This window comes from Cupressus sempervirens, chromosome 4, assembly GCF_028749045.1.
Source record: "Cupressus sempervirens isolate cs-2001-9-10 chromosome 4, ASM2874904v1, whole genome shotgun sequence".
Classification (NCBI taxonomy): Eukaryota; Viridiplantae; Streptophyta; class Pinopsida; order Cupressales; family Cupressaceae; genus Cupressus; species Cupressus sempervirens.
In genome coordinates, this window is record NC_143121.1 from 339,508,830 (window position 1) to 339,580,918 (window position 72,089).

The window sequence follows — 72,089 nt, forward strand, 5'->3', positions numbered from 1 at the left end:
AGATATTAGAATTCATGTTTAATTAACTTTGAGAGAGAGAGAGAAGGTACACAAGGGTAAGTTGAGGGAGGGGATGGAATGCGAGAGAGGGTAATCAGGGGGCATATCGTGTGTGTGTGTGTGTGTGTGTGTGAGAGAGAGAGAGAGAGAGAGAGAGAGAGAGAGAGAGAGAGAGAGAGAGAGAGAGAGAGATCCTAATGAGTTTTTAATAGAAAGACAACTTAGGGCTAGGGGTAGAGAGAGGGGTAATGGAAAGTGGAGGGAGGGAGAGATTGAAAAAGAGACAGGGGAATGGATATAGAGGGATAAAAGAGAGGGAGAGACATTAAGGACTATATATATATATATATATATATATATATATATATATATATATGTATATATGTACATATATATATATATATATATATATATATATATATATATATATATGTACATATATACATATATATATATATATATATGTACATATATACATATATATATATATATATATATATGTACATACATATATGTACATATATATATATATATATGTACATATATATATGTACATACATATATATATATATATATGTACATATATATATGTACATATATGTACATATATATATGTACATATATACATATATATATGTATATATATATATATATGTACATACATATATATATATATATGTACATACATATATATATATGTACATATATATATATATATATGTATGTACATATATATATATATATATATGTATATATGTACATATATATATATATATATATATGTATGTATGTACATATATATATATATACATATGTATATGTACATATATATATGTATATGTACATATATATATATATATACATATATATATATATATGTACATACATACATATATATATACATATGTATATATATATATATACATATGTATATATATATATATATACATATGTATATATATATACATATGTGTATATATATATATGTACATATACATATATATATGTACATATACATATATATATGTACATATATATATATATATATATATATATATATATATATATATATATATATATATATATATATATATATATATATATGACCATAATTCTAACCATAACCTAAGTCTTAAGTCTAAGTCTAACCCTACCCATAATGTCATTTTTAAAGTCTAATTGTAAAATCTATCTTAACATTAACCATACACATGTATACCTTAATACGAAACTAAATAAACTATAATCTAAATAGTAACCATAATCCTAACACCCAATCATAATTATAATCCTAACCTTAATTCATTCATTTATTACTATTTACTTTTGAAAATAATTAAAATAATAATGAGAATAACTACATATGTTCCCTATCAAAATGTTTAAAATAAAAATATTTTTGAACTATTCTTAAACTTGGATCTCAAATGATTGAGTTATTATAACATTGTGATACATGTTCTCAAATAGACTTTAATATAACTTATATAGATATGTTGGTTGTAATTTAAGAGTTGAATTTTTAATCATCTAAAAAGAAAATGTTCATTTGTTTACTGTATTTATTTTTTAAATTTGTTTTTATTAAAATTAGAGATTTAGTAAATATATAAAAAATGAAAAATAAGATTTGAAAAAAGAGTATAATTAGTAAGTATTTTTTTATATATTTAAATTTTGTTTTATGCTATGGAGAGTTCTACTAAAGTTTTGGTGATAAATTCTATTATTTTTTAGAAATAAATATGTATGTAATGTTTTGTTAAAATTTTGTATAATAGAAGAAAAATAAGCATATTAAGTATAATTTAATTTATATAGAAATTTTATTTATACTAAATTTTAACTTATGAAAAGCAACATTTCTTATCTCCTCAATTAATTCATTTCGATTGGTCACTTTAGGAACTAACTAAAAAAATAATGAGAATAAATATAAAAGTTCCTCTATCAAAATATTTTTTTATATTTTTCAATTATCCTAAAATAATCTCCATGAAAATGATTTATGTGTTAGCAATGTTTATTTGTCTCTTTAATTTCTATGGTAAAAGTTAAATTGAGAAAAAAAATGTAAAATACTTACAATAAATGTCAATCCTAATTCTGAAACTACAAATTTTTGAAGGAAACAATTTATTTTTTACAAAGAAAAGCTAAATAAAATCCACAAAACTAGGAGGAAAAAAGAAATTAGAAACAAAATTAGAAATATAGTGTATAGTGCGACATTTAAAAAGTGGAAAACAAAATACTAAGTTCTATTATGAGCAAACATAATAGAAAAATATAAAAAATGGAGAAAGGTTGACAATTTTTCGGCAAAAATTTACAAAAACTAGGAGCAAAGCTCCCACACATAAGCCTATTGCTTAAAAATATTTATTTCATTTGTTAATAAATTTATTTATTATGCTGATAGGCTTATATGTGGTGACTTTTCTCCTCGGTTTTTATTTTTTCACCAGAAATTTGTGAGCCCTTCTCCCATTTTTATTTTTAAATTTTGGAAACTATTTAAGTGAATTTTTCTTTTCTTTCATTATAGAGACATATTATTTCATCAATTATGGAAACTATTCTAGTTTATAATTTTGACTACTATCTTTTTTATTTAACTCTTTATCTTATATTTTTTTTTGCTTTAATTATAAAAACCAATTATTTGGTTAAAAATATCTTATTTAAGATTTCTTTTTAATGATTTTACAAATAGAGTTAAACTTATATTTTTGCTTTGATTATAGAAAACAATTAATTGGTTAATGATTTTTCAACTTCAAAAGATATTATAAGATTTTTTCATATATAATCAAGCTTTAATTCATGATAGATTGGACATAAGCAATAATATTCTCTAATTTAATAATTTTTAAAATTTTCAATGTATTTTGTAATATATATTTTGTTTTTAATAAATTGAAAATTTCAATGTATTTTGTAATATATATTTTGTTTTTAATAAATTTAAATCATTATCAAATACATCATTATTTTAGTTGCATTTTTCTTTTTCGAGATACAAACATTTTTTTCAAATGTATTTTTCTTTTCAAGCATAAAAAAATAGAAGAAATAATGAATTTATTTTTCCTACAATCAAAATACATTTCCTACGATAACTTTTCTAGATTGAAGAATAGTTATGAATATAAAATTAAACAATTAAAACATTTTTTTCCTAATATACTTAAGCTTTATTTTTAATGATAGTTGAATTGAGTAATTAAATTCTCATTGATTAGTTTTAAAAAAAAAAAACATAATAACATTAATTAAAATAATACACATATGTACAATAATTAATTTTTAAAACATAACACATTTGCTTTCTACTAAAAAAATAACTTCATCACAAAACTAAATATGATAAAAAATAGAATGTATAATCATTATTAAAATTTACCTATTTATGATCTAGTACTATTAAAATAATATTTTATTATTAAGATTATAATATTTTAATTGTAATTTTATTAAAATAATATCATTAATTCAATTCCAAAACTCTCCTTAAACTAAGGCAAGTACTCCCACTACGTGGCACTTGCTAGCTCATGTCATAGGAGGTAAACTTACACAATCATTCACTTCAATAAATAACAATTAAAAACATTTGATTAGTCAATAAAATTTAACATTTTTTTGAAGTTTTTAATTCTTACAAAGTTTAAAATTTAGAAATGTATTTATTAAAATGAGAAATGACTTTTAAAAAACAAATCTTATTGGTTGAACCAAAAGAGAAAAATATATTTTTCAATCTAAAATTAAAAATAATTCAAAAGTAGAAAGTAACTAAAATTTGTTAGTTACTTTTTTCGTTGTTGGTCTTTTTGCTTATATTTTTATAGAATATTATTTTAGCATGCATAACTTCTTTCTCTATGAGAGGCTATGTCTATGGAGATTTTTTATTTTGGGACTTCTGTTTTCATTACATGCTTTTATGAATTAGAATTTAACTTTTAGAGATTTTTTATTTAGAGATTGTTATTGAAGAGGGATTTTGTTTTGGAAAACAACTCTTGAAGAGAATAATTTCAAGATAGGATTTTATTTATACAATTTTTTAAATTTGAGAGATCCCTCTTCAATGGAGTAATGGAGGGGTCTTATGAATTAGTGTTTTATTTTAAAAGATTTTGAATTTTGAATTTTAAATTTTGAAAGTCTTATTTTTGAAGATGCTTTAATTACATATATTTATGAATTAGAGTTTCATTTTCAAAGACTTTGGATTTGGAGACTATTTTTGAAGAGAGTTATTATGGTGCCTTTTGACTCAATGTTTTGATATTATAGATTTTCAATTTGGGGACACAAATAGATCATATGCTTATTCACTGAAAACTTAGTATAGGATTATACAAGTTAGACTTTTTTTTTACATGTTTTAGATTTGAAGATTGTATTTAAAGATTTTAGTATGGTGCCTTATATGATTTAAACTTTCCTTTTTAATAGATTCTAAGTGACTGCGAGGCCAGAAGGTCCAATGGATTTGGCTTTGTGGCTTCTAGCGACAAGAAGATAATGATGAATATCAATTAATATTGCAATGGAGGAGGCTACATGTTCACAACTACGGTGATCATGGTTGTCATAGATTTGAGTGTGGATGTGGTATTATATAACTGTAATTTGGAGTTCAGAACATTTGTTTGCATTTTAGTTCTTCATGGATATAATTCTTCAAATGAAACTAGACACTGTTGTGATTTAATGTTGCATATTGTATTCATTATTTTGTATGTTTTTCTATAAAAAATTTATTTGTCATTTAGTGCATTCTTTCTAATTTCTACATTTAAAAATATTGTTTACTTATTTATAATTGATTTTATATTGAGTAAAAAATCTTATTAATACAATGACATGATAATGTCTTAAAATCAAAGAATGAAATAGATTTTGAATCTTGTTCAATACAATAATGCCACCACTTTACCAATAAACTAAGTGATAAATTTTTTCATATTGTAAATAATTTCAAGTTACTATAATAAAATTAATTTTAAATTACAAGAATGATTTATATACATTTCTTCAACTATTTATCATGGTTACAAAATATTATTCATATAATTTTTCATAGTAAAAAAAAAATTAAATATATAATATTGTATTTATCTAAGTTCATTTGTGAAGTTATAACATTAATGTAATATTTTATTATTACTTTTAAAATCTTATTGTCAAAATGTAAATGTTGGGATTTAATTTTGTGTTCTTAAAGTCTACAAGAAATGACTATTTTTACATAAACTCCTAAACCTAGAGTTTGAAATGTTGAAGATGTTAATAAATTAAATATTCATGACATCAAATTCTTTGATTATGTTCCATAATGTATTTCTATATAATTAGGATTATTTAAATTATCTTTTGCACTACTCAAAATAAATTGTATCAATAATATTGGTATTTCTTTTTGAAATAAGTCTATATTGAAGGCATAACTAAGTTAAATATTGAAAGTATCAAATTCTTTGATTAAATTTCATACTTCGTTTCTATATTACTATTATGAACCTAACATGCATATTGATTTTTTTATTAATGATGAATCTTGAGTTGAGCAATGTAATAGTTTTGACTTCATTCCTAATTGCAAAATTTTATTCATGTTTAGGGCTTCATATTTAGCTATGTTGTTTATGAAGACAAACTAAAGTTCAAATCTAGCAATAAAAAAATTCCTCTTGAATTTGCTATTTCATTCTTATATATAATTCATGTTTGGATGTAGATCTCTAAAACTTAAGAATCAAAATTTATTCACTTATTATTTCCTACAGAAATTTGTTGTCTTATGTTATAAAACTCAAACAACAAGATTAGTTCATATTATAAATCTATTGACCGATAACAAATAACATATGTTCTTCTTTAAGTTTCTTGTTGATGATTGGGCCCAGGTTCTTTTGGTAGGGAAGGGAAAGGAAAAAATTGAGAAATAAGTCTATAGTTTTAAAGGATCATTGGATCCTAGTTATTTTATGTTATTATGTTGTTACTTGGTTTGCTGGTATCTAGTTGTTACTTAGACTTTAGTTGGCCTGACTATGCCAACAGTTTTTTTGTGAACTTTAGTAGTATAGTTAACTCTATGGACTTCTACTATAGTTTATTTGTTTTTGTTCATAGTAGTATGTTGGTTAGAAGTTTGGGTAGAAATATTGTGGTTAAATTACTTCTTAGTTTGCTTTCGTTTTTGTAATGTTCTCTGTTGGTTCCTGCTGGTGATGTGCTGGTTACTAGCATTTTGATTGTAAGGGTCGACCCCCTTGTTTTTGGTCACTTTTAATTTCAAAAACATATGTTCTTCTTAGATTTATCATGCTTTCAATATTTTCGTCTCCAATATTCATCATAAGAGTTGCATTTCTTATTGCTTGTACACAAATCAACTTAAAATAACATGCATCTACGTTTAAACACAAAATTGTAAGCTAGGAACATTTCGAATAAATTTTTGGTTTCTATTTTATTTTTTAGTTTGATGGATTTGTTAAAAATAGTAAAGTTTATATCCTTATTGTAATGATGTGAATGGTGGTCAATAAATCAAGATGCACATTATAGCAAATGAAATATTTTTTACATATTTTCTGCTATGAAATTTCTACAATTTTACATTTTATTTATTGAGTATGTTCCAATTTTTTAGATTGAAATAGACAACTTCAACCATATTTCTTACTACTCATATCCTTTAACAACTTCTATTTTTTCTTTAGTTCTAGTAGGGTCACTTGAATTGGTCAACCTAACGAAATATTAAGTGATAAGTGATAAGTGCTATCAAATGTCGGTAAACAATATTAGAAAATTCTTTTTCTTTTTCTTTCTATTTATAAAATTCATAACTCCTATCTTGTTAAAGGTACAAAAATGCAGCTGCTAGTATATATTTTTATTATTAGATGATATTTTTATATTATCATATGTTCAAATACTCGTATATTTTTATCAAAATTTAAATTTATTAAATTTACAGATGAATTATTTAATTACAATTTATAGTAAAAACTATATGATAAATCTGAATAATATATTCATCGATTATTAGACCCCGACAACTACTTCTCCCTCGCCCCTGCTAAGATTTATTTTACGGCATCTCATTCTTCGTGCAAACAGACGTTAATATTTTCTTGAACCAGCATACCTATGGTTCAAACAACCTGAAATGATAGGAAATCTCCAAGAATCCTGGCTCACTGATGACCATATTCTCTTTGTCTGCTCTTTATGCTCTCTGCATAAAATCGTCTACACTTGACTTTTGTGGCCTGAAAGCTTCTCGTGCAGTTACCTGGCAGTCTAGGGCATTGTTTACAAGGCATTTTTGTCATAAAGACGCCAGATTGGTTTCAGAAATATGCCATAACATAAGAGAGGGCAAATGGCAATGCTTGATACAGAACACAGAGAAACTATCCACATTGTCCCCTTCGAAAATCGCCCAAGTTCTCCTGAGAACACAATCAGAACCAGCAACAGCGCTCCACTTCTTCAATTATTTAGAACATCAAGGTGTCAGACACACTATGCAGACCTGGTGCACAATGGTTCATATCTTGAGCTGGGCCAGAATGTTCTCTGATTCGATGGCTTTACTGAAGCATTATCCATTAACTGGACCCGAGACCTGCACTCAGATATTTGACGGACTCTTAGAAGCAGCCTCAAGTGGGTGCATTTGGGATCCCACGGTGTTTGACATGCTGATCAAGGCCTATGCTCAGACAGGAAGATACGAGGATGCTGTACAGGTATTCAGGCTCATGGAAGAAGCTTTATTGGTGCCCCATATCAGCGCCTGCAATTGTCTTCTCAATGCACTTTTGAAGTCCAAAAGAATCAATCTGTTCTGGGATATCTATGCCGAAATGTGTAAGAGGCAAATTCCTCCGAATGCTTTTACGTTCAATATTATGATTCATGCTCTCTGCAGAGATGGTAAACTGAAAAGAGCATATGAGTTCATGACCCTAATGGAAGAATCGGGCTTTGAGGCTGATATTGTAACATATAATACTCTCGTGAATGGGTATTGTAAAACGGGGAAGTTGGAGGAAGCTTTTATGCTCTATAGGCTCATGTATAGAAAGGGTATTTCGCCCAATGTGGTTTCCTATACTGCTCTGATTTTTGGACTATGCAAGGCTGGGAAAGTGAAAGAAGCACACCAGATGTTTCATAGGATGACTCACCGAGGCCTGGAACCGGATGAGGTCACGTTCAATTCTCTGATTTCTGGGTACTGCAAACAGGTAATGCTTGAAGTTTTAAAGCTACAGCATATCAGATTGTTTCCATGCAATTACATCTCAACCTCTTAAAAATAGATAGGTACACCAGGTATGTTGGATATATCAGCTTGTCCATAAAATTACATATCGACCTCTAAATAATAGATAAGTACACCAGGTATATTGGACATTATTTCTTTCCTGTATTTTGTCTAAAACTAGCCCGGATCATATAAGCTTCCTTGTTGACAATGTTTTAGCATCCACTTCATCTATTTATGTCAGACGCAAACAAAGCATGTGGATGCAAAAACTAGACTGGAGCCTATAGGTAACTTTCATGTGTCATACTCAAACAAAGCATGCGAATGCAAAATCATTGAGTGGCACCTATAACTTGTAAGTAACTTGGTCCCTGCCCAGCTTTGTGGTATTCAAACAAACACCTGGCTGGAAAATACTGAGAATGGCACTTACAGCTAAATTACAGACCTAGGTTTATATGGGTCTGAAAGAGTTATCTGCATGGTTATGAGGAGATCCATTTCCCCCCTAAAAGACACATCTCGGAGACGGAGATGCATGTCAGATACTTTTCGTGTCTCCGGAGACCTCAAAAAAGGTTGGAGACTTCATGATGAAGTCTCCCAGTGTCCTAATCCAAAAAGTGAAGTCTCCGAAAAGAATCCTGATAAAAAAGAAATGTAAAATATGATATTAAATTATTTATGTATTTTAGCTCTCATTTTAATGTTTTTAATGCAAAAATTAACACCAATGACAATTTAAATGATTTTTTGGAGAGCATGATAGCTAAAGACCTTGAGATGGATGATCACAACCTTGTGGAGTAGATGATAGTACCATCAACATACTAGTACTAAATAGATTTTGGTTTTTGTTTACTATGGTAAGGTTGCTCATTTTTGTTTGCATATCAGCAATTTAGCATTAAACTATACTTTTTTGAATTTTAAATTTGAATATGTAATGATAATCTCAACGTTTATCAATCTGATATGATGATGATCATATGCAATATTTGGAAAACAAGTATGACCATGAGGTACAGTAATGTGATTATGTGAGTTTTGAAATATGATTCTATTTTAACGTGACATTACTATTATTATTTACTTTCTTTTTTTAGTTTTACAATATTAGTATTTAGTATTAGATTCTTTAAGCTATTAAAAAAAAATTGCCGTCTCCAAGTACCCCTGTCTCCTATTTTTGAAAAATTGGCATACCGGTACCAGTACCAGTACCGGAGACCTCCAAGTCTCCCCGTCTCCCGGTGACCTTGGTTATCTGTAAGCAAACAATAAAATGAATTTTTTGTCTTTGTCTTTATGTTTTGCTATTTTCTTGGTACAAGCAGGTTTAAGCTTAATACTAATATGTTCTTTTTTCCCTTACATCAACAGGGCTGTACAAGGGAGGTAAGGTATCTGTTTTATCAAATGCTCGGCAGAGGTTTGATGCCTGATTGCATTACCTGCAATGTCTTGATTGATGTTTATTGCAAGACAGGAAAAATTAAGGCGGCCTTGAAATTACGTAGTGAGTTGCAGAGTAGAGGCATTCTGAGCAGGGTTAAAAGTTATAAAGTCCTCCTTGAGGCCCTTTGTAGTCATGATAGATTTGATGTAGCTCATGAGCTCTTGAGGAAGAAAGTAGGGGAAGGGCTGGATTTTGGTAGAGAGATTTATATTGTGCTGGTTGATGGACATTGTAAGCAAGGTAATATAGATAAAGCTCTCCAATTGAAAGATGAAATGAGAGGGAAAGACCTTGGACCTGATTTAGCTGTTTACAAGACACTTATTGATGCACTTTGCAAGACCGAGAAGATTGTTGAAGCAGATGAACTTGTACAGGAGATGATCGTGTGCGGTCTTGCCCTAGACAGTTATATTTGGAAAGGTTTATTTGATGGATTCTATAAGAAAGGAAATTTAGGAAAAGCAGAACAAGTTTTGGACAGAATGGTAGAAGCGGGTTCCATTCCCGACCATGCTATTTATAATTCGCTAATTGATGAACACTGCCAGCAAGGTAATTGGCGAGGGGCATACAAGTTGCAGGATAAAATGTTAAAGATTGGTATAATTCCAACTGTTCTTACCCACAAGGCCCTGATTTGAGATTTGTCAAGCAATGTGATTATGACTTCAAAATTTAAAGAGCTCAAACAAAGAAGTGATTATACAAAACAAATATGAACTTTGGATTAAGTGTTACTTGGCCATTACAATTGCTAGTTCATGTTACAAAATATTGCTAAAGGGTTTTATTGGCCAGGCAATGGAAGATTGCAAGGACATAGGGAAAAACTATTGATTGGCATCTATTGTGGTAAGGTATAAGTTTGGTCTCAGTAATGATCTCTCCTACCAAAATGCAAGACAGGATTTGCTTCTGTTATTATGAGTTGGTAAAAGACTCTCAAGGCTTTTTTGGAAGGCTGAAGATATGTTGCAAGGTTAAAATGCTCCACAATCCAAGAGAAGCTAGTATTGAAAAATATATAGAAAATTGGAATTTTTTGTATTCATACGAGGAGCTGTTACATAGGTGATAGGACATTGTCATGGAATCTTTATACGGAGTGCCTATTACTGACAAGATATCTGGATTCTCGATGCTTGGGCCATCTTTGCCAAGGTATATATATCAAAGCAGCAGTGATTTCTCTATGGTGTTTTGAAGAAGTGCTTGAGTTTATTATTTTAATCCTCGTTGTTTGTAGGATGTGGTTCTGTATATGATATCTTGACCAAAGTCTTAGCTTCTTGCTGTAAATGTATATACAAGATAATTACACTCACACATTAAAAGAAAACTCCTAAAAGTTATGCATGTCTGTTGACCTACATTCAAGATATTTGTTTACTATTTCTGTTCGATAGTGATTGAGTATTTATTAGATATGAATTACATGATCATGATGACACAAGAAGCTGTCTTTTATGTTCTGTTCCATTTTAAGATTTCATCATTTCAGTTGTGATGGCTATATCAAACTAGATGCTATAGGTTCAGGAGAGTGGTCTGTGAACGCAGTGACAGGAAATAGAAAATATGCTGACAAATTAGTAATCTAATATACGAACCCTTTTGGAAAACCACAAGTTTTATATTGAGAACGGATTTCTGAATTGGAATTTAATATTGCTCGAAATGACAATCAATACTTACCAGAGAGAACTTGAAAGTGCCAGCATCACTCGGTAGTAGCTCGGTGATAATTTTATCTGCTCACTGGGTTGAGGTTGGTTTGAACTATAGTATATCCAAAAGTTTCTGATTAGTGGTATTAGAGTGACTCTAATGAATAATTGAGTGGCTTGAGGGAGGGAATGCACTATGGGACATGACAATTTATATTTCTAGTAGGAACTGAAAGCTCAATCTTGAGTGGTCATGTTGCTCAGGTGTAGATCTATTTCTGGCCAGGGAAATTTTCAAAATTCAAACCCTATTCTACCCAATTTTATAAATATTACCTTGCAACATTGTGAGGATGACAAAGTAGATTGTATTTAGTAATAGGGATGGTAAGCTATGGTTAAGAATCTAAGTTACTGGTTCAGATATGGCATGCTGGTACAGATTTTATTTTGTAGGTGGTGAGAGGGGGGAGGGGGGGTGTGAACAGGAGGGTATTTGCACAAAACACCCAGAGACATTATAAGGCTAAAAGCATGAATTAAGTTTAAATAACAAACAACACTAATATTTCCCTGATGCGAATTTTTCAACCTTAAATGTCATGATAGATGTTCAATATTCAATATTAAAATAATAAAATCAGCATCCAACATCATATTGCTCTTCATAAAGAGCATCAATGTCATCATTGACATCGAATGCTAGAGGTAGATTAGAAGAATCACAAGGAGTGCCATTGCCATCAGCACTAAAACTATTTAGGCTGTTTGGCTCGCTAACAAATGAAGCTTGTTGGGCATTGGTAACATTCAAGTTAGGTTATTGATATTGATGGAGTAGGTGCATACCCTAAGCGATGGTGGCAGAAACGGGGATGGAGCAGGTAGTGGCAAGGGTGGATCAGACAATGGATATAGATAGGGAGATGTTTTGGAGGGAAAATCCTTGGCATAGGAAGTTATCTTCTTTAGGCCTCATTCACTTTCCTTGGTGGTGATAGAGGTTGCTTCTTGCATTTCTGGATTAGGCTTTTTTGTGGGCTACTGTGTTGGAGAGAACCCTTTCATTGAGTACGCTAAGGGAGGTGTCTTTGATGAGGATGGAGATGGAGAAGACTACGAGGAGGCAATTTTGGACCCTTGGTCACGTTCTGGAGCGAGGAGGAGGAAGAATCACTACTAGATATTCTCTCGGAACTCTATCTGCAATCTGCATGCTTATCATGTTGTTGAATCTGAGCCCTTTGAGGGTTGTGTTCAGACAGATGGTGATGAGGATGTTTAGCTTATGACTTCATGGTTGGAAGCCAATGTGTTGTGTAGCATGTTCTCGTTGAGACTCCAGTGTGTTGATCTTGGTCTTAAGAAGGGTTTTTTGCTACCCGTTCTTTACCTAAAGCAAGGTTGTAGTCACTGCACCACTCTTCCCTGCCAGTCTTGTTTCTGCTTCCTTTTGTTGATGAGTGTAGTGTTAAGGCTGTGCCATCTCCTACTGAAGGTTCTGGTATGGTGCTACCTTCCCAGGTGGAGGCCCTGGTTTCTTCATCCCTAGGTAGTTTGATATCAAAATGTACTCGTGTGAGTCCTTATACTCCCTCTTTTTAAAACTCTGTTCTTTTTCTCCGTGATTTATGGGTGGAAAAAGCTTTAGAAGGCTTGCAATATGCTCTTGTTGGGAGATTCATAGGTCACATAGCTAATGTTGGCGTTACTCATAGCAATGTTTTGATTACTAGCCTATTTCAAGTTTGTTGAGTGTGAAGGCTTTTTGGGAAGGGATTCCTGTTATTCTCCTTCAATTCCATTGAGGTTTGCAATTGTGATTCTATAGGCAGCTCCTGGTTTTTTGGTAAGACCTTTCTGTACATGCAACAATAGTTTGCTAGTTTTGATGCTACAAAGATAAGCTTGGTTCCTTTCTAGGTTTGTCTCTAGGCCTCCCGTCGGAGCTCTAGGATAAACACATAATTCATGGTATAGCTGACCTGATTGGTAAATTGATTGCTGTTGATGATGTTGTCAAAGCTAGAATGAGTTTTCTATATGCTAGTTTTTGCATTTGTATCAAAGCTGGTTTAGAGTTGCCCAAAAATGTTAAATTATGCTACAAGCTTAAGTTCTGGAACTACATTATGAGCCTTCGTGTTTAAACCATTTCCTCAATACTGGGCATTTCCCCTTGTTGTACCAAGATGTTAATGAGAAGTTGTTTGATAAGGTGGTGGAAGGAATTGGACATCCTCATGGATAAGGGTTTAGGGTCCTCCTGCAATGCACAAGCTGTGATTGATAGACCTTCTTTGGAGAATATTTCTTTTGAATAGCCTCAACCTCATTTTAATGCGAAGGTGTTGGATTCGTCTTAGAGAAACCTTTTTGCAAAAGGTGGTGATTCTTGCTTGGCTAAGAGAATACTTGAAGTGATGGAGCCCTTGGTTAAGTTTTCTCCCTCAAATATTGGTAGCAAATCCCATTCTCAGCTTGCCCCTCTTTTGAGACCATTGTTGAAGTATGGTTCAAACCACCTTGACTGTCTTTGTCTAGTGTTGTTTAGTGGCTGGTTGTAGTCCCTATAGTTCCATGTTCCGCTCAAAAGTATTTTCAGTTTGTTTGTGTGACAGAAAGTGCATTTCAGAATGAATGCTTTTTTGATACCAATTAGTTGCATTTACCAAGTGGATTGAGCGAAATTTCCAATTCTGCTCAAATGAAGGTGAGGTAACAACATATTGAGGCACAGTTGAGTTATAAAACTATTATTCAGACTCCTAATTTGAGAAGCTCTATGTTTCTGGGTACAATTCTTGTCAAAAACAAAGTGGATGTGAGATTCAAATGTGGAATCAGGTAGAATTTGGATTTGAGTGGTCAGAATTGTTTAGAGACATTGGAGTATCCAAGCGATTCTAGGGTGTATATTACAATTTCAATAAAAAAGATAGAATTGAGAAAACTATGGTCATTTCTTCTCTAACATTCTTCATCCTGATGATGAATTACATAGTGTGATTTGGAATGTTGATGCAAAAAGCTGTCACACAATCTAACCAGAAACAATATTGAACATATCTATGGATTGTAGAAACCTAATAGCATTAAGGTCATTTAATTGTTTCTCTGTGCTCTAAATGAGTAACAACCAACAGTAAAGGATTCCCATCAAGAGAGTCACAAGTAAAAGAGAACACATTTTGCTTAAAAAGTCAAATGAATCTCTTAATCATTAAGCTTTTTCTGCTTCTTATTCATATTCTTGGTCCAATCCATGTCATGCATTTCATCTCAAAGGTCAACAAAAGATGATTTAGCTATATCCAATTTTTCTCTACCCCTCTATTGATGACATGATTTTTTATAAAAGTTGACAAATCCTTGCTTTAGTTTTATTCTTGACTCATAATCCATAATATAGAAAAATTCCAAACTAAATATCTTTTTTGTAGCATACATATTATTGTGATAATCAGGTAGAGTAATTTATTAACTTGAAATCTCAAAATCATATATGACTTTAACTGATTATCTATTTTTGTATATTATTACTATCAATATTAGTTTCATATAGATGGTATGGTTCATACGGTATATTAGCATACATATAAATATTATCAGTTTTAATTGTAATATTAATATAGTACATTAAGTATGCCATTATTCTAATTTTATCGTATAGTTAAAAAAGTAAATTATATTGATATGGTTGAGATAGTATAGTAATTAGCCTAAAGGCAATTTTATGTTGGAGCTTTTCACCATCTAGCTGTCTCACACCGTTAAATTGCATTAGATTGCTGTGAAACTGGGCTGGTTTCCAGTCAGCAATCACATCTTCAAATCAAATCAGATCATTGAATCAAATCAAATATTGTTGAAAAGCATTTAATTCAAACCTGCATAAAATCCAACTTTAGAATCAAATCATATTTTGATTGGATGATTAAATTGACAGAACATCTGTTGATGGATTTATTTTGTGAGGGCTTCTCAACAGCGTGTAATTAGCCGACAGGCTATATTATGTGTTGTGTTTTTACTGGAAACCAGTCTCATGCCAGTACACAAGAATTTGCTTGCCACTAAATAATTTTCAATCCCCTGTGAACAGTCTGAGCCACCAGAGATCATTTCGAAAAATAATATATGTTTGAGATAAAATCTGTTTTTATTTGGAAGATTTGATTTCTTTTTGTTTGCTCAGCTGTTCAACCTGTCACTCAAGTGAACAGTTGCAATTGCCATTATATCTTGTCTTTTCAATCCTTCATTGCTACTAGATGTACACTATTTAATTAGTGAGTGTCAGGTGCTGAGTTTCCTTTGTTCATTCTCGTCTGTTCAGCTGTTTGTTTCATACTTCCCGGATTGGTACTCGTTGCTGTTATAATGTGATGTGTTTCAACTCACTTCTTCATTTCAAGCTGTTGTCATCACCTGCCTGATGATCTTCTATGCGTCTATGTGCCTGCCCTGTTGCTAGTAGCATGTTTATTGGTTATTTGCATGCATGAGTATTGTGTTTGTTGGGATTTGATGAGTTTAGGGTCTTAAACCTTCATCTGCAGTGGCTAGTATGCTCGATGTGATTAACTATGTAGCAACAATGGATCAGCTATAGGTAGAATCTAAGTTACCGGTTGGAATCCGGATGCAGATGTGGGTAGGATACCCAGTAAGTGGATGCATGGATTTCTTTTTGGGGTTTTGGATGCATTTGGGTACTTGAATATATTCATATTATAAATTTATATATTATACAAAAAATTAAAGAAATATACAGAATGAAATCATTTGATAGTATGATACTTCATCATTGATCACTGCCAACTGCCAAAGATAAATATTAAATGCCAACTGATAGTCTCTCAAAAATATTCAAGTAAGACATATCATATATATCTCTGTTCACAATCCCAATGAAAATCAGGAAATTATTACATTTACAAAATATAGTGCATAATTCATCAATCATCAAAAGTATTATCAAAAACATCATGATCGATTGGATTTTCACCTTCAGCTGCTGCGAGTTCAGGATCATTTGAACCCAAAGTGGTTCCACTGGCTCTAGATGCTCCATGTATCACCATCATCATTTGAACCCAAAGGGATGCAATCATCATTATGATAAGCTGTGGTGAGTCTATTAAGATCTTGAGTGGTTGCATCCAAGTTCACACATTTAGGGCTAAATTCCAAAGCTTTGTCGTCCCTTCCTTGTAGTGTTCCTCTTTACATGACAGAAGACACAAGATGGAATTATTTATTGATCAGGCCGGCATAGTGCAGCGAATGAAAGCGGTGGTCTGAATGTTCACCAATATGAAATGAAGTTTGTAGCATGCAAACAGATGCTGTCTGATATTCAAATTGAAACCAAAACACAGATTAGTCAGCATTCCAAAAATCATGCCTAGTATGGACAACAAATCATTAATTGATTTGTCAATACTGGACTACACCTAAGGCTACAGGTTGCTGGGCAACTGTAATAATAAGCAATCAGCACTGAATCATCATTATCAAAGATGCAGGGCCCGGGAACAGTAATGGACTATTTCTGAAATTAATTTAATACTGATAAATAAATGAATTTGCATCAGCTGTTATAAAATTTGCACAAATAAAAAATATGACCGAGTCTAACAAATATAGTCAAAGAAAACAATAAATCCTGTCTGGCTACATCAACATCACTTGACAACTAATATAAGGAATGCCATATGAGAGAAATATGACTGCTAGTCGTTGGCTTGAATTTTATTCCACTACAACATGTAAAACCAAATACTCAATGTTTCTAGGTGTAACCCCAAACATTCAATCCTCTTTATATAAGGTCATCTCTCATGCTAAGCTTGCAAAGTAATATCATGAAATGACTTCATTGTTTCTTTAACCTTGGCTACTCGCTTAATGAAATAATGTGATTTTCTCGCAATCACTTAGGGGACTTACACTTTCTCATTCATTTTGTATTACCTACTTGCACTTCTAAAGATTTAGCTTCACAATGTGCAATGAAAATATGGTTTGATTTTCCAACTTTTTCACTTCGACTTAAACATAACTTCTACAACTAATTCAATTTCTAACTACAAATACAAGGAATCATGGATGGATTCAGACTCTACTAGATGTTGCTTTATCAACGACTCCACCCATTCAATGCAAGCTTCAAAGGATATATTCAAATGCAATTCAAATCAATATCTACCCTCTTCAATCCCACTAATGGATGCAAATTAAAAAATCGGACTTCTATTGAAGTTAAGTACTTTCACTAGCTCACAACACAAGGCACTCCTACCATCAACAGAAGGCTAGTGGCCTAGTTTATATTTTAGTTAAGCAAGTAGCATCCACAATTCTTTCATCCAACTAAACTACTTCTAAACAACATGAAGTGAAATCCTAAGCTAAGTGAGGAAATATGGATCACCATGCAATAATGCAGGAAATATGGATCACCATGCAAATTGGATAAAAACAATTAACCATGCAAGAAACAACAATGAAAAGTAGAGAGAATTTGACATTATGTTAGCAACAATTCCCCAACAAGTCCTACTTTACAAATGAGAGGGGAGGGTTTTATATAGGAGCTCCAATTACAATGAACAACCAAGATTAAATTGAAATCAATGACCCAAATTAATCTATTACAAACCCTAATTAAGGGCAACCAAAAGTAGCCAATAGAAATGGAGCGCCACAAAATAAGCCAACGAGAGAGTTCAAAGACTTGGGGACCAATAAGAAGCAAGGAAGCTGCCTCGTCATCATACAAATCATCATCCAAGATATATACTCCTTTCTTCCTCTCCTTTTCAGTAAAATCAATGAACTTAAGCAAAATTTCACTAAGTTGTTCCATGTCAATACTAGGAAGGTTGTTATGTTGTAACTCCATGGCCTCTAACTTCTCCATGCAATCTTTATCTTAACTCCACCTCTTTAACCTTAGTAAGTCTTCATCGTTCTTGGACTTTTATCTTTTGGATGGCTAGACACTAGTCACTCTACAATGCTTGAACCCTTGACATTCCCACCTTCATTGTTTGTAATTCTTCTGTCTTCTTCATCTTCGGATGTGACCTTTCATCTTCCTTGGTATATTAAGTTTATTTCCTTATGGACTCAATCATTGTCAAGATCACTCCCTTAATAGGAGTCTTGTCCTTAAATCCTTTCTTGCTCTCAACCTTAGAATTGTCTCTATGTCCGTGTTGATCCTTTTATGCTAAGTTTGAGGTAGAATCATCCTCAAACATTCCTTGTTGTACTTGTTTGATCCTTATGGAAAATTGATGGGAATAGGAACAAATTGATCTCCTTGTAAGATAGTCTTCATTCTTCAAACTTTTAATTAAGTGTAAAGTTGACTTGCGTAAATCCTAACTTGTCCCATGTTCTCACTTGATGAAGGTTTGATCTTGAGATAATTCTTTCATATAGATCCTTGAATTTTCTTTCCTTTGTCCCAGTTTTGAAGTGCATTATCCTGAAGTGTTGTCCCTTGAACTCAATTGCTTTTAGGCCAGTCCTCTTTCATTGCTATCTTGGGTTTTTAGCTTGAACTTGTCTTCCATCTTCCCTTATTCATTTCCTTATGATTATCCTTGCCTTTGATCTGAACATGATTCATGTTACAAAGCTCAAAGTCAGTAAGGAATAAAGACTTAGAAAATGATAAGTTTTAGATCTTGAAAGTTCTTGAATTTATTTATGGATTAGATGAGTAATTCCATACTTTGTCTTGATGAACTAATCCAAGGAAAGAAATAAGCATTATGCAAGCAAGAATATCAAGACACAAATTACTTTAATACTTGGACAAACTTGTGAATTCTGATTTTCCAATCAGTCATGATAACATCTTCAAATCAGTCCCATTTACTTGTCAAATTAACTCCAAATCATGACCTAGGACTCCCACAAGACCCTGAAATCAAAAAACAATCCAATCATGACAGTGAACTAGCTACTTGGAAAGCTTAAATTTCTGAAGAAAAGTCTGCAATTTCATTGTAATCCATCTTAGGATGATCCTAGTATTCCAAATTAAGAAAATCTATGTCCATAGACTATTAGTGAGCAATGAACAAAATGACCAAGCATTAAAATCAAGTTCATGATCAAAACTAACCAATTTTTTTTCTGAGTACAATTCTGAAAATGAGTTGTAATTGATCAAAACCATGCTCAAAATCCATGCACAATAATTGCAATGAAGGTTTGAAACTTAAGTGTGCACTAATCCTTGTGTTAGAACAATGATCCATTGCTTAGAATAATAGAAGCAGAACTTAGCAAAGTTCTGATTTTCTGAAGACAATGCACGAAGTCTGGAAATGAATCAAATCAGTCCTAACATCTCATTACACCCATTTAAAATTATGATTCAAAGCGGAGGAATCAAGTTGCAAATCAGACATGGCACCCAACTACTCATCATCATTCTGAAAGTTTCCCGAGGACAGGGCATGGTAAGTCTGAAGACATATCAAAATCAGTCCTAACTATCCATCCAATCCATCTCAAACCATGAGTTGGAACTTTAAGATGGACTGGGAATCAAACAACAGATAAAACATAGCAGTCAATTAACCATTTTGGAAATTTTAATTTCTGAGGACATGTCTACAATTTAATTGTAATCGTGCTTAAGTTGATCCCAACACTTCAAACTAGTCATACTTTATGTCCATGGATTCATCAGTGGACTATGAAAAAATTAATCATGCATTAAAATCATGTTCACCATTAAAGTAAACCTTAAAATGTCTGAAGATGTACCTGGACTGTGCCTATGTGAATGGATTTGAAGATAATTTGAATACTTTTGATGTCAAATGATCCTTAGGATACTCAGAAACAGCCTCAGTGGTGATTGGGTGAATCAACAAATTATGAGATGTTTTTCTTGCAAAAAATTGCCCCTGTATAGAGTCGTCAGACGTAGACCTGCAACTAAGGTCTGCAACAATGGATTTCAGACTTTCAAATGGCCTTAAATGACATTTGGAATGATAAAAAAGGTCTGCAGTAACTTTTCGATCAAATAGCAAATAAAGGCAAACCCAGTTTTGCATGCATAAAAAGTAATCATCAGACATAGTCCTCAGAAATTCGTTCATAGCATGTTCTCACCTTAATGACTTAGTGGCTGAAAATGATTGGAAAACACAAGTAATTGGTCACCGAACAATCTTCAAAAAAGTTTGGACGCTTAAAACCCTTTAATTATTTTCTATAATTTTTCAAACAAATTGCCCCCGTTCATGAACTTTTCAGATCTGGGCTTGCATACCTCAGATTTAGCCCTCTAATGGCCTCCAACTCGATGCTCAAGGATGGGGGATTGGCTTAGAATCAGTGCTTGGCAATCTGGAAATTTTTTCAATGAATTTCCAAAAATTGTCGCCAATCTCAGAAGTTTAAGATTTTGGACTGATAATTCCTTGCCTTTGGCCTTCTAATGTTTCCAACGCCTTAGAAAAAAGTTACCTTAATGCCTGCAATCATCCATGGATGGAAGAAGTTGGAAGAAGTGGAATAATTCAAGGCTGAAGTGGCTTCCCATGGAGTCTTGCTTCAGATTTTACCTTGCTTGATCTTTGCCTTCCAAAGATATTCATGTTAATTACAGCAACAACCTTCCTTTTATACTTGTTTTTGTCTCTTATTTGCATCCCATAAGCAATGTGGGATAAAATTTTTGGCCCCTTTTAGAGGATTCTATTTTGACTTTATTAATTTTTCCCATATTTTAATCAATCAATAAAATAATGCTTAAAAAGGGAAAATCGATCCATTCAAGATCATTATATTTGACTGGGAAAATCGATCCATTCAAGGATCATAAAAATTGACTAAGTTCACACATTGCCTGGACTTAAACCATGTCCAAACTCCAACTCCATCCACTCAAGGTGAGGAAAATTAATCAAGGTTTGGATAGAATCCACTTTGCACTTGGAAAAAGTTTGATATCACTTTGCCATTACAAGGGGGAAAATTGACCCTAGTATGGACACCTTTGATACTTAAATTTTTTTCGTGATTGGCTCTCAAAGGGAAATACAACCCTAGTCTGGATAGTTCTCATACTTAGAAAAGCTTCCACTTTCCATACTCTCTTTTAGGTAAAAACATGCCATGTTTGGATATTTTTGACACTTAACGCTTAATTCCTTCATTCTTTATTCACCTCAAGGGAAAAACAACCTTACTCTGGACAACTTCTAGAATTAGAAACTTTTTGAAATCCATACTTGCCACCTAGGGGAAAAACGACCCTAGTTTGGACAACTAGAAAAATTTCCAAGTTCCCAACTAGTTACTCATTCCTCAAAGGGAAAAAGGAACCTAGTTTGGACAACTTCTAGACTTGAACCTCGTTCCTTGAAGGGAAAAATGATCCTAGTCTAGATTTTTTCAAACTCTTCAAAACAATTTTCTAGCTAAAATCATTCAAATTGGTGGAAATTCATGGTGTGCTTGGATTTTGACCTCCAATAGAGTTTTTTCTGAAAATGCCAAAATAAGAAGGGAAATTTATGCTGAGTCCGAATTTTGATCAAATAAATAGGGAATTTCATGTTAAGTCAGGTTTTTGATCAAAATTAAGTAGGGATCTCATCACAATTCCAAATTTTGATCAAAATATGAAGGGTAACTCGTTATAAGTCTGGATTTTGTGTATTTTATAAAGAAAAATGGTTTTTTCCTTTGTGTTTTTGCCATTTTAAGTGCCAAAAATCAATTTATATAAGGATTTTAAAGCCTTGGTATGGAAATTTGGACTAATTGACTAGCCAATATTTAAATACACTAAGGATTTTAGCAAGGTTGCACAGGGACGGGGGTACTTGGGGTAATTAAGGCACTGGTACGGGTACGGGTACGACTATTTATCATAATAGGGGACGGGTGTACTTGGGTATGTCAAACTTTATTTCAATTACGCTTTTATATTTATAGAAAATCTGAAACTATGAGTCATGATGATGGTTTTTCAAAACAAGAATAGTGATAAAGTTTGCAAATGTAATGTATTGTTTTCAGTTTCAGATTTGCTATATTTGTAATAATAATATATGATAAATGTTTAGAGGCATAACAAAGAAGGCAGACTTTAAACATGAACAAGAAGATCATAAATCATGTGACGATGACATATTGCAAATGATGATCTTCTGAGTTGAACAGTGATAAAGTTTATTGTTAATCAATACTGTATCAAAGTTTCAAACTGATTAGGTATTGAATTAAGCTTGATAAACAAGAAGCTAAATACGCAAACAAAAAAACCGTAAAAAAAATAAAAAATCTTAATCAAGGTCCTTAGCTATGATGCTCTCCACCGAGTACACAGTACTTGGGATACGTGTACCCGCTACTTGGGTACGTGCATACGAGTACCAGGGATGTGGGTACGAGTACCCATGCAACCTTGGATTTTACATTTAACCCATTATAACATGACCCCAATAGACTTCAACTTTGATGTTCCCACTTTGAAAAACACAACTTGGCCACTTGATCTTTGTCACCCCTCAGTCTTTTAGAGCTCTAAACTGCCAAACTCAATGCTAAAATCTACCTAACCTAACAAGTAGAGGAAAAAGAGGGGGTCCCCATTTGTAATGGGCTGATGGTGTGAAAACCTCATAAAACTAACTAGTCAATAAGACTACAACACTCTAACCACCCAAAACTTCCTTCTCATATGACATGGCTGGTAAAAGAAAACAACCTTGATCAATAAACAAGACTCCCACAAATTGTTACATCCCAAATTTTGACCCAATTTAAAATATAGCCGTTGAGGTTCACATGAAGTCAGTTGGTGGTTTAATTTGTTATAATTTTGAGAAATGGTAATATGGTTAGTCGTTATATTTTCAAGTGAGGATGACAAGTTAGTTGATCATTTATCACGAATTCATGAAATTGAGAAGATGGTTAATCGTTATGATTATTTATGATTAAATAATTTATTATGATAATATAATTTAATTAAGGAGAATTTCCTTGTAGGAAACACATCGAAGGGGTGGAAGCATTGTCAGAAAAGAATTAGGCATAGAAGCATCACCATCACTGGGCAGATGGGTTGAGAACCTAGTGACTTGAAACAGGATACATCTGTGGGACCCGCATGAGCTATTTAAATAAATAAATTGAGAAACATAAAATAATTGAGTTAAAATATAAAACGTACCTCTAAGGATTTAACATGATCTTTCACCTTATTATTATAATAGATATATCTATATACGTGCATATAGATATAAAAATGAAATTGCACCAATATATTATAATACTTTAATTAAGTGTTGTTACCTCATTAATATATTTACATGTGCTTATATAAATAATAATATTCAAGATATAATAATGTTTGAATTTTAATTATAATCTTCCAACTTTATTTTTACATCTTAATATTCTTGCTTTTAATTGATTAACACTTGATATGAAAATCAATTTAATATTGGGCAATTCGAATTGTCTTATAATCTTTCCAACTTGTCTTCCAACCTTTTTAATTTTTCTTTCCTTCTCTTTTTCCAGTCGATTTAATGCTTGGAATTCAAATGGTTTATAATCTTGAAACCAATGGTAGCCAAAGAGCCACTTTTTTATATATATAAGAAATCAAGAATTGGAGTGGAAGGTATTCAATTCTTTTAAGCACTCGACTACCATTTTAAACCGACTTCCTCTCTTATTTATTGGCGATTTACTATTAGAATACGACAACTTGCAATTTCCATTAGAAATCTTTAACACCCATAGATTTCAAGCATCCTTGCTATAGTTGTGCATTACAGGAGAAGTGATTCTTTTTATAATTTGGTATTGCGCCTAGAATGGCGTTTGAGGAAGAGGCCGTATCATAGTGGCCAGCTAGGTTCCAAGTGTTAAAGTTTGTAGCCATGATAGAGATCTTTATCTCTCGAAATCTAGATGTTATTACCATTATTGTCATTTTCAGCTGAAGAGGACACTTAAGTTTAATTTGTAATATTAAATGTGAATGACGTGTCATTAACATGCATTGAGGCATGAATATTCAAAGAGTCATAATTAATTATAGGAGTTATGAGAATCTCAAGAGACCTTCGGTTATAATGTGAAGAGACTCTCCTATTGTTATATATTCACTTCAAGTAAAGGATATTGTACACTTGAACAATTTTATTATCAATAAAGATATATTTGTGTTGTGTGGCTGGGTTTTTCCCTTCATTGTCGAAGGGTTTTTCCAGGATAATACTGGTGTTCTTTGTTTCAGTTTTCTCTCTCTTATTACTGATTATCTTCATGGATTCCTGGGCTTTAGTTTTAACACCGAGAACTTCCTCCTATTTCAGATTACTCTCGTTACGTTTTAATCTTGCTGATTGTTCCATGTCAATTACTATTGTTTCTTTTAAACTTTCATAACCCACGCCATTCCAAAACCTGCTATGTTTGTTCTATTCATGTCGAGGATATAAATCTTCATTGCACTTTGGTGTAATGTTCCCTTTTTGGAACATTAGAGATATTGAAGTCTTATTTCATGCAATTTTAAATTGACTCTGAGATTTAGGCTCAAAATATTAAAAAGGGTCGATTTAATGTTTTGTTAAGGACAAAGGGGCAAGGAGGAACAAGACGAAATGCTTTAGGGAAGTTGAAGAGCCACAAGGGAACAAGATGAAACCAGAGAGGAGCCAAAGAGTCTTGGTTTGTGTTTTAAAAGGAGGAAGAGGCTCATTGTTGGATAGGCCTGATTTTATTATTCAGTTTAGTTTCCTCTCTTACAAGAGTCATTCATAAAGCTTCAGCTTTCAGCCCGTGTGAGGACGTAGCCCCTCGTGTAGGCAGGCAGTGGACGCAAACCCATTGTCCGTGGAGATATCATCACAGGTGTTTCATTGAGCTTATAGGTTCTTCTCTTGTTTTCCAAACTGACTATGGAATTTGTGTATAAGATTGTGGTTAGATAGTTATTGTATTGCTGTTGTATAATACAATAATGTTTTAGAAGTTATTTGGAAGTTGCTGGTTATTACACTGCTACTGTATAAGGCAATAACATGCTTCCGAATTGTTGTAAGGCTGCTGGTTTAGTGCTTTTGATTTGTACTGTACTCTCATATGCTTGAATGTTTAATATCATTTTGAAAAGACAAATTTATTGGAGAGAGTTCGGGTTTTATTTGCTGCTTGTATTTTCATTTGCATGTGGATGTATTTCTGAATGTTTTATTTAAAAATGAGTTTGAGCCAATACCTATCTGGAATGTCATCCGTTATTCATATTGTTGGTTATTTGTTAAGTGGGTTCATACTCTGAGGTTCACATTTAAAAGGGAAAACAGAAAAAATCGGGTTCAGGATAGTTCAATGCTGGTTGAATTTACTACAGTACTGGTACGGTTCATTACAGTGGTATCAAAGCTGGTTTTCCTGCGAGCTTGTAAAATTATATCAGATGCCTAATAGAATTTTAAGTATTGAGTGAAAATTGACATACATCACAAGTTATTTCTATCCACTTCAAAGTCATGGAATTTCAAGTCAATATATTTGGAGGGAGTCTTATAAGCCTATTGAAATGAGTATAATGAAGTTGCAAGGGTTATTGAAAGATAAACAATAAACGTCACAAAAGTTTCATTTTAATGTGAATTTCATTATTCTGCAGAATAAATTATTTTTTCTTGAACTATGTAAATTGTCGTAAAAGTCTATTTCTGTGGAGAAGTATTTACAGAAATAATAAGAAGAAATTGCACAGTGGCAACTGATATTGTGGAGGAAGAAACACAATTTGGAATTATGCAAGTTATGCCATAAGTTCGAGCCTATCAAATTTTGAGCAGAGTAACTGGGACTTTTCATAGAATTGTCTTTTACAATAACTAAAGTCCGACATTGCCAAGGGAGTAGCAGAGGGTTGGTAAAGCACCATTTCTATCTTTCCGTAGAGATTAACATCTATCAGATATAACAGGGATTTTGTTGGTACCAATCCACTATGCTAAGTTGTGTCTAGCAGCTAATGTAGCACACAAGAAGGATTGTGTATGAGGACTGAAGACGGAGACAGTAAGGAGCATATTGAGATGGGGCATTAGGATCCACTAACGGCTGTAGTTACAATCTTGCCCCTACTATTAGCAAACTTGGAAGAAAATCCCAGTCGATGGAAGGAGATTTACAAAGACGGAGAAGTGCAAAAAGTGAGGATCTGCTTCTCGACCTTGGGTCTGTGCATCTTCAAGATGCCAATGATATTGGAACGGTAGTCTTCTAGAAATAAGTTGGTAGTGGAAATCAAATCACCCCAATTATTTGAAGGACATTTTAAACTTCATCATAGACTAGGAATACGTGTGCGGAGGACATTTGCAATTCCAACATCTTCATCTGAGACAACCATCGATGGTTCGAATAATATACTAATTACAGTTTGGAAAATTAGAAGGAAATTTTGAGTTGCCGCTTTCTATTTTGTGGCAACATTTGGGTTATAATCGAAATGAATAATCCACAAGTGCCATCGGAATTAACTCAGGAAGGAATAGCTGGCGAGGAATTGGCAAGAGATGTTACGCATCTGTCAGTAATAACTAAGCGTTATTTTTAATCAAGAGCTTATGAGGATTAGAACCGACCCCTGCTAGATATTTGCAAATACCTCAATCTATGCAGACGCTAGGTGGAGTGGATTGTTCCAAAAAGACAAATTTGAATTTGTGGTAGTAGTGGGCAATTATGAATGATGATAATCTTGGTGTTCGATTGGTAGTATAGTTGATTCCTCTTAGCATGCTAATTTATAGGTTGTGGAATATTTCAGTAAGTGAAACCAAGCTCTAACAGTGTGGCCAAGAATTGTAGGAAGAGTGACTATTGTCGGATATCGTAGGAGGTTAAGGAGTTACATACCCATGACTTGCCAGTTAGCCATGAACTCCCCTGACACCAGAGTAAGGCACCTGCAAATCAAAGCCTTTACGGACGAGTGATAAGGTGGTTTGGGTAGTGCTAGGAACTAAGCTAATACGGGGAGTGGCAGTTTTGATAGTAGAAAGTGCGGTAGCAGTCAGCCATTCAAACCTTCGATACAGGAGTTAGCCTCCTTGCTATGGAAGGAATAATGGGAATATACTAAGAGTCCTTTGGTATAGCAGGGTTCCCCTCTTCAAGGTCCTCTTGTTAAGCTTATTGAGCAACTGCAAAAACTTTTCTCAGAGACCAAGGAACATGCCATTGAATCAAAGGTGGCAGAAGAACATGCTAAATTGCTCAGGCAACAACATGAGCTAGAAGCAACCACCAAACAATCTATATTTGTTGACTCAAGTGTTAGAGACACAATCTGAACATGTATTGTACTAGGCAATCATTGAGCAATTGAGAAGATAAATAGTGAATTCAAGGTTTCTGATAAACTTAGTACTAGGCTCTTTAATTGCTATCACTCCTAGTGCAGTAAGTAATACAATCTGAAAAGTCTGGGTAGTACTATTGCCTTGACACTACTAGGGAAGAATGAAGTGCAGAGGTTAGGAAGGTAGCGGTCAGTAATAGGAGTGTTGGAAATGATGGTTGTTCGCTGAAGCTAGGTGTTGTATTATTTTCCTAATTTGATGTTACTGTCAAACAACCGGCACTGTTTGAATGCTGGAGATTGTTTGCGCATTCTGAAAGTTACATGAAAAATATCCCTTGCACTGAGATATTAGCTTCAATACAACAAGCTAAGTAGCTAAAATTGTGGACGAAATATAGCTCAAGGAACAAACTGCAGAATACAGGAGCGATATTGACTGAAAGGAAAATAAAAAATAAAAAAAATTGTCAGACAAATGGGATGAATATGCTGGCGAGAGGGTTGGATGATATTCGGGAAAACCAGCTTTGGAAAAGTGGTAACAGTTTTTCAAGGCAGCAGGCAAATTTGGGCCAAACACTCAGGACATTGCTTGGGTAAAGTATTCTCCAAAATGCTACAGAAGCATTGTTAAAAATCTCTGTACACCGGTTTCTTTCAGTTCCAAGGGGCATCCATTTTGATATAAATAAAATATTTTGGGGGTAAAATCTTAAAAGATACTACGGAACTACAAGAACAGTTAGCCCAGAAGTTTGAAGCCGACATGAGAGCAGAAACCCTTGACATTTATGGAGAGTATAAATAACTTCCTACCAGAATTCAGAATGAGTTATCATTCAATGATTACTTGGAGTTTCATTTAGAGTACCAAAATAGGATTGGCACAGCAAAAAGGAAGTATTTTGAATTAGCATAGGACTTTCCGGCAAAAGACTAGTGCAAAACTATGTATGATGAAAATGTCCAGCAGATCAAGGTCATCAGATTGAGGTTTTTGAAGAAGAAGACTAGTCAACTATCATTGTTTTACAGCTTTCCAATAACCACGTAAAAGATGTTACATAGGGTACCAGTTTTTATGTAGGTGATTTGGAGGTTAGTGTTGACAAGCAAGCGGATGAGGATAGTTGCACACAAAGTAATAACAGATTGGAAATTTTGTGTGATTGTAATGACCCTGCTCAAATCTGATTTAGAACTTTTGATTTTTGGCTTTGGAAATTTTGTCAAACACTTCACGTACAAGGGTCATATGGCTGATATAACATTTCAGTTTGCTTTAATGACTCTTTTCGTCAATTAACATCAATGAGAATGCTTGCAAGAAGACTCAAAATTGACTAAACAATGACCTAACATGAATGTGCAACTTATTTTGATAATATTCAATGCATATATGTGACTGAAACTACTTGCAATATGCAGCTACAGCAACTAGCAATTATGACAAACGCTTTGGATGCAACCTAAGATGGCATTAATGCACTTACAGCCAAGTGGCATTAATACAAACACTTGGTATGCAAAATTATAACATTATTAATGCCAAAAAGAGAACCTACAACCAATTGACATTTTGTCAAACAATTGGCATGCAAACTAATAAGTTGATCATGAATGATAAAAACATATTCAATTACAACTATATCAGACCAGCAACTTATGGCTCCTTTATCGCACATATAATGTCAACTACAATGCTAGTATGAAATGGCCAAGACTCTTGGCATTACAACATATGCAAACTATGTAATTTTCTGAGTACAAATGCAGTGTTAGTATGAAATCTAAAATGCAATATATATGCAACAATTGACTTGAGAAACCTGGTACACAAATTGTAGAAGAGCTGGAGACTTGATTGTAACACTTGTTGATGATGAAGACCCCTCCAAATGAAGAAATCAACTCCCTTGAAGTGTCGCCCCTATTCTTGATAAATAAATGCAGTCTCTAGGCTCCTTGAATTTGTCCTCGAAATGATTGTCTCGGTGATAGCAATTGAATGCAACAATACCCAGAACCAAAGGATGCATCAATGATGAGCTATGAACCAAAATGTCTTGCCAATGGTGCCCTTTATTCAGAAAGTACAATAATACATTAGCTATTGTACTCAAATATTTTTCTCAATGTAGCACAAATAGGAGATTGAAGTATCTTCCTCCCAGCTGCAATAATTCAAGTGATATTTCACGCTCTCAAAATTGCTATCAATAGGAAGTTTTCATTTCCTATGACAAAGAAGTAATCTGCAGAAACTCTAGGCTCCACAAGATGAAACAACAACAACAACAACATCAAATCTGCCTGCCCAGAATGAAGCCCAGGATGTCTAGTTATTCTTTTTTCTCCACTTTCTTCAGAAACTTCTAGAACATTATTTTATTTATTAAGTGACTTTATAAAATATTTTATAATTCAACTCACTTTATTAAATTAATTAAATATAAAGTTACCTTTTAATATTTATTTATTTGATAACTTTATAAATAATTAACTTAATACCACTTATTTATTTAATTAAAATAATTAATTAGTCATCGTCATAAAATATTCATTATTTTGGACAACTTAATTAATTAAATTAATTAAATCAAATTACCTCCAAAACGGGGACATTACAGTCCCCTCCTGAAATTGCTTGTCCCCAAGCAATCTCGGCAACAAGTACCATTCTCCTCCACCTGGATCCCAAGTGAAGACTTGTGTAATGTCCCAATCATCACCAAACAGCTCCTATGAAGAAATCATCAGCATCAATAGTACAAAAATCAGCAACTGAGAAACTGCACTCAACACCCAAACAACTGACATCATTGACAAAATCAACTGAGGACCAACTATAGATGCCGATAGAAGAAACCACTCTACAGAACTCAAGCCAATTGAAACATCGACTCTGTCAAAACTCAAGTCCCTGTCTAACTGACACTCGAACCCAACTGCACTGTGGATATGACAACAGCCATAGGTACTTGAGTCATTGCCAACAAATCCAATCTCTGATAAACTGTCCTGGGTGTGTCGATACTGTAGGCTGTGTAACTTGCAACTGCCAATTCCATCTGCAAAAGATGGTGCCAATCCATCCCATAATGGATGGTAAGAAACTGGAGCCGATCTACACCTGCGTGAAATCAAATCTTCTATCTCTGGGTCAAAAGAAAAATGATGAGCATACCCCACCGTATAATGCTGGTAGGAACCCCCAAACTCTGCTACTGGCTCACCATCATTGAACTGGGAATCAACAGATGGCTCCAATCTCTGACTCCAAGTGGCTGTAGGCTGAATAGGACCCTGTGCAATCCGCTCAACAAACCCCACCTCAAAATCCCTGTGAGGTAGCATAGTAGAAAGGATCACTATAATCTCCCCAACCAATTTGCAAATAGCACTAGTACCTCGGATGAGAACACCTTCTGACACTTTATGCAAGTCTAGACGAACACTTGCACTATCCAGCAAATACTCCATGAATGGTTCAGTGCAGTAAAAATTATACGACGAAGCATCAACATACTCCCTCGCACACCACAATTGATCCCTCTGTAAAGGTGGCACGGCCAACTATACCACACTATCATCTGTGTGAGAAGAATCGATCTGGAGACTCGACTCCATTGGTATCCCAAACTTATCAGGACCAGGTACTCCTAAATCTTGAACATGTGTGTCAGCCCCAACATGATGTTCCTTAGTAACAATTGTAGGAGCGTACTCACCACCAACCACCTCAATATACAAATGAACTGGGTCTGGGGCTGGTGTAGACCGCAAATGCTTCAACTCCACGGTCACCTCCTCTAACTGAAATTGCGACTCCTGTAGATCTCGCTGTGTCCTCCAAAGCCTCAATAGTCGTTGTGAGCTCCTGGGTAAGCTCACTCACCTCCTCACAATCCAAGAGTGCCTCATAGGCTGTACTGTAAGTAGTCTTGTCGGCTACCTACTGTAAGTAGCCTTGTCTCAAGACCTTGACAGCTTCACACAAGGTATGAACCTCTGCCAAAGAAAGGTAACCACCGTTAGACTCATTTGTCATAGAAGCACCGTAACTAGTAATGGCCAACAACTTGTTGATGATGAAGACCCCTCCAAATGAAGAAATCAACTCCCTTGAAGCGTCAACCCTATTCTTGCCTGACAATACTTTAGATAAATAAATGCAGTCTCTAGGCTCCTTGAATTTGTCTTCGAAATGATTGTCTCGGCGATAGCAATTGAATGCAACAATACCTAGAACCAAAGGATGCTTCAATGATGAGCTATGAACCAAAATGTCTTGCCAATGGTGCCCTTTATTCAGAAAGTACAATAATACATCAGCTATTGTACTCAAATATTTTTCTCAATGTAGCACAAATAAAAGACTGAAGTATCTTCCTCCTAGCTGCAATAATTCAAGTGATATTTCACACTCTCAAAATTGCTATCAATAGGAAGTTTTCGTTTCCTATGACAAAGAAGTAATTTGCAGAAACCCTAGCCTCCACAAGATGAAACAACAACATCAAATCTGCCTGCCCAAAATGAAGCCCAGGATGCCTATTTATTCTTTTTTCTCCACTTTCTCCAGAAACTTCTAGAACATTATTTTATTTATTAAGTGACTTTATAAAATATTTTATAATTCAAGTCACTTTATTAAATTAATTAAATATAAAGTTACCTTTTAATATTTATTTATTTGATAACTTTATAAATAATTAACTTAATACCACTTATTTATTTAATTAAAATAATTAATTAGTCATTCTCATAAAATATTCATTATATTGGACAACTTAATTAATTAAATTAATTAAACCAAATTATCTCCAAAACGGGGACATTATAGTGATGATCTTTATATTACCTACGCCCATGACAAAAATTCAGAGAAACAATCCAAGATGACACTACAAGAAGATGAGCTGTATCAACATGATAATGAAATGTAGGCATATAGAAACGAGCTGCAGATTAACGAAGAAATGGTTGTGGCATCCTTGGTACGCTACAACAACACTCACAAGGTGATTGAGGATCTCTATAGGAAGGTTCAAAAGGGAGTGGAAGATGAATGGCTTGTTTTTGATTTGCAATTGATAAAAACAAGCCTTGAAACTATTAAACTAGAATATTTGTATTTACTTTCTGACAGGGATAACATTCTTAAGGTTGTTGAAACACATGTTGGTCAGCTAAATAAAGAAAGAAATGAGATTCATGAGCTCAATAGAGAGCTTAAGGAAACACAGGAGGCATTAGATGATGCCCAAATTGCTCTTCAGGAGGCAGAAAATTAGATTAGAACCATGAATCACTCTCGGAAACATGAGAATAGAATGAAGCAAGAGTTCTTCCAGGAAGTCATCGACGAACTTGAGAACGTTCAGCAGATGTATGACTTAGATAACTGCCCCAAATAGTTAAGTAGTGAAACTTCAGAACATTTTCAACTTGTTGCCAACCCTTTGTTTGAAGTTGTTGCTGATTGGACGTTTGACAATCCTCTTTTTGTGTTAAATGAGGAACCATCCATTGTTTTCCATGAAGAGGAAGAGTTTGATTCCAGACTTTGGGATCCTGGCTCAGATTCTAGTAGTGAATCCAATTCTTAGCGTGGGAATGATGAATCAACTTCTATTGCTTATTATTTGATTAGCCCCAACATATTTTCCGATTTCACCCCATTCAGGAGTTGGATGAATTTTCTTCATCCGCCTCTGAACCGTTTTCGGTGGAGTATTTATGTGAGTTTTGTGGGTAGATTCTCAACATTCTTCATATTCATAGCTCCTATGCACTGGGAAATTCTCCAAGTTTATGTTGACAATATGAATTCTGGTGTCCATGGGATGGTGGTTTTAGCTTTTGAGCAGCTCATTTCTTACATCATCCATCTAAGTCGGTTCTTCAGATTCTACTAGATTATACGTGGACCCTGGATATATTTCTATATCATCATAGCAGCAAGGCAGCATAACAAAGTTTGGGATCCAGGTATTGGCAGATTGTATCTATGGTTGGACGAGGATTTTATTGTGGTCATGTTGTTGATTAGTGTTGAGCAATTTACAGATGCAGGTGCTGAGTTTTTTCAGAGAGTTATATGGGATCTAGGGATCCGGTTGAGAGATAGATTGGAGAGAGACATCTGGCTTCGTAGTATGGCCAAAATTGTTTTTAGTTTGGATTACAGGGCTGCTTGTAGATTCGTATGGGATTCTGGTACGAATTGCTTGAGGACAAGCAATTTGAAGGAGGGGAGATTTGTAATGTTCCCTTTTTGGAACATTAGAGATATTGAAGTCTTATTTCATGCAATTTTAAATTGGCTCCGAGATTTAGGCTCAAAATATTAAAAAGGGTCGATTTAATGTTTTGTTAAGGACAAAGGGGCAAGGAGGAACAAGACGAAACCAGAGAGGAGCCAAAGAGTCTTGGTTTGTGTTTTAAAAGGAGGAAGAGGCTCATTGTTGGATAGGCCTGATTTTATTATTCAGTTTAGTTTCCTCTCTTGCGAGAGTCATTCAAAAAGCTTCAGCTTTCAGCCCATGTGAGGACGTAGCCCCTCGTGCAGGCCAGGTAGTGGACACAAACCCATTGTCCGTGGAGATATCATCACAAGTGTCTTGTTGAGCTTACAGGTTCTTCTCTTGTTTTCCAAACTGACTGTAGAATCTGTGTATAAGATTGGATTGTGATTAGATAGTTATTGTATTGCTGTTGTATAATACATAGCGTTTTAGAAGTTATTTGGAAGTTGCTGGTTATTATACTTCTACTGTATAAGGCAATAAATTGTTCCGGATTGTTGTAAGGCTACTGGTTTAGTGCTTTTGATTTGTACTGTATTCTCATATGCTTGAATCTTTAATATCATTTTGAAAAGACAAATTTATTGGAGAGAGTTCAGGTTTTATTTGCTGCTCGTATTTTCATCTGCATGTGGATGTATTTCTGAATGTGTTATTTAAGAATGAGTTTGAGCCAATACCTATTTGGAATATCATCTATTATTCATATTGTTGGTTATATGTTAAGTGGGTTCATACTTTGAGGTTCACATTTTAAAGGGAAAACAAAAAAAATCGGGTTCAGGACAGTTCAGTGCTGGTTGAATTTACTACAGTACTAGTACGGTTCATTACATTTGGTTACGTCTACAACAACTGAAGAAGAGCTGATTGACAATTTGATTTATGAGACTTCAGCCGGTTCCAATTATATCTCAGGTCATGATTAAATGCATTCGTATTTCATAAATTCTTTCTTTTTTGAGTGTATGTCCGACTGCAGCCGGTTACATATTACTAGGACTAAGATTAATATGGTATATGCATTCGTGTTCATTAATTCTTCTGTTTTTTGATTGGAATGTCTGACTGTAGTCGGCTATGCATTGATAGATTGAGATTAATTTACAAATGCCTTGCTGTTGATCTCTTGCATTGCCTAGAGTTCCATTGTAGATCTTCTTAGTTTTTATCTCTGTGATTGAAATATCATTTATGGAACCGAATGGTAGCTGAAGGAGCTTTAAATGATTTTATGAACCATCATCAATAACCATGCTATTGTAACTCCTAAAGCAAAGAACATAATGCTCTTAGAATCTTAAACACCTAGGATTCACTAGGCGATGAAGACATGAAATGGTGAAGAGGTGTAAATAAAAACAGAATGATTATAATCTTATAGACACCGAAGAATTCACTGGCGAGGAAGCCATGAGAATGGTGAAGAGGTGTAAATAAAATAGAATGATCATAATCTTTTAGGCACATAGGATTCACTAGCAAAGAAACCATGAAATGGTGAAGAGGTGGAGTTAACTTGCAAAAACCAAGAATGAAATTAGATGTGAAAATCTAAGTAATAAAACACTTAATAGCTCATGCATGGTCATGTTATTGTGATCTCCTATTGTCAAGTCGAGTGGTGTAGATACCAGGATTGCTTGGTAGATGACAGATGTTCCAAGTCCAATTCCGAGTAGGGAGGACCTTTCTCATTAGAGATTGTGTGGGGAATAAGTTAAGGTCCGAGGTTGCGTGGTTAAGCCCTTGGATGAACAACAGGCAAAGATAAGCTATACATTCAATTGTTGTTAGAAAACAGGTATTATCACTTTTATGATGTATATGCAAGAAGGTAATATTAATTGAGTTATTTCATCGTTACAGTTATTTTATACCTAGTTGTGAGAGATAGATTTATGGTTTGTTTTACATTTATATGAATATTGAACATGAGCATAACTTCTAATCCTGAATTATTGCCACAGTTAAACAATCAGAAGGAAAGAAATGATATGGTGGTATCTAAAGCCCTAATTGATATAGTGGTATTTGATGCCCTAAATGATCTAGTGGTAATTGAAGCCCTAATTGATACAGTGGTATCTAATGCCCTAATTTTATATAGCAGTATTTAATAGTAATCTTCCTTTGATTTTGATATAGCGGTATTGAATAGTAGTCGTTATATGATTTTGTTATAGTGGTATTTATGGACTAATCCGGGTGATTGCAGAAGCATCCCTACAGTGTTCTTGGTTCAAATTCCATGGTATGTGGATTTTAATTTCTATAGTGAATTCATTGATGGTGTTTTAAGTTCTTAGTTAAGAAATTTTGATTAACTGATTTTAACCATCAATCTCTTTCATATGAATGAAACTGATTTAACTGTCTTCTATGGAAATGAAGTAATAACTATATTTCGTTGAGTATGATAGTTGTTAGTTAAGAGCCGGGCAATCTGGTTGTTACACAAACTTAGGGTGCAGAAGAATGCTCAGAGGGAGCGTATTTTCTCCCTGTGGGTGCATCCAGATGCGCAGGATGCACCCACAAGGAGAAAGGGCGCTCCTTGTGAGCATTCACACACACCCTACCTCCACATTTGCTATTGGGTGCACCACCTGCATCCAGAGGCGGGGGTGCACGAATCTAGTAGTTGTAACTAAGGGTGGAATGATTGGGAGGGTTGATATGTTTGCTTATTTGCTAGTGAATTGAGATGTTGGTAGGTTTTTTGGTTCAATTGCTTTGTTGTTGGAAACAAATTGCTTAATAGAATGCTCCCCATTGCAGAAATGAGAATGTGGCATAAGAAATAATTTTACACAATTTTGAGCACCTGTTGTGAGTGAAAACCAGAGTTCATCCACTCATTGTATTCTGCAATGTCCAGAGAATCCGGCCTGACATCCTGATTTTAAAAACATGGAGTATAGAATTGCTCACATATCATCCTACCATTATCGATTATGAAAAGGCTTGGTTTATTGAAGACATACTGACTAGGTTCGGTTCAATTGTACTTAAATTATTTAGAAAATATAGATTGCCATTGATTTGTTTCTGAGAAGTTTTTCTTTCTGTCCTTGTTTAGGGATTGTATATTTTGTGTTTTGCTAAGGGATGTTTCTTTTAATAGCTCTATATTAACTAGTTATTAGATGAATATTGTTTTTCTTTATATTTCCTTGGTCCCTTTTGTACAATGCCATCTACGTTTCAGGAAGAATAGCAATTCAGTAGTGCTAGTCTTGGCTATAACTAACATTTGTATTGGTGAACCTGTGTACATTTATGTTGTTTAGAATTTTGTTTGTGTCTTGAACCATTTGGGACATTTATCCAATCTACACCATATGATGAGTGGTTGGATTAGTGACTTTATGGTTCACTTATATTTAGTAGAATGCACCATCTTGCATATTTGTTGTAACACATTGAAGCCATGTACATTTGGGTTTAGATCAGACTTGTTGGTCTATCAAATGGTATATGGAGGGTGAGAAAAATAGGCTAAGGTTCTCTAACCCTTCTCTTATCCGGCTCCTTTTTTATAAGTGTTTATAACATTGTTAGAATGAGCTTAATTAGATGGAGTTTTATTATTTATTTTATGTTTTAGCATCAAGATTTTAAAGTGATGAGATAGAAAATGAAAAAGTCTTTCCAATTGTTTTGCTTTTTAATTCAAATCTTGGAAACTGTGTTGATGTGAGGGTAAATGTTTGATTTTGTATTAATTTAAAGTTGAAAGAAATCAAATTGAATTCTAAAATAAATTTATTAAAATTAAACATATGAATGGACAAACTTAAATATGATTAAACGTATATTCAATTTGTACATATTTAATTTAATATTTTAAATCATAGGATTGTTTTTCTAACACTTACTGTTGCAGAAGAGCCCCTTGGATGGGATTACTAATAAGCTCTCCTAAGTTGTTTTGATCATCTCTCTAAATTACACTAAGAAGGATTACCCAACTTTCGAGCGGGGTAACTATTATTGTTCCGTGTTGGCATGCCAAAAAATATGTGAGTAGGATACAAAAGCAACCTTAGAATCCCTATTCAAATTTTACATCCATATTAATGTTGGATCTTCTACTATGAATTTTGATTAACAAGCTTTATGTTTTACCTAGCCTTTCCTCAAACAACATAATTAATGTCCCACATTCACAATGTCTTTGTAATTGATAAAGATGACATTATCAGCTGCTCAACCCATGTTATGTTGCTAATGTCTCCACCACACCCATGTTACGAAATAGACACATCCTAATTTCCTACTCTTCTTTAGGAATTTCTCATCAATCAATCTAACATCGAAGATGATGCAAACTAGCCCTCAACCAGACAGAAAAATCTTGACTTTCCCCTTCATTTTAGCTTTTATGTGGGGTGAAATGTTTTGATATAGCATACACTTTTTTTGACCAATTTACATTTTCCACTTGGTAGTTCAAATTTTTTTAATATACTTTTTTGTTTCCCCATTGGAGTTTTGATGCTCTTATATGCAATGCTCTTTTCATACTCACATTCACTTGCTTTGGTTGTTGTTGATCATCTTTGCTTCACTTTGCTTGGAAGTTGTGTAAGTTCAATAACAACCAGCTGAAGAAAACAAATAATTATAACAGAATAGATGACCAAAATATTATAATAGCTAAGTGTTGTTCAGAAGAATTCAAAATCTATTATTTCATTGAGAAGAAATCATACATATTTTGTTTTCTCTATTCCAGGCGAACTTTATGTAAAACAGTTATAAGAAGAATTTTATTTGAACATATGATTAGTAAATGAAGCTCCATATAAACGGAATACACCTCTCAAAACTAATTTAAAATTGAAAAATTCCAAACTATTGCTTGCACTCTCATAAACTCTGTTGTGAAGCAGGGCATTGGAAAAGGTTAAAAGAAGCTTGGGAAGAAAGAGAATATATGTTTTGCTTTATTGAGAATATGGAGACAAACATTTCATTTTAGAGTGTGATGCCTTCAAGAACAGCAGGGGCAAGTATGTACATATCTTGACAGCTGGCTTCTGGTATCCATATATAATTATTCAGCAAGGAACCATTGAGAAGTTGGGGGCAGTTGTCATCACCTTGCACAGGAAAATGATGGAACTGCAAAAATTGCTTTGATCTGGTGGGCTCTCCCACAGGCTATGTTTAACCTTGTGGATATTGAAATCTTCTTCTTTTAAGGCTATGGGTCCAACATGGAAAACTATGCATAGTAAAAAGCAGATTTGTATGACTGTAGCACATGATTCATATGTGGTGAGCCTTGGACCGAGCATCAGTTCTCAACAAGCCATTGATGATTTATGGGATCACTATGATATTGACTATGTAGACAACAATACAACAATTGAAAAAGTGAATGTCTGTAGACCCAGATAATTTTATTTTGGCCACATGTACGTTGTGATTTACTATTTTGTGACATTTAGTTTCATTTTGGCAATATGTACACTGTGGCAGGCAATGGTGTTGAAGACTATGGTGGTGGATTTACAGTTGCAGACATTTGTCCTATGCCTCTGTGTGTATTGATTGTGTGACCTTGTGTGGTACTTTGCAATTATGTATATAACTCGTGACAGCATATAAAAGACAATTTTTTGTAGAGGCATTTGATTTGAAGATGAAATCACATGAATCTTGAAACTAGAGGAGAAAATGCCTTTAGCTCCCCAATGCATTTTAGTCTAATGGCTGCAATTTTGTTGAAGATATTCTTGTTTTTTCGTTTTTTTCCAAGTTTTTTGTGGTCTGTCACAGCTGTACATAGTATACAGTAAATCAGTTTTGGAGAATTCTTTGCAGGTCATTGTATGTGTTGCATGTTTGGCGTGGTCACTTGCTGTTGTGTGTTTGTGTAATCCAGTTTTATTTTGTCAATAAAATGTAGCCTTTCGGTGTACTGTTATAAATTAGTTATACATTTATTTTTACAGGTTATTATTAGTTTGGCAAACACTAGCTTGTACCTTTTGCGGACTTCCATATCTTTGTATATGGTGCAACACTCCTCAGCGAAGGAAGAAGATGTAGTAGGATGGTGATTTTGTTTCGCTTTTTAACAATTTTTTTTTCCCTTGTCATTCTTGTTTCTGATGTTCATGTTGTCAATAATTAAGTCAATGTCATCATATTCCTCTTCCAAACATAGCACATAAATGTTACCCCAATTAAATTTAAAAGGGTATTGATCCTTGAACTTTAAAACAGTAACCTCCAATACAAGCATTTTCCCCCTGATGTACTTAGTAGCAAATGGACTCTTAGAGATACCCAACAGGTTGATTGTTATGGAAATAGAATTTCACGTGGACATGTTGGAAACACAATATTCAAGGATAAAGGATATTTATACAAGCATAAAGGGTTATTTTTGCACCATGGGTACATCCAATGCTTGAAGCATTTCCATATATAAACATTTCTATAAAATATAATATTTCACAGTATCAAAAATTCAAATTTTGATTAAGTAAAACCTAAAAATATGTAAAACGGGACCATTCTAGTAAACAGTTCAGGATTAAGGGACAAAAATAATTGACAGCAACATGAGATTATAAATTAAATCCTTTTAAAAATCAAATTAACCTATGCATGCAGGGTACTGCCTCCCATGTCTGTCTAGTAAGCTCAATTTGCTTAGGGTTCATTATCCCTGAATTTGTATACTGCGGATCTAAACTATGTATGGGTTGTCTTCACTTATCTGGTATTCAATTTTCTCACTTTTAGAATGTAATGCAACTGCCAATTAATGACTCGTTTATATTATCAAGATAACTAAGAAGAATTGAACATTGTTACTGATGCTTGAAGAGAAAAAAAGTTAAATTTGCATATTTTTTTTTTGAATTAAAGCAATCTGCGATGGTCTGGAGGGGAGTCCATGTGAATTAGGGAAGAACGGGCAGGAGGATTGTAGGCCCTTGAAGGAACACTTGGGAAGTGTTTAGAAGACTACAGGCCCTTGAAGCCACATTACAATAGGATGTCTAAACAAGAATTAGAGAAGCTAGTAAATGCTGCTAAGGCTCTTGAATCTTTGGAGAGGTTTATTGAAGTACGGACTGAACAAAGTTCCAAACTAAAAATGGAATTTCAGACTTTAAAGGAGAGCTCAACCTTGATATAGTCCTAGATTGGATTTAGTTTGAGAACTACTTTGAGATGGAAGACATGGACGAAGATGATTCAAGAAGAGTGAAAAATGTTGCCACCAAGTTGAAGTCACATTCAGTCCTGTGATTGGAAGCTGTGTAAAGTTCAGGAAGCAGCCAAGGAAAACAAAAAAATGAACTTTGACCTAAGAAGTTGAAACATTAAAAGCTCAATTGTAACCCTTAGATCACCAATAGAAAATGTTTAAATCATTTCAGAGTTGAAACAAATGGACTGGTAAGTGCAAACTTATGTTGTACCATTTATGAAACTTCAAATTTAGATGGATAAATACTAATATGAGAGTGAAGGACAAACAGCCTGGTACGCGAGACATATGAACATGACACAAAGAATAATGGGAACTTAAATAGAGAAAAGGCTATTAAAAGTGGTGATAGCAAACAAAACAAAGGGTAAGAGGTTTTTGTAGAGTCAAATATGCCTAAAGAATTAGGAGGAAACAATGGAATGGCTGACTTTTATAGGAAGGGGAGGCTTTTCAGGATTTTGAGGATGAGGATGAGGACAACTAGCTTTTGAAGAGAGGAAGCCTTTATAGCTAAGATATCGATTCAGGTTCAGGGGCAGATTTGGGTTCATGGGTGGGTTTGTGATTGTAATATGTGTGTGTGTGTGTGAACACAAAAAGAAATAAGAGAAACACACATAATTGCAAAATTTAGTCATTTCATAGTATACTTGTGTGTGTGTGTGTGTGTGTGTGTGTGTGTATTATGAAATGACTAAGTTTTGCAAACTTGCATAATTGCAAAATTTAGTCATTTCACAGACAAAAGGAAATTAGAGAAACATGCATAATTGCAAAACTTAGTAATTTCATAGTATGAATATATGTTGCTTGATCATTGATCAATGTTAAATGTCAAAGATAAACATTAAATACCCACTCATTAGTCTATGTTCATGATTGTAAAAAAAATCGTACATTGAATTACTAAATTGTAAAATGAAATTTCAAAACATAAAGTAGTTCATCAGATAATGAAGTTTAAAACATAATGATAAATGACAAGTGTTTAATAGTTTATCAATGATCATAGTATCAAATGCCCTTCAAGGATCAAATAGGTCATCAAATAATGAAGGATTAACGACTTCATCCCTGGTTGCAACTATATCTAGATCTTCATCATTAGAACAAACAATCTCTACAATTTTCTCTTAAAACTTGCAAAATAGACACACCACTATGAGAGATTAGATGAGTGAAATGTTTTTTATTAGGCTCCTTTTATGGTTATAGGAAAACAATATTAATTAATTAATTTATTTTAAGTTGTTTTATTTCATTTTTTAGACCCTACTATTGTGGGTCCTCTTGGGTTCATTGGGGTCAGTAAGTGCACAAGGTTAGTAGTTGCACATGTGAAAAGTTGTAGAGACTATGAGTTGACAGTGATTTGTAATTGCAAAAAGATGGAATGTTTTGATATTTTAATGAGGTCCTATTATAATTAATCGGGAAAGCCTCACCGGCTGACTCAAGGAATTATTTTGAGGATATGCTATGAAGGAAGGTTAATTTTTTTCTTGTAGTGATGTGTGGGTTCCATTTGTATTGAGCAAGTGATATGCAAAGTTGGTAAATGCATGTAAGCGATCCAAGTGATTATTTAGATGTGAAGTTGGTGATCTAGTATTGAGATCAGAAGAGGTTTTGGTTTGATCAAGAGGACAGAGGAGTTTGAGTTATTTCACTTCTATTATTTTGTAAGGAATAATACAAAGATTGCTTCATCCACATCATCTGATTGCAATTTTTTGCATTTGCTACATACTCTGCTTCTATAGTACTCTATCAAATATAGTCACGTTTCTTGCTTAGCCAAGAAACCAATCTTCCTCCAAAGAAAAATGCTCCACCATTGGTGCTCTTTTTGTCATCCATACTACCTGCTCAATCTGCATTCGTATATGCATACAATGTAAAATTACTTGATCTGTCATACCATACACCAAAATGAGGTGCACCCTTCAAATATCTGAATATTCTCTTTACTGCTGCTTAATGTGATTCCTTAGGATATGTTTGAAATATTGCTACTATCCCAACAACATTTTCTATATCTGGGTTGGTGTGAGTTAGATATTGCAAACCTCCAATGATAGATCTGTACTTCTTTAGATCAACTATAGGTGTCATCTTTGCTAGATAACTTGTGACCACTTATCATGGGTATCCAAATCTTTTCAACCAGTCATTCAGATACTTAGTTTGTGATAGGAAATACTGTCACTATTATGTACAATCTATAGACTTAAGAAAAATTCATCTCACCAATCATACTCATCTCAAATTCATTCTTCATTTCATCAACAAATTTATCACTTGCTTCATCATTACCTCCAAAGATTGTCATCCACAAATATTACAATAATCAACAATTTATTCTCAATTTCTTTCAAATACAAAGTGCTATCTATCGTATCTTTAGCAAATCCCAACTTTGCCAAATACTTGTCCAACCTTACATACTAGGTTTTAGGTGCTTGCTTTAGACCATACAATGCTTTCTTCAATCTGCATACCATTTCCTTTTTTTCTGTCAGAGGAAATCCTTCAGACTGCTCAATGTAGACTTCTTCAAATTCTCCATTCAGAAATGCCGAGTTTACATCCATCTAATACACTTTAAATTTCTTACTTGTTGCATAAACCAAAAACATTCTTATCGCTTCAATTCTGGCAATAGGGGCAAACATCTCTTCATAATCTATGCCTTCTTGCTATGAATATCCTTTGCATACCAACCTTGCTTTATTCCTCACAAACTTACCCTGTTCATTCATCTTATTTCTGAAAATCCATTTAGTTCCTATAACATTTTTGTCTTTAGGTCTAGGAACCAATTCCCATGTCTCATGCTTCACAATCTAATCTAGTTCTTCCTTCATTGCTTGAATCCAATGATCATCCTTGCATGCCTCATTTGCATTTTTTGGTTCAATTTGAGAAATCAAACACAATTCTTCATGTACTCTATTTCTAGTCATAATGCATTTGTCTTTGCTTCCAATAATTTGATCAACAGGGTGATTCTTTGTCAGATTCCTGTTAGGTGTAGGCATTTCTATTATAACTCTTACTTCTTCTCAAAGTTAAAATATTTGTTCTTCTCTTTGTTAAACAATTTGAACATCATTTTGCAAATCATTGTCAGTCTTAATAGAAACTTACAACATTCTCTCTAATAGTTTTAGGATTATCTTCTTCTTCATAAGAATTATAATCCAACATCCTCTCTTTAACTCCAAACTTTTCATCGACTTTCATATTTGCGCACTCAACGCTAGTCTTAGTTATTTGATTAAAATATCTATAAGTTTTACTTTTCAATGAATAACCAAGGAACATACCTTCATCACTTTTTGCATCAAACTTACCAATATCATCATCTCTCTTTATGTAACACTTCCAAAATTTCTCAAATATTTACTAAGAGTGCATATACAAACCATAATTCATAGGGAGTCTTGTTTTTACCTTTTCTAATCTACTCTCTATTCATTGTGTATACTGTTGTATTGATTGCTGCTCTCAAAATGTCTTGGATACATCATTCTCAAACATCATGGCTCTTGCTTCTTTTGTTACATGTCTGTTTCTTATTTCAACAATCCTATTTTTCTTGGGAATCTTAGGTGCTAATAACTGTCTCTTGATGCCATTTTCTTTAAAAAAGATGTTTAACTCTCTTGAAATAAATTCTCTACCTCTACTTAATCTCGAACATTTGATCTTTACTCCAGATTCATTCTCAACTTGATTCTTAAACAACTTAAACTCTTCAAATGCCCCATACTTTTCTTCAGGAAATACGACCCACATCATTCTAGTGAAATCATCAACAAAAATCATAAAGTACCTTTCATCATAGAATCCTCTTGTTCTGGTGGGACAATTCAAATCTATATAAACAATCTCCAATTTCAATGTGGTAGTGAACTTTTCACTAGGAAAAGAAACTTTCTTCTGCTTAGCCATAACACATTCTTTGCAAACAACATTAGTGGGTTTCACAGTTCTAGGTAAATCTCTAACAACTAATGTGCTACTAGGCTTCACAATATTATGAAAGTTTATATGACAAAATATTCTATTCCATAACCAACTATTATCCACTTTTGCAACCAAACAAGTCATATGTAGGGTTCAATTGGAACACATGACCTCTAGATCTTGTACCAATGCCAATCAACTTGCCATCTTTATCCTTGATAATGCATGTCTTCTCTATGAATTGCAACTGATAACCTTTATCAACTAACTATCCAACACTCAATAGGTTATGCTTTAATTTATCAACAAAATAGACACCATCAACATTAGTCTTTCCATCAAGAGTAATAGATCCTATTCCCTTGATATGACAAGCTGCATTGTTACCAACTCTGACAATCCTTCCATCATGATAACTAAACTTAACAAACTTATTCATGTCTCCAGTCATATGATGCAAACATCCACTATCTATAATCCAATTAGTTTTCTTTTCAACTTGTGAAACTAGGGCTTTCTCTTCTCTAACTTCTTTTTCAAGATTTTCTTCTTTTATAGCTACAAATCCTAATTCATCATCACTTTCATTCTGATCTCTTTCTTTAGACTCATCATCTTCATTTGCATGCAAAAATCTCTACGCCTTCTAGACTTGAAATTCTTCTTATATTTTTTCCCCCTCTTTTAGAACATGTAGAAGCATAATGACCAAATTCATTGCAAGTCCAACATTTAAAAATTCTCTTACCATTTGGTTCTCTTCTTACAAGCAAGACAATTCCTTCTTCAATTCTTCTATCCTCATCAGATTTGGATCTATTGCTATTAGCATAGTCTCCACTAGTTATTGCACTTCTTGATAAAGAAGGATGAACACTTAATGCACTAAAAGCTATTTCCACTCTAGGCAATTCTCCATATTTCTTGAAGCTCACTTCTATTGCTTCCAATCTTCCAAGTAGAGTCTCTTTGGTACACTTCTCAATACAAGGTATCACTTGCTCAATCATCTGTGCCATCTCTCTGAATGATGGTGTCAAAGTTTTCAAGATCTTCCATATAATCTCATCTTCATCTTTGGATCCATTGCAAGACTTAATTCCCACAACAATTTTTGATATTCTACCAATATAGCTTCTTATAGATTCATCTTTCATCATTTTAGCATTTTGAAATAAACATATCCAATTCAATAGTCTGATTCTTTTACATGTTTATCACCTTCAAAATTAGATTCTAAAGCTTCCCAAATTGCATGAGATGTCTCTAAGGATTTTACCTAACTGTATTCATTCTTAAGAAGAAATGCCAATAATGCTTCTCTGGAAAGCATATTGCACATGATTATATCTCTTTTAGCTTCATTGTATTCCTCAAGTTTTATTTCTTCCACAATCTTCTTTTCATTGTTTGTCATCAACCAACACCCTAGATCCAGACATAGAAAATGAGTCTTCATCTCTCCTTTCAGCTATCATAATTAACTCCATCAAATTTAGGAATTTCTTTTCTGAAGTGATCCACCATTGATCTCCTTAAGCTATTAAGATTTTTCTTCAAGGACTTGGTGCTCTGATACCAATTGTTAGAAAGTAAAGTCCAACAAGATTACTCGGGGGGGGGGGGGTGTGTGGGTGGTTGGGGGGTGAATTAGTTATCCTATTATTAAAATCTTATTAAACCTTATCCATGTGAACAATATAATCATCATCCATAAGAAGATACACGTACAAAATAACACTAGATATGTTAACTTGGGAAACCCTTAATCAAAGGGAAAACCTTGATGGGGATAGTACCCACAATATGATGCACTAATATAAAAGTTTCTTGTAAGAGGATGTACTCTGTAAAGAGCCAATGAAATAAATTCAGTACATATTAGTCCCTATTAGGAGACTTTGAATCCTTGTTAGGAGATTCCAACCCTATTAGGAGTTGTAGAAGGTAGATGGACCCATTGTCCAAACAACTTCAGAGGCAAGACCACCAAACTCCATGTCCAATTGATCTTTGTATTATTCCTTGTAGAATAATAGAAGTGAAATAACTTGAACTCCTTTGTCCTCTTGACCAGACCAAAACCTCTTCTAATCTCAATACCAGATAACCAACTTCGCATACAAATAATCCCTTGGATTGCTTACATGCATTTACCAACTTCACATATCACGTGCTTAATACAAATGGAACTTACACATAACTATAAGGAAAATAACCTTCCTTTATACTATATCATCAAAATAATTCCTTGAGTTGGCCTTGAGGCTTTCCTGATTAATTATAATAGGACTTCACTAAGATATCACAAAATATTACATCTTTCACAATTACAAATCACTGTCGACTCATAGCCTTTACAAATTTTCACATGTGTGACTAATGACCTTGTGCACTTACTAACATCATCATTAGAATATGTATTGTTATTATCTAACTATGCTCACCATGATTCTATCCCTGTTAAGAGATACAATCCAATCATCAAAAACCACTTATCAGGTGCTTTGTCTCCTTACTGTCTTCTATAATTCATGAATAACTTTAGCATGCATTCGGTTCCCTATATGCGCACTTGTCCATGTCACTAGGACACAATGTAGAATACATCCTCAACTGCTTTTGACCTAATCATCAATATTCAATCTGTACGATCTCATTATTTTTTTGCTACTTTATAGAAATAATACTATGTTGACATTAATGACAAACATTGTCATGAATGCAACATGTCAATCATGTTAACCATCTCTCCAATGCTTAGGATACTCCCCCAAAGGAATACCATCAATATTAATGCTAACAACACTAATTCAGACCCTGCCTAGACTTGTAGTGAACCCATACGTCAATCTGGACATGCATGAACCTGGACCTGAAACTAGGTTGTAGGGTGAGAACTCAATGATGTAGCTTTATAATATTTTATTTGTGATGAAGCCTTTATAGTATTTTATTTGTGACTATCCTCAAAATACCAAAAGGGTGATGGTATTCCAAGTGAGAAAGATCTTAAAAGAATGTTGAAGTCGAGTCACAAGAGAACTATTAGACTAATATCGTTATTATTTAATGGTATATTTGGTAACTTATGTAAATATTAAGTATTTTCTAATTTATAATTCTTTCATTATAGAAATATTATCTTTGTAGTTCTTTTAATGATTTTATCATTTCATTTGTTCACTTAGATTTTACTAAAATATTGTATCATATCTAGAATACAAGAAAATCATTTTTTTTGAAAACAATTCAAATGAAAATTTTTCAATCCCTTTTGAAAAATGAGATTTTTGAGAAAAGATTTTCTGGCCAATATTTTAGACGCTATTTTCTTTGTATAGAGGATATTCTCCTATAGTGTTTTAGTGCCACTTCGGGGGCTTCTAACATGCCCATGTCTTTTGTAGAAGACATCCACAAGCTTTCATTCACAAATTTCTCCTCCAATTGCCATTTTTGTTGTCGCATTCTTTGGAAATCATGATGCATTTTTTGGGGTCATTTTTCTTTTGATCGAAGGCCAATAGTGCTATGAAAAGGACTTTCAAGACACAAATAAAAAGCAACATATAAGATTGGATCGAGGAAGACTACAAACAACAAGAAATGCAAACCCAAGTAGCACATCAATAGCCTCCTTTCAATGTAATGTCATGTCCATGGATGTTTGGTTAGATGTGTACTAGCTCAATATTTTGGCAACATAATAGCACTACAAATAGTATCATTTTAAAGAAGATTAAGACCTAGAGCTAGGAAGAAAATGATTAGATTAGAAAAGATGCCTAGTCATTGAAAATAGTGACTAGGAGGAAAGATGATGGAGATGGGAATAAGGAAGCTATTAGAAAGTGAAGTCCTCTAATCTCTACCATGATCTATACAATTTCGCATACCAAGCTCTCACAATAGATATTACAAAGATATGATGGCTTGTAATTCACACTCTACTACAAGAAAATAATATTTCCTTTTATACCAAGTCCTAAAATAAGTTATTGAGTCAACCTTGAGGCTTTCCCAATTTACAATAACAATATAGGACTATCTTAAGATATTGCAATACACACTACATTACAATTCGACAGTTTTAACCAAGATTACACACAAACTGTCGACTCACAGTCTTCATAAATTCTCACTTGATGATCTTTAGATTATTCTCTACAAATGAAAGAATCTCTAACATTTCTTCAACCTTTGTTCTCTCAAGCCAATTCCATCTCCATGAGAATATAGAATAAAAACAAAAGTACCTGTTTTCCAGAAATGCTCTCTGAAAGATGCCTTCACTAAAATCTTCATAACTTTGTTTAGTCTTCATATTTTGGTACACACTCTTAACTGTACTATCTATACATACTGTAGAACATATTCTCAAGTGTGCATTATCTGATTTTCAATCTTCAAACCACATCAAACACTTCTTCCTCTATAACTCTACTAGTCTTCACATAATAACAAGTACGTTGACATCAATGACAAAAAATGTCATGAATGCAATACATAAACTTTAAATCATGTCTACAAAAATGCCAATATACTCCCCGATAATAATATCATCAACATTCATGCTAACAATTGCCCCCTTTGGCATTGATGGCAACATAGATGAAAAACATCTAAGGTCCAAGAATACCAAATGGTGTAGGAGCACCAAGGCCTTCAACTAGGATTAATATGGTAGGGAGAAATCATACAAGGACATATGGAGTTCATTAGATCAAATGGAGTCTATGGGAGCCAATAGTAGCCTTTGGAGGAAATTATACCAATTTAAAGAGTAACGGTCTTAAGGGTAATATAACTAATTGCTAATGTAAGGTGGGTCACTACGACCTAAGGGATCTAAAATGTTTTAGTAGGACTTATAATTATGATATAAAGTCATTTATTAAATTTTGATAGATTATAAATCCCAAAGAGTTGATAAATAATAAGTTAAAAATTCAAAAATATGAATTGAAATGGTTACCTAGATATATGGGGGAAAGTCTATTTTATTTTATTATGCATTTGTTTTGAACTTAAAAAATTTTGGATTAAATTTGGGAAGTTTAAATACATCTTTAAATTCTTTTGTATGGATGGAAAAATAAGAATAGTGAATATATACATGACTGTACGACTAGAAGTGGAGTTTTTTGAAACAAAATCAAAGGTTTTCTCATGAGTTTGGATTGTTATTAGTTCTTATTGATTGATATTTTTATTTGGATGGCTTGAGATTATTAATATAGTCATATTTTAAGTCTCTATATGTTTTTTTAATCTACTAATACATCAAAGTCTGATTTATATTGACTGGTACAAGGAAATCAAGGTTTTAATTAACTAGTTTTGCTAGAACTTTGGATTTCAGGGTCCATTTCATGACTGGATTTTTGATTCTCAAATAATGGGATACTAATAAAATTTAAATCAATGTACTAGCATGTTTCATGCAAGGAAAATTAAGATTTACAGGGGTACCCTATGAGTTTTGTGGAGTAAAGTGAAGAAAACTTGAGGCTAGCCTATAACAACAAGAGTTTTGGTTGAAGGATCCTATGTTTTTATGATTGAATTTTTTAAATTACATCAAGGATTTAATTTAGGATCAATCAGATGATCCTATAAGTGATTGGGGTAAGTTGAATGAACAAACTCTCATTTTAGGGCCTATTTGAGGAGGGTTTTGGGGTTTTTATAGAAAATAAAGTCATAGACTACAATTGCTTGTAGAATCCTTTAATTGGGACAAAAAAAAAAAACATCCAAGGTTTTTTTATATTGGGGTTAAGTATTTATTGTACTTCCTTTGTAAAGTGACAACTTTTAAGCCTAAAAAGGGAGCCATAATGGTACAACAAGGACATGGTCCAAAACAACTCTACCTAAGTTTTTGGTATGTTGTAGAGAAGTGAAATGAGTATTTAAAAATGTAATTTATTTTTCAAGTTGTTTGAAAAAGTTGTGAAAAATGGAAGAAAATAGTCCCAACTATATTAATTTGAGCAAAACTAGACCTACAAGGAGCAATTTGCAGTTTGAAGATAAACTCACTACCTAGAATCCTAAAACCAATTGGGAAACTTCAAATTAAGTACAAAAAAGTGATTCAAATAATTTAGGGCATTGGATGAAGCTTTGGTTGGGTTTTGACCTCCTTGATCCATTTAAGTGCTAGTAGGAAAATAAAGAAACTTGTAAGATTTTACATTTTCATTTTGTAAATTCTATTTCCATCATCTACCTTTGCATAAAGTGGTATCAGAGCAACATAAAGTATATCTTTAAGGAGGGATATGAGAGAATTTGAAGATTTGACACCAAAGAACAAAATGACAGGGGGAATAGAGGAATTAAGGGCAACACTTGAATGAAAGGAAAGATAAAAGAGGGAGCTACAAACAACAAAGGAGAGGGAAGAAAGGAAGACAAGAAAGGAAATGATCCACTTATTGGAGAGAATAGAAGCATAGGAGAAGGGGAGGAGAGAATCTAGAAAATAAGAGGTTCATGAAGCAAACAATGACGAGAAATTATTTTTTCCAAGAAAGACAAGTACATTGAGGACCTAAGGATGAAGATGACCCTAAGAAAAAGAGGTTCATAAGATTGATTAAGGTAGCACAAGGCATTGGTGGAAAAAGAAATGTTGACTTACCTATGTATTAAGGCATTATGGATAGTGAGGAATTTCTTGGATGGGTAGAAGCACTTGAGAATTACTTTGACTTAGAAGATGTGGATGAAGATAAGAGGGTGAAGATAGCCAAAGAAAGGTTAAGGGGAAGAATCCTTACATGGTGGACTACTATTAAAAATGAAAGGATGATAAGAGGATTGGACAAAATATCAAGTTAGGATAGGATAACGATCATGGTGAAGAGTCAATTTTTACCATTAGACTTAGAAATCTAAATAATGATGAGGAGAAATAATTTGAAGGAAAGGAACATGGATATTATGTCCTATACTGAACAATTTCACACCCTAAGTATTAGAGGAGGGGTAGAATATGAGGAAAAAAAGGTGACCTGGTACATGAGTGGTCTAAGGTACAATTTTCAAGACCAGGTAGGATTAAATATGCCAAGAACCCTTGGAGAATTATTTCAACTTTCCATTAGAGTAGAGGAGAAATTGAAGAGGAAGAATGAAAGACAAGGCAAAAATAGTAGAGGAGGTGGATCAATGAGAGACAAAGGTGGAAGAACTAATTATGATATTTAGAGTAGAAATGATAAGGATAAGGGAAAGGAATTCACATTAGACCAAAGAGAAGGCCATAGAGGTGGAAGATTTGGAGGAGGAAGAGGCACACATGTGTTTATAGGTAGGTGTTTCCATAATAATGAAGTAGGGAACTGATCGTTTAGATTTCCTAAATAGAATGAATCAGATAAGAGAAAAGATAGGAGAGTTAATTTGATACAAGAAGATGAAAAGAAAGAAGAATCAAGGACACTTACAACTAACCCCGAAACTAATGGTGAATTTCTTATGATAAGACAAGGAGAAAGACTTCATCAAGAACCAAAGATAACCATTTTCATGACCAAGTTCTGAAGCCATGGTAAATTATGCAAATTGATTATAGATTCATGAGCACACAAAAATTTGGTTTCAATTGATACAGTAACTAAATTGGGGTTAACAATAGTAGATTATGCTAACCCTTACAAGGCCACTTGGGTGAGTCAAGTGTAACATGTGGAGGTTAGTCAAAAAGCTCTTGCTAGTTTTTTAATTGGTCCCTACCAAGATCAAGTAATGTGTGATGTCATTCCTATGACTTGTGGGCATATAATTTTGGAGAGATCATGGTAACATCTATGGATAAAAATTCAAAATGGATACACAAAAAATACGTATTGCATAAAGATGGTAGAAAATTTGAGTTAAGTTCATTACCTCATGGTGAGTGTATAGACAATATTGTGACCTATTTTGGAGATAAAATGTAGATGAATATGTAGGGATTGAGGAAGGATGATATAGGTTGGATAAAGAATCAAATGAGACAACAAAGTGTGAATTTTGTAGAGGTATAAATCAGACATATGGGGTAGTAGAAAATGAGTGCAAAGAACATCAAAATTGGTGACATAGAGTTCCCTACAAGGGTAAAATTCAAAGGTGGTGATAAACCTCCAGTTGAGAAAGCTATGATAGGCCTGAATGATAGAGAGAAGGCACATAACAAGGAGCAACAACTTAGAGAATATTGTCTCATGAAACAAATATCAAATCATCTTTTTATATCTGATTTTGGTTCTAAGTTTTGTGTAGGTTATAAAAGACATCAAGTTACATTGGGACTTCATCTCTTATGCAAGGGACACAAAGATAGAAGGACAATTGCAAACCCAAGATATGACAAATTCTTCGGGCAAGAATTCTTTCATTCATGGAGAGTATGGTATAGGAGCACCAAGGCATTCAACTAGGATCAATGAGGTAGGAGAAAGCATAAATTGAAATATGGAGTTCATCATATCAAATGGAGTCTATTGGAGCCAATAATGACCTTTAGAGGAAATTATACCAATTTAAAAAATAATGGTCTTAAGGGTCATATGACTAATTGCTAATGTAAGGGGGGTCAATAGTACCCAAAATAAGGAGGAATTATAATAATGATATAAAGTCATTTATTAAATTTTGATAGGTTATAAATCCCAAAGAGTTGATTAATAATAAGTTACAAATTAAAAAATCCAAATTGTAACAGTTACCTAGATTTAAGAGGGAAAGTCTATTTTATTTTATTATGCATTTGTTTTAAAATTATAACCTTTTGGATTCAATTTGGGAAATTAAAATACATCTTTAAATGCCTTTGTGGAGATGGAAAAATAAGAATACTGAATATATTACATGATTGTACGATTGGAAGTGGAGTTGTTTGCAACAAAATCAAAGGTTTTCTAATGAGTTTAGATTGTTATTGATACAATATTGATTGATATTTGTATTTGGATAGTTTGATAATATTAATATACTCATAGTGTAAGTCTCTACATGGGTTTTTTGATCTACTACTACATTAGAATCTGATTTATACTGATTGCTGCAAGGAAATAAAAGTTTTAATTAACTAGTTTTGGTAGAACTTTGGATTTTGAGGTCCATTTATTAAATGAATTTCTAATTATAAAGGAATGAGATATTAATAATATTTAAATTTATTTAGTAACATGTTTCATGCAAAGAAACTAAGATTTAAAGGGGTACCCTATGAGGTTTGTGGAGTAAAGTGAAGAAAACTTGAGGCTAGCCTATAGAAGAAAGAGTTCTAGTTGAAGGAGCATATGTTTTAATAATTGGAGAAGTTGTATTACATAAATTAAATTATTTAGGATCAACCAATTGATCTCATAAGTTATTGGGGCAAGTTGAATGAAGAAACTCTTATTTTAGGGCTTTGGGCTTTTCATTGAAACTAAAGTCATAGATTGAAATTAATTATACAATCATTAAATTGGGACAAAGAAAAAAACTATCAAAGGTTTGGTATATTGGGGTCAAGTATTTATTGTACCTCCCTTATAAAAGTGATGGTTTTAAAGCCTAAAAAGGGGGCCATAGTGGTATAGCAAGGACATGGTCCAAAATAACCCACCTAATGTTTTAATATTTTGTAGAGAATAAAAATGGGTATCTAAAAATGCAATTTATTTTTAAAGTTTTTTTAGAAAAGTTGTGAAAAAATGGAAGCAAATAGTTCTAGTTTTTTAAATTTGACCAAAACTAGGCCTACTAGGAGTAATTTGGAGTTTGAAGACAAACCCACTAACTAGAATCCTAAAACCTATTGGAACAATTCAAATTAAGCACAAGAAAGTGATTCCAATTGATGGCCTAAATTTTTACTAAGCTTAAAATTCAAGTATCTTGTGAAAATCAAGAAGAAATTGTGTTTCCATTAGGTTAGGGTTTCTTAAAATATTGTCACTCCTTAGGAAAAACCCTAAATCATTACCTATTACTTATAATTCCTGAGATTATTCATAAGTTGATATGCAAGTATAAAATAGGGATACATTAAAACTTTGGTTATACGTTTGATTTTCATATCCCTAAGTTCTTTTCCCTTTTCATATGTTATAAGTAGTGATCTTAAGTGTTTTAAGTTACGATGTTGTGAAATCCTTTTGATTGCTTCACCTTTCCTTTTAATTGTCTAACTATTCTAGTAGCTATGAAGTTGCAAAATAGATAGATCACAATGTTAATGTAACATCATAGGAAGCAAGGTTAACTTTCAATTTAAGGCCACAAAGTGGAGATAATCTAAAGATCATGGGGATGTGACTTATGTTTCACTTAATGGATTTTAAGTTGTGAAGATGCAAATCATAACCATGGTAGTCAAGTTTTAAGTCCTTGCTACATCTCTTGTAATTAACGATAACCTGAGGTCAACGTGGAGAAGTAGAGATAGCTGGTCAGTACAACATCATAGGGTTAAAAGACGAGTTGAGGTTTATGGTCGCGAAATCACAAGAAGGGTGATAGTTATCTCTAAAGAAGTGTTTGCCACATTGCATAGTTTAAGGATGTTATGTATCTGACACTTTTAAAGTGGTGAGGAGGTTAAAGCAGAAGTTTTCATAGCATCACGAGTATCATGAGTGTTAATTCATAAACCATGGAGAAGTTACGAAGCAGTCAGTTACAAGGGTCTCGCTACTTCGTAAGGTTAAAATGTTAGTTAAAAAAATAAGATACAAAATGGAGATAAGTATTCTCTCACCTTTGTAGGGGTTCAGAAACCATTAAAGTTTAAGGTAGCAATGTTGTGATAAAGGGCCAAATAAAGGTTTCGGTGGGTCACTGTGGTTAGTGAGATTAAATGATGAAAGGTTTTGAAGCTGAAAAATGGTGAAGAAATATAGTTTGCTACTTCATGAGATGTTCACAAAAAGTTTAATTTTATGTTGCAATACAATGTTAATGTTAAGTCTGACAATTCTCGCTACATCACTATGATATCGAATGGTGAGCCCTTAACTATTGTGACGCTGTGATGAAGGATTGACTAAAGGTCTTGTTGCTTTGTAGGTCCACATGGTAAACAAGAAAATAAGGTTGTGAAGAAGAGATTAATGTGTAATGCAACATCATAGGGTTAAGAAGAGATTAATGTGTAATGCAACATCATAGGGTTAACTCGACAGTTAGAAAATCAAGTGGCGAAGTTGTAAAATGGTCAAGATAACCTTTTTTACATGATCATGGCTAGAAATAAAGAAAGATAGGAAGCTTCTGAGAAGTAGAGAAAATAAGTTGATCACTACTTTGCCACTCTCACTTTTAAAGGCAAAGAACAAAGCTAAAAGTGCATGTTCGAGTTGGAAAAGGATGAGAGATGGAAGTATGAATAATGTAAAGTGTGAAGACAAGGCAAATTTTGAAGGACTGAAAGGATTTTGAGCATGCCATTTTTAATGCCATAATACCACACTCCAAATTGCAGGATAAAGATAAAAGGAAGAAAGAACAAGGATTTCATTACCAATTGAAGAGTTTTTTATTTTTTAGAATAGAGTTCAAGTTGCAAAGTGTGTTCTAGCATACAAAGTTTAGATTTTTTGTGATAATTTGAAGCCATGGTGCCAAAAGGAGAGTTAATTTCCCAAGTTCAAATTGAAGAAGCTAGATTAAAAGGTAAAAGCCCTATCCCTTTCATTGATGAATGGATACATTTCTTACCAAGGTCGTCGAACCTTCAGTCTGCAAACAACCATACACCCAAAGATCCATACAGTTTCTTTACAAATGCAAAAGTGCCAAACAGGAATGGGAGTGAATTTTTTTGGTACTTTTACAAGAATGGGATAGAAAAGATCCCTATATTCAACCCTTGGAATATGAATTTAAGTAAATTGATCATGCCTAAGGTTTTCATTGATGTTGATCTAGTTAAAACATTGTTTAAAGCATACAATCTTGTGTGTAAAGTTTTTCATAGGAGAGATAAGCGTATACTCTATGCACTAGATAGAGAAACTTTTATTGAAGCTTTTGACCTAGGGGGGCCTATGTCATTGCTGATTGACTTGGAGAAATTTAATGAGGATTTCAAGAAACTTAAGAGTTTCTATATGGGTAAAACCATGATAAGACATATTCTAATGTCAAATAAGGAGAAGGGAGATATACCAAAAAAGTTGGGAGATTTTATGCCTCTAGGGTTTTTCTAGAGATATTTTTAGAACACAGTTTTTGGTTTGAACAAAGTATTAGGTTCAAATGGAACCATGAATGCTGTTGATGGACATTATGTCATGGCATCAAACATTTAGGACCCATACACCAATGCCAGGTAAGACTATGTCACATACATAGCCAATCAAATTCATGATGAGATTGTTGTAGCGCATGAAGGAAGACTGAAGAATTTTAAATTTCATCACTACTCTCTCCTAATGCATTTTATTCTGTATATGGACATTGGATTCATTGATCAAAGCTTCATTGAAAGCACATATGAATGGGGAGAGAAACTTCCCATGCAATAGTGGACAAGTGTATGACAAAGATTCTACCCTTCTTGAATACTATTTCATTTTATAATGATTTTGTACACCCCATTTTGAATATGTTGGGAGATATAGTAGAAAGGGTCCCTAGAAATGTTAGAAAATTGATTAAGCCCTCTAGATGTTATGATGAAGGAAAAAAATTAGGGTATGATTGGGGAAGTGTATTTTTTTTAAAGGATTATACAGTTTTTGGATGCCCTTAGCCACCCCATCTTCTCCCAAAATTTTTCCTAGGGAGATTAGGAATTGTGGAATTCTTTTGGTAATTGATTTCAACAAACAGGGAGTACTTAGGTCAGAATGTCAAGAAAGGCACATTTTTGTGTAGATGCTAAAAAAATGGAGATTTTGAAATAGGAAAGAATGCAATTGAGGAAATTGATGCTTTCTTTAGAAATTACAAATTTCTAACTATTCTTGCAAGAAAATATGACCCTTTTAGTGTAGTTAGAAATGCCCTGAAACAAATGATGGGATATAACTTGCTTGCAACCAAGATTTTATTGGAAGAAGATGAAACTATAGATTACTTGGATGATAATGTATGTAGAGACATGATGCTAAAGTGGAGAGATGTGATGAGTTTTGAAGAAGAAATTAAGAAGATTGACCCATCTTTCAAGGGTTTTTATCATGGCGAGGGCCATTGGTCAAGATTTACTAAATGCATTGAGAACTTTGATGAGATTGTAGCTCAGGTCCTAGAAGAAATCAAGAATAGAGTAAATCCTAAGTCTCTTGAAGATGATATTGTTGTGGAAGTAAGTGATGATGAGGACCAGCCAGGAAGCTCAACATGGGCTCAACAGAGAAGGAAAAAAAAAAATTGGTTGAGATTCCTCCAAAGGAAAGAGAAAAAGATTTGCAGATTATGCCAAGGAAAAACCAATATTTTGATAATGAAAGGCACAACTTCCTGATGGCCCAGGCTAGTGAAGATGAGAAAAGGGCAAAGAAGTTGGAGCTTCAAGCCAAAATGGTGGATGACAAGATTATAGAAACTAGGGAATTCATGATTGATGATAATTTTCTAAAAAAAGAAGAGTTCAAAAGATTCTTGTTCAAATTGAAACAAAATGAATTGTCCTTGCAATTGAAACTAGGTGACTCAATTGAGAAAGTAGAAGATACGGTAAAGAGGCTACAAGAGTATGATCTTGAGAGTGAAAAATTGACTATTGATGAAGCAAGAGAACTGATCTAGAGAAGTGCCATGATTACCTTCCCAAGATGGAAAATAAGTTCTTTTTTCTAGTTGGATCAAATGAGGAGATAAGAGAAAACTGTCTTGTTTGAAGATGAGAATCAAAAAGTGGAATTGACAGGGCCTGGTTAGCATTGATGCTCAAACTATGGTAGTATGGATTTTGGCTCCAGAAAATTAAAAACCAACTCTCATGGAAATCAAAGAGTCCCCAAGAGGGAATGTGATATTTTGGAATGTTAATTCCACTTCAAGCAATCAAGTTGATGAATTTAATATCATTACTAGGGAAGAACTTAATTGATGTGCTAGAAGAACAACTAGATAGATCCTCTGAGAGCTATATAAATATAAGGAGACATTACGAAGAGGAGATGAAAAAGACATATGTCCTAGAATAGAGGAGACTTAAGTTAAAAAACAAAGTAGTAAAATTGAAAGCCATTGCTAGGCCTACCATTTAAATTGAAGATAGAGGTGTGCAAACATAGGATTATGCACTTGATACAAGGGACATGATAGGTCAGTATACAATTACTAAGGAAGAAGAATTGGAAACAAGCAAAGAGATAAAAATAAAAGAAGAATTGGAAACAAGCAAAGAGATAAAAATAAAAACTATAATGAATTTTTTTATTCATTAGATTAAATCTTTCAAATATGCCTCATAGAATGTACACAACAATTACATTGTTTTACAAGGGGTAGAGTACTAGTGCTTTGAGGAAATCTCCTTATTGTCTCTCTTGTTGACCACATGGGACCCATACACTCATTTTTTTGAAAGCCTTGTAACTATGCTAACACTGAAGAAGGATTTACCAAGAGGGGTAATTATTTTGTCAAGAAATTGATTCATAGAGTAAAGGAATTAAATGGTTTCTTTGTGGGAAAATTGCAATTAATACAAAATAAGATGAAAATAATTGCTACAGGAACTCACACTTTTTTGCCTAGTATATTGGATGAAAATGGAGGAGTAAAGGATTGGAAAGAATGGTCATCCTCTTTTGATGGCATTTTGAACCATGCTAAGTTTATGTCATACTATAATAGTGAGGCAGATATAGTGGTGGTATATGATTTAATTGATGTTTTGTATAATCTAGAATTAGAAATGGGCAAGATAACTATAGAGGTTAAAGCCATTACAAATGCTAAATGGAATAAGAGCCTTGAGGAATTGAATAGGATCAAAGATTCCACTTGGCCAAATATTGAAATTGACTGTAATGCCCCGCCAAGGGATCCATAAAGAATGAAACCTATTATGTATGTTATGTTTACTTTTATTTGAATTGTTGCTATTGCTTCCGTTACTATGAATAAGTTGTCAATGGCTTATCTTTCATGTTAAAAAAAAAAAATTGTTTGGCAAACTTAGTAAAATTTTAGATTAATTCTTTGGATCCCTTGGCGGGGCATTACATTTGGTATCAAAGCTTGAGTTTCAACATTGGGAGCTCTGGGTATATTGGAATGCCACTAGTTGTTAACTAGTTGAACAAAAAATGAAAACTTTGAACTATCATGTGTATCTCTTTCAAACTTGAAACTAGGTGAACTAAAATAGAATCTAAACTGTTACTTGCATATTTTTCATACTTCAACACTTAGGTTTCAAACTTTAAATTATACTGAAGATTCTACTTAAACCTAAACGTGGGAAAAACTGAAAATTGAAACTCATTCTAGTTGCAAAACATGTATCTGTTATCTATGTTTTAAGGTAGTATGCCTTTGTTTATCTTTGTAAGCATTAAGTTGCTTTTGTTTAGAATGTATTAGGGGATCTATTTTAGTAGTTGATAAAAGAATGAATGTTGGATCAATGTGATTTTTAGTTTAGCATTAAATCAGAATCATATTTCTCTAAGCGTGTTGTAGTGTCACCAGTGGAATCATATTTCCCTACAAGGAAAAGGGTTCAATGAGACCCGCACAGTGAGTATCTTAGTTTTTCATTCTTGCAGGCTTCCAGGAGTAAGCCTAATTCTAGGGGGGGTGGATGTAGTGCATGCCCCTAGTTTGCATTTTTGCTATCATTGTCGAACTCTTTTAGGACAGTTTAATGATGTTGATGGTTAGTAGCATTGTTTGAGATTATCGGATATTGTGCTCTGGATTCAACTGATATGTGATGAGATTATTTGGTGCTTTACATTTCATGGGTGCATGATGATTATTCAGTGATTTCAGTTATTGATGATGATTAGTTAGATGATTTACTATCACATATGTTTTCTTATGGATACTTACCCCATACTTGCATGTGTATGGTGTGCGTGTTTGTTTTCTTTCTGTATGGCATGTCTGATGTGGTTAAGGAAGGGAGTCGTAGTCACCTGCTAGTCGGGATCTACACGATGCACCACCTCATGTCATTGCTTGTTTAGTTTAGTGTATATTGTGCTTGTACATGTGTGGTTTTTATGCAGGTTGCAGGTACCAGGTATCGACTTCCCTGAATTGCTAGGATGAGCATACCCTATCACATTATCTCAATGGTAAGAGAGGGGAGATAGATTCTCAAGTCCAAATCCCAACCCTTTAAGCCATTTGTCCTAATTGAAAATTAGGACAAGTATTTGAGTTGAGTACCCTCCGAATACATTGGATGACGTAATTCATGATATTAACCTTTGGTTTGATTTTGTATGTATTTTGGCTATGATGGGTTTTCCTATTTTACCTTGTGAATCTTTGGAGTATTTTTTATTAATTAAGCCTAATTAAAAGATTTAATTAATGGTTTAATTTAATAGAAAATTAATATGATATTTTAATATTAATTTAATTTAATTAATTGGGAAATTAATTAAATAAAATAATTAAATTTGAAGATAAAAGTTATAATTTTAAAGTTGGAATGTGATATATTAATATTTGATTTTATTTAATTAATTTGAAAATTAATTAAATAGAAAGAATCAAGTTAGAAGAATTTATTTGGAGGTAAAAGTTATAAGTTTAAATTTGGAACGAGACAATATTTATTTTAATCATAATATATTTAGTGTTCATTTTTAATAAATGCTAAATAATATTATTATATATTTTAGCAATTAAGTCTCGAAAATGAATTTAAAGTGGAAAAGATATTAAAATTATTAAAAGATTCTAGATTTCATGTGATTAAAATATAAATATATTTAGTTTTAAATAATTGGAGTTATTAAAGTTAGTGCATGAGATTTAAAAATAATAAGTTAGTGCATGAGATTTAAAAATAATAAATAAATTAAATTGGAAAGAGTCAAGTAAATATTATATTAATTAATGTGTATTATTTTAATATTTGCTCACACATGAGTTTGCACTCTAAGTATGCACAAGTTGTCTACACTTAAGAGTTAGCATATTATTTGAGCACATGGTGTCTACAACCTTATGCCTCATCTAGAAGGTTTGAGAAGACTCATGCTTAGTTGTCATGCTTATCTTCTAGTTCTTTCTAAACACATTCTAGATGCATCTTAGAGGCTTTTAAATAGAGGCCCTCCTAGTGTGTTTAAAAAAGCTTCAAAACTTACATGCATTTGAGAAGCTCACATGTTTCTACATGCTCTTATGCTTCTTCAAGTACTTCTAGTCACGTGGGAATTTCAGTTGGCTTGAATCTTGGAGGAATTGCAAATGTTGGAGAAGGAAGGGATTTTTCTATGGACTTCTGAGGTATGGCAAATTAGCATCAGTGTCCAGGTGCACTCATGATTTTCACTTATTCTATTTGCACTCTTTCTCTTCCTGTCTTCATTGTGTCTGTTATATGTGTCTGAATATATTCCATGAATGAATCCTTAATCTTGAAATTGGAATCTAGATATGTATGTTATTTGGTTGCAAAGAAAACATTAGAAAACCCTAGATCCAATTAAGGAGGAGATTAGATCTAAATCGGGTTTGGGTTCGAATTAGAATCAAATTGAGGAATAGATTTAAAAAGGGTTTCAAAATTTAGAGTCAAACCTATTAGATGGAATTAACGAGTAAAGTTAGAGAACAATTTTTTTAAAGGGAAAATTCTTAATTTAAGAAGTTTGAAAGCCTATCTTATTTAAAGTTATATATGTGTTCTCTTTTTAAATATATAGAACCTACATACTTTTATAAAAATATATGAATACATATTTACAATGCTGAATACTGAAATGCTTATTAACAACCTACACACACACACACACACACACACACACACACACACACACACACACACACACACACACACACACACACACACACACACACACACACACACACACACACACACACATGTAAATGTAATAGTTTTGATATTTTATGAAATTATCGATATTAAATCGCAGTGGAGATTTATTAATTTTGTATTGCATGAAACGTTATTGAAAACGCTATTTAAAAAAGCATTTTATAAACATAATATATGTATCAACTTATATTTTGGGGCAAGTGGGGTTTATATCCACCGCACCCACTCACATCTTACTTCTCTTGTCTGGCGGCTTCCCTCTGCATTAGCACTGCGATTGCAGTGTACTCAACTGCAAAGACAGGGTACGAGCGACCACACGGGTTACCATATGGACTATGGTCATTAAGCCCACGATGATAATTATGATCGCTTCCCCAAGTTAGATTTATTATCATTAAGTGTTAATAAGTATGAACTTTGTTAATTGTTGTTTAATAATAAATGAATTAATATATATAATTAAATGCTATTATATATATTAACGTTGTTATATGTTGATTTAATGAATATTGTCCGTTATTCAATATATTAATGTTAATGTATTATAACAATGTTAAATATGAATTATTAATAATAATTTGATAATTATTATTAATTTGAAAACAGAGACATTTTTAGTGATGAATCTGGTATAGTCGATATATTAAGATTTTTAATATATCTTGTTTTGACTAACAAGCTATTATTAAATTATTATTTTGAATATTAATGAATTTTAGTTGATTTTTACTATTGATTCTATTTAATGTATATTAAATACTATTTAATATATATTAAATACTATTTAATATATATTAAATAATTAAGAGATGATAATTTATATTATGTTGATTTAAATTAAGATACTTTAAATGATATTGGATTAAGATCTAATTGTCAATGTTATAACATTTAATAACATTGCTATGATTTGAATTGTTATTATGTTATTGATTAATACGTCATATACTATTAAATAAATTATTGATATACCTTAATGGTGTTAAGGGATTAGTTAACTAATGAAGTTTATGGAAGGATTATCTAGATCCATTATTTATAGATGAGTTTATTATTTATTAATGTTGTTGGGTCTAACAAACTATTAATAAATAATGGTATAAATGGTTTAAATAGTTATTAATTAACTGGATTAAAGTTAATGATTGAAGTTCTATAAATGATATTAATCAATTTGAATTGGTTAATAATTTGGAGGAGTATTAATTAATTGAATTTTTAAATCAACATACATAAGGGAAATCTATTTGAGGATAATAATATTTGGGGTTTTATTATAATTTGTTATTATTAAAGTATTAATGGGAACATTGTTGAAGAGTGATGAATTCGGTTATTATAGAATTATTAATAAGATTCCCAATATAGCTTGTTATTAAATATTAACAAGTTAGTACTATTGAACTATTAATATGAATATTTGTGTATTGGGTTGTAGTTGACTTTTTATGTACAAACTATTGTTAGTTATTAGTCAACTGATTTTCATTGGGATGTTGGTATGGTTATGTAATTATTAATTAAATTAATTAATTAGAGTTAATTAAATTTAATTAATAATTAAGATATGTAATAAAGTTTTAACTGATATGCTAATATCAATTTCTCTAGCGAAGTTGTGAAGTATTTACATTAAAATTGATAATTTTTATTCTAATGATTTGAATAATGACCTTAGATATTTTAATGGTGAGACTTAGTAATATTTAATTGAAAACTATTAGAATGTTAAAAGGTCATGGATTGTATACCTATGTTAATTGATTGATTTAATTGATCATTTTAATAAAGTTATAATGTTCTTATTCAAAGATTGATAACTGGCCTTCTTATAGTTTAACGAATAATGATCTTTTGTTTATGTTAAGAAGTTGAAGTAACATTAACGAAGAGTTATTCAATTAGTAACATGGATATTAGTAAAATAAAATGAATGATTTTATTAAGTGTCAAATGATTTAATGAGTAAATATTTATCTTTCAGTTATTCTTAGAATGTAATTTTAAGTAATGGAAGGATAATGCTATCGGGGAAACAAATGGGTTGACTTGTAGGTCAAATGATAAATCTTATATACTTGGAGTATACTTGAAACTAAAACTGAAACTCTACACTTAATTCAACTATGTGATTTTAGTAAACTAAAACATGTGTTTGCATTGTGTTTTCTCTATGCTTCTTGTTTTGGATTTTTGGGTTGACTAGTGTTGACCAGTCTTAGGTTGTTACCAGAGGCTTGAGAGTTTATGAGATGTGATGGCATGTTGATCTTATTTGGTCTCGATCTTTCTAAACCCAACCATGGCAATGTGATGACATGCTCTATAAGATGTTTGTATTTACTGATTGTTATTGCTCATGAGTGGAGCTGAGATGTATTTGTATGAGACACTTGAACTAATCATTTTTGAGTCATCGATCAGTTATCCTTGGATTACTTTCTAGTCGCCATGATGGGACAAAAGTGTTGATTTATTTCTTGATGATGTCATGTTGTGACTCAACCATTTTGGAGTCTTCGATCAGTATGATTTTGAGATATATTTTGGTTATTGAGAACCAATGGATACTTTTGATTATCAGTGATACCTTTAGTTGCCAATAGAGAATTGCTGTGATCATGATTTTCTATGGATGCTTTTCAGATGCTCATGGAGATTTGATGCTTTTATTGTGGATATTTGATGATTCTTATTGTGGATTATCTTTTGGTATTTCTTTCTAGTCGCTCGTATAGGACTGGGGTGATTTTATGATTCCATGAGCTTAGGGTAGGTTATCTACTTGTAGTGTTGGGAAGTGGCTTGCAATGGGGGCCAGGGCCCTAAGTGGCTGCCAGGGTAACTCATTGTAAGTTTTGTTAATAAGTGATAACATTTACACTAAATGGGGATTAAATGAACCTAAAAAGATAATTATTTTGGTTCTCACCCATGCCTCAAGTGCTTGTACAGACTAGGATGGGAGTAGAGAGAACGCTTGGTTGTGACCTTGCATTCCATAGTATGCCTTGTCAGTACGAGAGGATACTAGTGGCCGCATGAGGATCAGTAGGGACCCATGGAGTTTAACTAACTGCCAGGCTAACTTCTACATGATATATGCGATGACACTTTCCTGCTTGCATAGTAGGTTTCCTACATGTCATTGTGTGCCTCTGGAATTAGATGTCAATTTTGTGATTGGAACCTTTGAGTTAGTATACTTTTAGGATTCCTAGACTTAGAGAGTACTTTTGCTATGTGAATTTGATAGCCTATTTGGGACTTGAGATTATCTCCTCAGCATGGTGGGAGTGGATCACTTAGGTACCACGCGGTCGGGTGGTAGTGTTTTTCCTTATCATTTGAGATCCATTTGAGGCATCTTGGCTGATGCATCCTTCATGATGGTGGATATGTATCCTTTCACTGATGATTAGCATATGTTAGATGATGTTATCTTATGCTTATATTTTCATGTTAGATTACTTTTTGCATATGATGTAGTATATGTTAGGAGTGACATTCCTACTATGTTAATACTGATGATCTCTTTGGTGATTTAGAATGTTACACACGCAAGGATGGCTAGGATCTACAATGGTCTAATGATGCTATTTACGGTTGGGAGGAACCGTGCACTAAGTTATTCATGTTCGTGATATGTGGTTATCTTTTATGGTGGATGTTTATATCTTTTGTGATGATGTATCATGTATGATATGTGGTTTCATTTACTTTAATTGCATCATGGATTAATATTGGATGGTGATGTGCTTTATTTACATGGATGTTTATTCTTTCAAGCCTTTCATACCCTGTGACATGTACAAAGGATGATTGAGCAATCTAAAATGTAATTACTAAAAGGACACTTGTATATTGTTAGATGTATCATTGTTATTTCATAAGGAAGTGATGTTAGATGATTAGTTATGTTAGATGTGATTCAACATTAAGGGATCCATAAAGAATGAAACCTATTATGTATGTTATGTTTACTTTTATTTGAATTGTTGCTATTGCTTCCATTACTACAAATAAGTTGTCAATGGTTTATCTTTCATGTTTAAAAAAAAAAATTGTTTGGCAAATTTAGTAAAATTTTAGATTAATTCTTTGGATCCCTTGGCGGGGCATTACACTGACATAGCTATTTGGGAGGTCATACCTAGCATAAAGGCCTTACCATCTGGGGAAAGTGATTAAGTAGCTAAGATTACAATTGAAACACAAAAGGGATAGAATAAAGAAAAGACAATGAAAATGATAGGTTGTTAAAGTGCAAACATACTCATATTGAAGATACTTGAAGAAAGTTGCCACTTGTTAGTTTCAAAAATGCTTCCCCAATTTTGTCCAAGTATAGAAAATGCTTTTGAAAAGAAAGTATCTAAAATATCTTTGTATTTTTTTTTGAATCAAATTTTGACAAGTATCCTCCCATTTAATGCTTGTTGCAATCCTTGTTTATAAAAGGATTTCCAATATGTAGAGTGAGCATCCAAGTTCTATATTATTTTAGTGTTATGCTATTTATAGTTAGTCCAGTCTTTGTGTAAAGTGGATGTTGTCCCAATTTTATACTCTAAGAATATAATGGATATTGAATGACAAAACTTGTCACATTCTAAGTTATATCCCAAGTTTTATATCACTAATATATTATTTTCAAGGAATATGAATACAAAAGGAAGTTCCAAGTATCTTTGCCTTTAAATTATGTCTCCATTTTCATATGCTTGTTACTTTGAGATTAAATGAGAAAATTTCTTTTAATTTAATGCAGCTAGGGTAGGTTGTATGTCAGTTCATTGTTTCTTTTTATTCTAGGAATTAAGTAAATGCCTCTATGAATTGATAGGGTTTCTAAGTGTATGGGACATATATCATAAGAATGGGATTTAGGGTTAAGAACTGATAAATTTAATTTCAAGTCAATAAATAGGTCAAGATTTAGTGGTATAACTCTTTTTAATAATAGATAAGGCACTAGTCGTTAATTGAGATGTAAATTGATACAATCACCTGGTTGCATAGTTCACATTAAAATTAAAATTAAATTATCTAAGTTTTGTAACAAAAAATTTCATGTTAGTCATTCACTTATTCTAATAGATTTTCTTTGAGTTTATAGTTGGTTGTTGTAAATCAACAATTTGATTACAATTTCAAGAAGATTTTGACCATTTTTTTGCTATAAGGGATGAAAGATGGATAAGAAATATTAGTAAAATAGAAATCTAATCCTTAGGTGCACCCGCCTTGGCTGTGCAAAGCCTAAAGTGTAGAAAACCCTTATGCTTTGTTAAGTTGGTCTAGATCTAGATGGGTTGTTGCTTAATATAGGAAATAACTAATGCCTAGGCATCCACTTTCATTCTATATCTTGGTGCTATTTTGAGACCTGTAGTTTTAAAACACTAATAGAATTGGTGACTCTATTATGGAGCTATGAAAATAAAGGCATGTCTAAAATGCTGGAATCTTTGATTGAGGCTGTACATCTGTAGTCATATGTCTGTTTGTTTGGTGTGCCTATGTTTGGTATTGCTTCTTCTTGAGTAACAAAACTTAAGAATCTACAAAATCCCAATACCAAGGGAGCTTCATGATGTAAGATGTGCTTTCATAGTGCCTTATTGCTAAGTAGAGTTTACATATCCCAAAGTATGCAATATTAAAATTCTTTCTAGGTTGGGCCCTTGTGTCAGATCTATTATTAGAAGTGCTTTTCCCATGAAATTTCCTGTCCTTTAGCCATAGTAAATTTCTTTACCCCTAGTGGGTGGTGACTCGGTAAAGGTTTTGTTAACTAGTGCTATTATTATAAGTAAGAAATGACTGATAGAAGCAAAAACACGAGAACATATGTAAGGGAAAATCTAGAAATTCCTTTGCAGATAGAGTTACCAAAATATGGTAAGAAATTTTGGCCTAAGGAGAAAGGGGAGTCCAGTCATCTATGGAAGCCCAAAGATAATCCCCAATAGAAACCTTTAGTTGAGAAAGAAGTTCTATCCCATAGTTTTGAATCTGAGAGTACTAGGCTTCTAGGTAATCTTTTTACAACACCTTTTCAAGAGGAGCAACTTTACCAAGTCAAAATGGTGTCATCCATGGGAGATACTATTTTCAAACTAGGTCATTTAGGAGGAATAAACCAACATCTCATACCTAGAAGCATTTAGTCAAGTAGATCTCACCATAGACATGTTCCTTTTATTGAAAGAAACCTTATTGACCTAAGTGACCCTACAAAATCAAAGACCACCATTACTAACCCTAATGATCTATTAAAAAAAGTAGAGGCACTTAGAAAAAGAGGTGCTGGAGAAGATGCCAAATAAATCCATTTGGAAAAAGAGAAAGAACATATTACTATGAATGATCTCATTGAGAGAGACAACCTGCTTAAAAGAATGACTACTTTACAAGAGCAAAATAAGAAGTTAGAAGATAAGTCTATTGCATTGCATTCAAATTTTTTTTGGAGATTTTGAGAATATGAGATCTAAAGTTTATAATATGAGCAGACTGTGCAAGAAAAATATCATCTAGTGGTTATATAGATCCATCCATATGTGCCTATTAGAAAGGAAAGTGAAGTCTAAGTAATTGATCTTACCACTAAAACCATTGATAAAGGTAAATAGAAAGTAACGAGTGTTAAGATAAATGAACCCATTATTACATTAAAAAATGTCCCTACCATATCAAAAATAGGTCTAGAATTGGAGAAAGCTAAGAAGGAGAGAGAAGATATAGCCAAGGAAGTTGAGAAGGTAGAAAATGAAACTCAAGCAGTAGAAATGAGGAAGAAAATTCAGTTTGTGACATTTAATTCTGGTTTGAATACAAACTAGAGTCAATCCTCATTAGGAATACCTTGTATTGTAGCATGTGGACCCATAAAAAGCAATCTTATTGCTTGCCAACCTAGCCCTTCTTCCTCCTTTAACATAGAAACACATCAAACTGGTGTTCATCTAGGAAAAATAAATATTCAGAACTAAGTTGTTGGATCTAGTTCTGTTGGTGCTATAGGTTTTACCAAGAGACCTATGTACATGAAGAGATATAAGAAAATATCCTTCTTAGGTATCCCTAGTCATCCAAAACCTATTCCAAATGATCTGAGAAATATGGCTACGAAATTCCTTGGAAACAATTCTATCAGTGGTGAAGAACACCTTAGAAAGTTTAAGGATATGCCAAATGATTATGAAGTTGAACAACAAGATGTGGTCATAAAGCTATTTGTACATTCCCTCATAGAAGATGATGGAGATTGGTAAAGGAGATTACCTGATAATAATGTTAGTTCTTGGGAAGATCTTGAAAAATGCTTCAAAGAATAGTATGGAGTTAATACTAATGCTAGCTTTATATTGAATGAGTTCAACAATATAAAGAAGAAATAGAATGAGTCCACATTTGATTTCAATGCTAGATTTCAGAAAGGAATGTACAAATTGTTCCAAGTAATAAGATTAGAGGAAAATATTTTCCTTGCAACATATTTCAATACTTTTTATAGCAAGTTGTCTTACATTTTAAGGGATAAAGATCCTAGGACATTAAGAGATGCCCTTAGGATGGTTGTAAACATTGAAAACAATAGGAAAGCCTCTAGAAAACTAGGAAGAAGAGATGATCCTAAGTTTTTCAATCCTCGTAGCAACAAGAAAGAAGTTGATAAGCCTCCTACTAAAAAGAAACCTAAGGAGGATAAGGTGGATTAGCTGCTAACTATATTGAAGAACATGAATCCTAAAGTTGGAAATACTCACAAAGAAAACATTGGTGATAAATCACAGTTCAAAAATTTTAGCAAACAAAATAGGATGCAAAATTTTCCTTATGCCACCCAATAGAAAGATGGGAAACGTATTATCCCTTCTACCAAGAATGCTAGTGAGAAGGATACACTTGATCCTTTATAAAAGGCATCTATTAACATGGTTGATGACCCTCAATGGTGTATATTTTGTCAATTACCTCATGCACTAGAATATTGTGTTGTTGCATTATCTTTTTCTACTCATCAAGATTAAAATGAAGAACAATTTGATCATGAGAATAATGCTAAAGATGTAGGATGTAACATGTTTGAGTCATGTTATGATGATGCCTTTGACTATGGTGACAATGATAATGATATTCATGAAAGAAGATAATTTCATAGTATAGTACGCTAGTAGATATTTTTAGGTGAAGATGGTGAGGAAGACACAACTTGTAACATGGTGACATCAAAAGATGAGGTGATTGTGATAATACCTATTAAGGAAGAGATTGATGAGATCATTGCCAACATGGTTTCCCAAGTATAGACCAAAGGTATATTATAGAAGACTGAAGGCAACAAAACCTTTGGTGTTTTTATCAAGAAAACTAATCCAAAGAAAGTAGAAGTTAGTGAAGCTAAGGAAAAATGTAATATCAAGGTTAAGATTGTAAATAAAATGTGTCAAGTTAAGAAAAAGGATTTTGCAAGAGACCCTAAAGCTCAAATTAATTACAGTAAAAGAAGAAGAAGATAGATCACTGGTGATCACTACTATGAGTGAAAAGTAGAAGAACCAAAATATTGCAAGTACATTTGACAAGTAGAAAGAAATAAAATGTATGTCTATAGATAATCCTACCATTCCTCCAATTGATAAGCTATTAGTACTATCTCAAATCATAGTAAAAGTTCCTTTGTTAGAGTTGTTAAGAATTCTTGAATATAAGAATAAAGCCATAACATGGGCTAGAGGTGTAGATGA

General features: G+C 33.0%; 1 protein-coding gene across 1 annotated transcript; it reads left to right on the forward strand.

Moving 5' to 3' along the window:
* The first annotated feature begins 7,089 nt into the window (after window positions 1–7,089).
* On the forward strand, window positions 7,090–39,779 carry LOC149561416 (uncharacterized). Its single transcript, XM_089825138.1, has 3 exons — window positions 7,090–8,282; window positions 9,689–10,928; window positions 39,043–39,779. The coding sequence occupies exons 1-2, from the start codon at window positions 7,230–7,232 to the stop codon at window positions 10,406–10,408; spliced, it is 1,773 nt and encodes a 590-aa protein (XP_089681264.1). The 5' UTR covers window positions 7,090–7,229; the 3' UTR covers window positions 10,409–10,928; window positions 39,043–39,779.
* The last annotated feature ends 32,310 nt before the right edge of the window (window positions 39,780–72,089 follow it).

What these genes read in the sequence shown, in the direction of transcription:
- LOC149561416 (XM_089825138.1), top strand. Translation starts at nt 7,230, where the DNA reads ATGACCATATTCTCTTTGTCTGCTCTTTATGCTCTCTGCATAAAATCG. An exon ending in TTTCTGGGTACTGCAAACAG is followed by an intron (nt 8,283 to 9,688) that starts GTAATGCTTGAA and finishes TTACATCAACAG; the next exon opens with GGCTGTACAAGGGAGGTAAG.